Raw genomic sequence first — 72,089 nt, forward strand, 5'->3', positions numbered from 1 at the left:
ATTTTCTTGCTCTAAATTGTGCCAAAAATTCTAATTCATCTCTTGATATTCCATTTTTATTCTATTAAAAGAGTATGAATATGAGTAATAGTTATTTCATGTAACAGTTTTCAGGGTACAAAAATGTTGTGGAATAGAAATGAATAGAAAAAAAATCAAGATTTCCTGGGTTTTATTTAAATATTCCCACTACACTTATTGGGAGAGAATAAATTTCAGATGCTAGGCGTTAATCAGATGAGAGTAAGTTAATGGAGGGTCTCACATTATTTGTGAACTGAACATTTGTGTTACTGATATTTAGCAGCCCCTATTAAGCTTTGCAGGACAGCTGAGAGAGGGTTCAACAGCCTCCAACTCTTCTGAGGAACTCCTTTGCCTTTGTCTTGTTCTTCTGTTCCATAGTAATAGTAGGTCTAACCTTTTGTTGGGTTTTATTGATTGCAAAATGGTTCTTAGTAGATATAAAGTAGATGTTTATTTCAGTTTTTTTCCACATAATGATGCTGTAGATTCACACCCTGGTCTTACTGCCATAAATGCCTGCCTTTGAAGCTGAGAACATGATGCTGGAAAAGCTTGCAGACATTATGCAGACATGTTGCTTTTGTTCTTAACAAGCAATTTCTAAAATCAGCATACTTTCACTATGTTTATCTTTCAAACATGAAAAGAGTTTGGAGTTTAAGAATTTTTTTGGTTTTGATTGGTTTTCTTACTTTTTCATTGACACGCTTTCATTTTAGAGAAAAGAACTCATGCAATCAAAGAAATTGAAGTTCTGGGGAATCTTGTGGTGGTCCTTTTGGTTTTTTTCCCAGTACCAGCCTAAGTGAAAGTACACATTTTTCTAAAGATGCCCTATGAATAAACAGGATATGTTAATGAGCAGCCATTAGACAGGATTTCCTCTGTCATGAGGAAACCTCCATATCTCACTAAGGAAATAACCACTTGTGAGTCTTTCCTTGAAATTTGGTTTATCATATTTTGTGGCAATTTTCATGTCCCCTCTATTCATGTTTCACCTGTACATACTGCATTTACATTTTGTGGTACAGTTTCTATTTTGTTGCACTATGACTTCATATATTCTGAAGGCCTTTTGGACGCAGAAAATATGTCATGGTAAAGCTCTTAATAGCCTAATTAAGACAATCATCTAATGTGAAGAAGCCTATCAAACAGGAAAAAACCCGAACCAGCACCATACAACTGCTTTTATTTTCCTTTTCTATGTACCCTAGAGACATAATGCAAACCCCAGCTTGGCTGATGGTATCTCAAAGGTGTCGTGGCAACTTCTTAAATGCTGATGGAATGATACACTGTGTAGTTGTAAACTGGTTTTAGACAAGTACTTTTCTATAACATAAAATTCTATTTTATTTTTGGTACACCATTCTTCATTAAATTCTAGCTACAGTGATCCAGATATTCGATAAGAAATAATTTCTGTATTTTTATTCAGTCTAAAGCAGCACAATTTTCATGCAAACCTGCTGGAATAATGTAACATTTTGGCATGAGCTTCAGATGGTGTTTCCACACAGAAAATAACAACCATAAAGGATCTGTGAGTTACCCACGTCAAGAAACTTTATCTGTCCTTTTACCCACTGCTGTTTCAAAGGCAGAAAATAAGTCTAAGTACAAATATTGCACTTGAAACTGTATTTCTCCTTATCTTGGGAACAGCGATGTACTTTTCCACCATATCTGAATTTATTTTACTCAGTACTATACTAAGTTTTCCATACAGAGAGCAACACAGTGCTAAACTAAACATCAGACTTGATAAAAGCTGGAATTACTTTCGAAGCCACACCCCATGAGCTGCATTTGCAATTTGAAGACCATGTTGTCAGTACCTTGACGCCTGGGTGAAATGTTCCTGAAACGGGTGAAGCCTGTGTTAGAGAATCCAAGACTGCTTGAGCCACCATCAGCACAGTACTACAGACCTGACTTTAGAGTCTTGCAGACTCTGAGCTGCTGCCCGAGTGGCCACAACAAGGAGCATTCACTGCGGTTTCTAAAGACAGCAGGGAGTAAGTAAAGGCAAATCCCAAGCAGCCAAAGACAAATGATAACGAGCTTTCTGAAAGGTCACAGCAAGTCACATTCCTGAAGAGGAGGCACCTATATTTACACAGGGAAAATTCTAAAGAGGTATGAAATTGTGCTCTCTGTCACACACAAAACACCTAAAACTAGAAAACACAAGATTGAGACAAACAACCATGCAACCATACCTGAAGTACTTCGGAGTCATCAGGATACAAAAGATTAGAGAGAACTTAATAAATTATGATTTTTTAAATTGTTTTGAAGTATTTTTAACCATGATGATAGAATTTGGCTGTGGATTGTCTGTGCCCCAGATGTGGGTGACAGTTTTGGTCCAGCAGGCATGAGAGAGCATCCCTTTCCAGCGCTGGCAGGTGGCTTTGGGAAGGTTTTGACTACTCTCCATATGTCTTGGAGATGGAATAAAGAAGTCTAGTTGGCTCTGTGGAGAATAAGCTCATGCAAACCTGCAAGGCATTTTCAGATCTGGGAATACTCACAAACGTCACAGCAACACTCAGCTGATCCCCCTGGAATCAAGCTGGCCCCTACCACAATTATTTGCTCTGGACATGTAGGATCTGAACAGGTTCCATGTCAGCCTACTAATTTTCTCATATTCCACAGTGCTTTCTACTTGCCCTGCAAGGACACTTTTAATTTGGGCCCAGTACTAATAGGCTACACAGGCCATCCCAGGCCCAGAAGACTGCCCAGCATGGCAGGTTTTGGCAGATGCTCAGAGCTCCTTCCTGGATCTGTGGGAGCCAGAGAAAGTCCAGAAACATGTAGACAACCAGTAAACCCAACTGGACTCATCTGTCCTGGACAGATAACACAGTGCCTGTAGTCTCTTCAGCTACTTTATCTAAGTTTTTGGACAAAGCACTGTTTGCCCATTATTTCAGAGGTGGGAAGCCATTACTTCTCCAGTATGCTTTTGTGTGGAATTAATGATACTGTGGTTTTAAAAGACTGGCAAACGGCTAAACTGCCCTGTAATGCCTTCAAGGAAAGAAGGATTCAAGTGCAGAAACAGAATATTAGTTTGCCAAGGTGGTGCAGTGAACTGGTGTCAGAATTATTAGACTGGAAGATGAAAATTTCAGAGGTTCCACAAAATTGAAAGGCTGTCTGAAGCCTGATGGGTGAAGAAATGAGGCACTGCAGTTTTCACAAAGCCTGCATGTATTTGTTGTCTCTAAAATGAGTGCTGGGCTGTCTAAGTAAGAGCAGAAATACAGAATTGGACATCAGACATGTCCTGAGCCAGCAGCCACCATCTGCCTGCAACAGTGCTGTGTCATCATGCTGTGATAGCTCGTGACTGCAAAATTAGAGGGTCTGCAAAGAGTTTAAAGTATAAGTAGAACCCATGTCAAAGAACAGTGGTCCCAGAATAACTCTCAGTATGTAAAAACCATTAAGGTACCTGAGATCTGTGAGATCCTCACCACAACTGAGTCTTCCTTTCTATTTCAGCCCCCACAGTTTGCTGACTAAAATCAAAATGCTGATTGTCTGATTGTGTAGCACTTCCTAGTTCTCCAACCTGGCTGCAATGTTGTTGGTTTTTTGGGGTTTGTGGGGGTTTTTTTGTAGTTTTTGTTTGTTTGTTTGTTTGTTTGTTTTTTGTTTGTTTGGGGGTTTTTTTTGTTTTTTTGGGTTTTTTTTTGTTTGTTTTTGTTTTTGTTTTTGTTTTTTTGGTCTCAACTGGGACAAGAGCTGCAATCTCTCTTGGTCTCTTGTATGGATAGGGAATATGGGTACCTCTTAGGGCACTGATAGGTCACATCCCCCATGGAGACAATCAGGGTAGGGAGGCCCCAGATGTGCCATTCAGGGTTAATTTTCAGGCATGTATATAACCATTCTTTCAACACACACTGGATTAAACCGACTCATATTACCATGTATACACTTTTTTTACTCGTACTCTACAATAAATGTAGGGATGGTTGTAATATCAACTTGAAATAAGGAATTATCATCTTTAAAAGACTGAGGAAGACTGAGGAAGACCTAGAACAAAAAGACGTTATTAATGCTTTTGAAAATATACCACCTGGGCTTGAGTCAATAGGTAGTGAGGCAATTAATAAAGAGCAAGACTAACAATGTATGTGTATTCTCTTTGTGCAGAAAATGTAACCGAATAGACATAAAATCCATCCTGTTATTGTCTTTCTCTTCTTGTGGTTGTGATGGAAAGGAGATGAATGTATTTAAGAGTGGTTTCCTATACACTGTAGTCTTGTACAGTATCCCATTAACACTACAGAATAGGATTGGTACTGCAATGAATTATTGAGACAAGGAGCTCTATACATACTTCTCTATCACTCAGTAGGGTATGTGACTTGACTTTCCTCCAAATTCACCAACTTTCCACAGAAATGAAATGCAAATTATGGCTCCTCTGGTAAATTCTCTCTCTAGGAAAGCTGGAATCCTAAAGGTGTTAAAAATACCAATTTCAAGGAAATTAAAATATGTTTTCATTAAGACTTTCTGTGCATTTATTTTTAAATACTTAGTTTATAATATTGCATTGTACTAAACCTTTCACTTTATATGAGATTGTAGGGTGCATGCTGACAGCTGGTTTTAGAGTGAATTGTTGCTGGAAAGGCAGGCTGCCTTTTCCCCACAGTGCCAGCTTCATGTTTCCCTGCTCTCTTCATAATGGAGTATCTTTCTGTGCAGTCGGCTGAGTTCAGTTAGCAAATTATTTCTTTTTCTGGCATTCTAGGTAGACCCTGGTATGAGTGACAATTGATTTTACATCTGAGTAGATGGGTGCAAACCAAATCAAATTTGTAAAATCAATTTGTGTTCCAGGCACAGGTACATTTAGTTACCCTGTTCCAAGCCAGAGCTGTATTCCAGCCCAGATCTGTATATGTTTGTACATACCTTGAGTGGTCCACTCCCAAGCAAGTTTTAAAGTTGTTTTACCATACCAAACATTAACTCCAGAGTTTTTTTGCCAAAATAAACACTAAATCAAACAGAAGCAGACCTTCCTGATAGCCAATCTGCACAGTACTGTTCAAACAGCTGGAACACCTACTGCTGTGAGTCCCAGTACTGAAAGCCTGGGTGGGAAACCATAAATGAATTGCAATGTGTTTCACAAGGTTGCAAGTGATGAAAATTGCCACAGTTGCTCAATGCTTTGATGTTTAGAGCATCTCAGTGCTCTGAAAGGGTTTATTGAATTTGGTCTCATACATTGAGCAGTACTTTGTCTATATTCAAAGTTTATTATTTCAAAAATGTTGTTAAATGCTATATACATTCAAGGGTGCACTTCTTTTTGTCTGTCAAGCAACACAAATTCTTGGGGAAAAAAATGAACACAGAGAGAAATCAGGCCCCTAAGCAAAAAAATTTCCAAGCTACAAGTGCTACCTGTGCCCCAGCCACAGATTATATAGACTTGCTCAATGAGCTCTCAATTTTCTGCATATAAACACTCACCTAATCTTCCATCATCCTCTTTCTGGTGTAACTCCCACTTCCCATAAACTACATTTTGCATGCTTAAAGGTGATGACAAAGAAAAGAAAATAATATTTTAGAGTCACTATGAGCAGGATTAATGAGTGGGTTAAACTCAGTCCCTTTGAATGGGAATTTATTGATTCTCACTGTAATGTAAAGAAGAGAATGATGGAGAATTCACTTACTTACTTTGTCTAACTCTCTTTGGTGTGGTGAACTAAAAAGAACTGGAGGTAATGGTTGTGAGATTGTGAAAGGAATATATTAGACCTCAGAAACCTGCATCATTTACCATTCCACCAATTCTTAGTTTCCTCTTACATTCTTACTTTTATTGTTGGCAGCTTTAGGTGCACATATGCTATAAATTCAGAATTTGAATAAATTCACAAAAGAAAATTGTGTGCTCACTTTACAAGGTCAAAAGCAATTTTTTTTTCACTGACAACTCAGCCTGATTGTATTGGACATTTAAAATTCAATTTGTGTTATTTCTGCCAAATCTAGTACATAAGCATTAGCAATAATGATTTGGAAGCCACATTTAGCTGGTTTAGCTGTAATTCCTAATGTGACCATAACTATAGCATCTAAGTGGAGTACTGATAGCCTTGTTAAAGATTCATGCAGTGCTTGGGACACAGCTCTATTCTATAGCTACTTCAGTGCTGCTGGACTGACAAATATAGCATTGTTTTTCTCACTGTAGTGTGACTCACAAAAACCTCTCACCATAACAAGATAATACTTTTATAAAATAAGTTTTTCTGAGCACAGCAGCATGTGACAATAATTTGTGAAATAAAAATAACAATAAATGAAATATTAGCATTTAAAAAAAACTAGCTGTAAATATCATTCTTATTTAGCTTATTTTGGACATAGCAAATGTGATATCTAATATCAAACTGCTTTTAAAACAGTGATGCAAACTTCAATTTATGCTATCATGTCAGTGCAAACTGTAATAATTGAAGAATTTTGCAATTACTATTCACTACATGAACTTATTTGTTTCTAATTTTAAACAATTCAACATCTTAAATCTTGGAAAAGCTATTGATGTACATAGGTGTGAGAAAAGCACATCTGTGGATCCTTCTGTGCAGACACTGCAGGTGGAAATTCTGTGCTGTGTCATGACCCACGGTGCCCTGTTGGCTATGACGTGACTTCAGCACATATGAGACATTGCAGATACTATTTCTAAAAGCAGCTCCTGTGTCCATCAGAGATATCTGGCCCATTTTCTGCTTCAGTTGAGCACCCCAAATCACAAGGCACATTCACAAATGTGCCAAATGTTATGCGTCTTTCCTGACATTTCACTTGTGAGCTGCCCTATCACTTCGTCCCACTGGGCAGCATAAAGTCACATCCTGACAGCTTGCTGGAAGACCTTGTGCTGCAGCAGACGTAAGCTGCTACAGAAGTTTAAGAAACTAAGGAAATATTTCTAAACAAGTAGATTTTGGCTTCCTGTTCTTCTGTTTTTTTCTCTGCTGCTTCTTGTACAACAGTAAGGAAAGAGGTGAGCAGTGCAAATTACATTTAGTCCAAACTACATGCCCTATATGTCCAGAACTCTTTTTAACCCTGAGAGGCAGATTCTGCTACATTCAGAGTTCTGCCACATTCAGGTCTTCTCAGATGCTTCAAGCTCACCTTGCTAGTAATGCGTGTAAAAATCAGAGGAAATACACAGTGAGATATGCTAGGATATACACTTGAGGACATAAGGCTGGGCTTTGGTGAGAGAAGTCAAAATAATAAAGACATCAAACAGCACACCAAACTTCCTCATCTGCCCAGCTGCACCTGTGGAAGGCACAGCCTGGGGCCATAGTGCTGTCCTCCCACGCTGTGCCACTGCCACCAGATGTGTGCCCCATCACATCTGCATCACATCACATCTGCCGTGCTCCTGCAGCTGTGTGCAGGCTCCAGTCTGAACCACCACCACCACCATCGCAGCCACCCCTGGCTGATCTTCATGCCTCCTTCTGGGCCTTCAGCACTGGCCTGTTCTGCTGCTGCCTTTCCCCTGGAGCTGGGGCCAGGGGCTGCGCGTGGTGTGTGCCAGCAGGCAGCAGCGGCACTGCCAAAAACTCACTGAGCGCACTCCCACATGGCCAAAGAAGTGCTGGAAGATCATGAATGAGGGGAAAGGGCATCATGGGCCATGGAGAGGTGGATCAGACACATGCTCTGCATCTAGGGTAGCAATAGCACATGGGTCTCAATTGTTATAACTTAAGTTTGCATTTTTATTCTTTTTATTCTTTGAAGTGACTCTGAAACTAGCTTCCTATTTGGGGTTGGTTCAGAATGGTTTATCTCACATAGTGCTGTCCCATTGGAAAAAAATGTACCCTCATAGCAGTTAAGCTGGTAATAAACTACTACCTTAAAGTATTTTTCCCAATTAAAAATAAAATCTATATTTTTATACAAATAAAAATGTCTTACAACTTTACATCCTAATTATAGTTTAAAAGTGCCAAATTCTTTGAAAAATCATTACAAGCCAGCTAAAGGGAGAGTGGAAAACAGTTTTATCATAATTATACAATTGTGAAGTTTTACAATAAAGAAGTTTCTTAGAATTTCTGTTTGTCTGAAGTGCCTTGTAGATTTCTTTACAGTGTTTTAATTGCACAATCAAAAGAAAACACCTGTTTGAAATTAGCATACATCCAAATAAAGAACAAAGACATGCATTTTTGACAATGAGAATAATTAACCACTGGAAGAGACTATCAAAGGATACAAAGCATTCTCATTCACTCTCCTTAAATCAAGAGTAAGTCTGTTTTTAAAAGACACTGTTTCTTATTCTGGGATCGTTTATTTGAAGTTCCATGATCCATGCTATGCAAGAGATTGTAATAATGATGGTAATTTTTTGCTAGAGATGTCAGAGAATATTTTGGCTCCTTGGGTCAGTCACATATCACATCCCTGAGCTCTGGCTCCTGTCAGATGCCATCAGCCTGCAATCCCTCTTTCCTGCAGATGAAACAGCCAGAAAGTTTTAGAGCTATTTATCCCTATTTGGTCTGTAGCTTTCACATTGCCCCTAGTACAACCTTCCACCTTGAAACCTCTTTACTTGTTAGAATGAAAGTTATATAGTAGTTGCTCTGAAAGTATTTTGCAAAAGGAAAAGAAAATTGCATCTATTTAATTAAACTCTAAGAGCCCAATTCAGAGGTGTTTTTAAGCATCTTTCATTGATTTCACTATCCCTACCTTTAAAAACATTGGTGTTACTTCTTAGACTTGAATATTTGAACCTTGGTATTCCAAGACATGTTCAAGCTCTGAATTAAATGTGGTCCTAAGCATAAACAGCTTACCTATATGCTGCAAAGCAGTGAACCAAATTCCACTCCAGTTTACTGCGTTTACACCCTAAATACTACTCATCCCTGCTGGTCTGGCTGGGGGTGCAGACTCCACCTGCTTGTCACTTGAATAACTAGGGAATGTGCCTGCACTCAATAAATGAGAGTCAGAGGCCTCGGGATTCATCACCCAAATCCAGCCTACCTGTGATGTATCCTCTAGGCTCTGCAGATGGATAGATCCTGAACAAGAATGTGAATGCTGGTCTAAGTAGTACTTATATGCCAGGTAGGGATTTATGCTAGAAAATCCACAAGGGTACAGTGGGATTATGCTGAGACAGTTCCTTTCTGCTATTTCTCTGTTCTGTCTTTTCCTTTCCTCTCAATTCTTTGATCTGCACCTTGTAAACAGAGTGGATCTCCTGAGTGAAGCAGTGATTCAAGCCATCTTGACCACAGTGACCACAAAGCAATTGGTTTAAAACTCTGTTGACAGGAGCAAAAGAAGCAAAACTCCAGCTTCTGGACATGATGAGGGCAGACTTCAGGTTGCTCTGGGGATTAGTAAGTGTGGTCCCCTGGAAAAATGTTTTTGCAGGTGTTGAAGTCCATCGGTGCTGATCACTTTTCAAACATCACTTCCTAAAGGCACAGAAACAGGCAATTCCCAAATGATGGAAGTCATGCAGGTGAGGCAGAAAGTCAGCTCGGTTGAACTTGATTTCTTCTCTTGGAAGTAAGGCAAATTAAGAAGGTGTATGCCCAGTGGAAGCAAGGTCAGGTAACATGGGACAAATACAGAGATACTGCTTGCCGCTGTAGGGAGAAAATTCATATAACCAAAGCTCAACTGGAGTTGAAGCTGCCAGAACTGTGGGGGACAATAAAAGCAATTTTTTCATATATATTAATGGCAATTGGCCAGGTGTAAAATTAATGTTGACCCATTACAGAATGAGGATGGTCACCTCACAAACAGGGACATGTACAAGGCAGAGGTGTTGAACATGTTCTTTGCATCAGTCCTCAACATGGATGATGGACCAAGGGGGTCTCAGTGCCCTGATTTGGAGAACCATGGCTGCGAGAATGATCAACTCCTAGTCAACCCTGAAACTGTACAGGATCTGCTTCTCCAGCTGGATCCCTGCTAATCTATGGGGCATGATGGGATTCATCCAAGAATCCTCAAAAAGCTGCTGATGTCATTGTAAAACCTCTCTTGATGATTTTTGAGCAGTCTAGGGAATCCAGAGAGGTCCCAGCTGACTGGAACCCTGCAAACATTGTCTCGATTTTCAAGGACAAGAAGGAGAACCCCGGACTACAGGGGTAGTCTGTTGACTGTCAGTCTCAATTTGGTGCCTGGTAAAATCATAGAGAAGGTTATTTTGGGTGGTATTGAAAAAAAAAACCTGAAAGACAAGGCAGTCATTGGTTACAGCCAGCAAGAGTAAAGTCCTGCTTATCAAACCTGATTTCCTTTCATGACAAGGTAACCCACCCAGCTGGCCAAATGAAGCTCAATATCGGAAAGTGCCGGATTCTGCACCTGGGATGGGGCAGCTCTTACAGACAGACTGACTAATGAGAGACTGGAAAGCTGTGCCAGAGAAAGGGGCCAGGGTCTCCTGGTCAGTTGAATGTGAGTCAGCAGTGCCCTGGCAGCCAGGAGGGCCAGCCCTGTCCTGGGGGCATCAGGCACAGCATCAGCAGCCAGGCAAGGGAGGGGATTGTCCTGCTCTGCTCTGCACTGGAGCAGCCTCACCTCGAGTGCTGGGGGCAGTGTTGGATGCCACAATATAAGAAAGATATAAAGCTATGAGAGAGTGTCCAAAGGAGGGCAATGAAGATGGTGAAGGGCTTTGAGGGGAAGCTGTGTGAGTGACTGAGGTCACTTGGTCTGTTCAGCCTGGAGGAGACTGAGGGGAGAGCTCACTGCAATTACGAATTCCTCATGAAAGGAAGAGAAGGGGCAGACACTGATCTCTTCCCTGTGGTGACCAGAGACAGGACATGAGGGAGTGGCCTGAAGTTGTGTCAGGGGAGGTTTAGGTTGGATATTAGAAAAAGGGTGGTTGGGCAACAGGTTCCCCAGGGAAGTGGTCACAGCACCAAGCCAGTCAGAGCTCTAGATACATTTGGACAGTACTCTCAGGCATGTGCTGTGACTCGGGCAGAGCTGAGAGTTGAACTCAGTGATCTTCATGGGTCCCTGCAAACTTAGCTGATTCTGTGAAATCACAGCTCAGTGGAGGTTTCTGCTGCACCTAGGCAGCAGGCAGGCACCTCAGAAAATATCCTTGTTGTATCTGTCATTTTATTCAGTGTTTTTAATTTCCACTTATTTACAAGAGATGATTATGTAGCCGCAGCCATAAGAATTTTGATATGGGAAAATATTCAGCCCAAAATATACAGTCTTCATAATACAGAGCACAAGAAATAATAGCAAGGAGAGGCTGTTAATAAGGTATAACAAAATGGTTTATGGTAGCATATAACAAAAACTGTAGCCAAACTTACCCAAAACCTCCTACAGTGCAATTTTTTAGACCTTCCATTCACTCTCAGGTAACATAAACTTGCTCCACAGGTTGTGTCCTAGGTATGTGGTTTTTAAATAAGATTTTTTTCTTAATAACTTCTGTCCAATCCCCAAAGTTTTAGTAGAAGGATTTACCACTATGAATTTGAGTGAATGAATTGTAAGCATCACATGAAATTTTCATCAATTTCCTGAAACTGCATTTGTGACATTCCAAAATGACACAATGAAACTTAAATTATGCACATTTTTTTAAATTTATGTGAAATCATTAAGGTTTCATGAACAAATCAATGTGAAGAATTTGTCTAAAGTTTATGTATTTCAGACTGAGATTTGTGGAATAATTTGGTTGGCTTGACTTTGTCCATCCACCTTCAGCTCTTCAGCACCTTCACCATTACCCAGTTTATGTATGTGTTTATGTCTTTGTTTCCTCCAAGCAGATGAGGGCTCATTGTGCCATCCTTTGTGCCAACCACAGGCTGCTTTCCCATCTCAGTAGTTCAGAGTAGTTCATCTGAGGGGAGGGCTCAGCGATCAGACCTGGCAGTGTGCTCGGCCACCTCTGCTCATCAGGAGAGCAGCCTCGTGCAGACCCAGACTGTGAGCAGAGCAAGCCTCTGCTTGCCTGCAATGCATTGATTAGACACACCTGCATCCCTGCACAGCTGCAGGACACTTCACTCCACTTCAGGAGGGGCAGTTACAGAGTGATTAACAAACAGCTTTGTCTGTGATGCCAGACATGAGGAAAAGTATTGTGAACACAGCAAGGTAGGTTTTTGAAGGGGAGTTTCAATTTTAAATGTTGCAATTAGAGAGGCTTTCCCTGAAAACTTCAGCAACTGTAGGACTGTATCTTTAGAAGACAAACCATTCCATAGGTGTTCCAGGCTCAGGAGTCTGAATTCTCTGCTTTTGTACTCACTTTTATCTAGACTAACCATAGCAGAGCTCTACTTGCCTGGCTGCCAGCACCAGTTTATTTTGCAGCTGTCCACTTTCAACCACAATTTGCTTATCACTAATGTCATGGTAATTTATACTATGGTATGGTTTTATTTGTATATAAGTAAATTATCTGCTATATATTTGCATAAATATGTCATTTGTACTAAGTTAAAGTAAAAAAAACCCAAATGCAGTCTTCATAATGTCAAATTGAATGGGAGTGCTTGTGGAATACAAACAGAAGGGCATTGGTATTAAAGAATGGGTAATGTGCAAAAAAAGGAAGATTTCCTGGACCCTTAGTTTGGAGAAGTTTACTTGAACCTTAGTATTCAACTTATCCGTCAGGAAAGGCAAGGCCCTTTTGCCCAACGAGGTTGTCAGCATTCTGACTGAGCAGTCCTGCTGGATCAGAGGGTGCTTTGACTGACCTAGTCAGGGAAACACCCCAACAGCGTAAGGGAGACCACACACCAGGTCTTTCCACTTTATGACACCTCTGGATCTTCCTCTTCATTTGAGTATAACCCACTACCAGCAGCTGTGAGTGCTTGTGAAGGACTCACACTAACCCAGTAACATTCTTCATTAATATAAGATCGTGACAGGTTAAAGTTCAAGGATTGTTGGTGATAATAGCTGACTGCAAAAATGCATTCAAAGCAATACACAGACAAGCTCCAATAAAATTATTTAGCACAGATAGGGATGCCAATAGGCATCCCTGAAAGGATGAAAACAGGCCCATTGACTGACTTCAGCAGTTGCAATGGAGCCTTCCCTTATTTTCCTCTTATTCTCAACTTACTTTTATACTATTTCTTTGTATTTAGGTGGAGCTTGAATGACTTTATTAATAAATTCTTTGTTTACTGGTGGGTGTAAAATTCTCTTGCTTCACTTTTAAAGATACAGTCAAAAAATAATATAGAGTGCATGCCCAGTGAGGGGTGGTCATACCTTGGAGGTGGGTAACTTTGGGGAGGGGGATGCAGGTGTGTGTTAAGATTACAAATAGGGTATAATCTGAGGAGAGTTATTTTGCCACAGTTGTGAGATGTCTTGCTCAACAGCTAGACATCTCCTATCTCCCCTGGCTGACAGGTGTTATGCAGCTTCTCAGCTGCAAAGTACCTCCTTGCAAGGATTCCAACAGAGCCTGGCCACAGTCTCTCCATTCTGCTCCACCCTCTATTCCATCCCCCTTAGCAGGTGCTATGGTTGCAGATTGTGGTGTGGGGAATCATCATGGAATAGGTTTTGAGTATGGCAACTTAATTCCATCCAGGGACCAGCAACTGTATTTTATAATTTCTATAACATTATAATTTACATTAGGATGTGAATAAAACTTCTTGGTTTCCTTTAACTGTACCCCCAGCCATATTTCACCAACTGGGCATCTGAAAAGGAAGTTGTCTTAATTATAGCTGTAATGCCAGACCAGAGGCAAATAAGGTCAAGAAAGAAACAAGTTAGGTATTAAAAGGTAGATGAAAGTTTTTGTTACTAGTTTAACTTAGATTACCATTAAATTTTCTTTCAAAATACTGTATCTTCTCATGCACTGAGGCCAAATAATGTTTATCTAAATATAATTAAGGTCTCAAATGCTTAAAACAAGAACCAAGTGGATCTGCGTAATGTAAAGCCAAGGTCATAATCCAGTGAATCATGTAAGGCAGGGTCCACAGAGTGCCCCAGATTATCATCTTCTGGTCACCCTAATCAGGAGACCTGGCATATACTGATGTCATTTCCTCTCAATGACCCCAGAGAAGGAAATGAAGATGCAGAGGAGTGATGGGGCAGCCCAGTGATCCCCAACCTGGAGTTTGGAGCAGGAAGCTCTCTAGGGCTAATACTTCCCAGAGTACTGGCACATCAGCCACACTGTGCACACTGGACTGCAGCTTCTGCCTAATTCTGAATTTATTTAAATTCACTGAGTACCTTTCTGTTCAAAAGTGGGATGATCCACATCCAGTGGGATTCAGAGCTGTCACTCTGGAACAGCTCATTTTCCATTGCGTTGGATAGTGAGCACAGAAATGTTATCCAGGGCTCTGGGTTGCACTTCCAGCTGATGGGCGCCTGAGCTGTCCATTGCTGCAAGCCCTGTGGACTGTGAAGAAAACTTGCCCGCAACAATATGACTGGCCTAAATATCTCATGGAAAGTGAAAATTGTGATGCCTAGTGCATAGCAGAAAATGTAGCTTTGTATCCACGCAATTGAACACAGTTCAGCATTGGTTTATTAAAAATATAATTAATGAGATTACAGTTGTCATTAATCTAATTTATAAGCCATTTTTATTGAATGTATAAATTCTTGACTTTTGCAGAATTAAAAGGAAAGCACATGGCAAGTCATGCTATTGCCTTATGAAATATCAGACAACACACTTTATAAAAAACACCATGTTTGCTTCTCACTTGATATGTCCACATTAAAGGATGATGTACAGCTACAGGTGTAAGTCTGTTCAGATTAGTAAGTCTAAAAGGTCATGACTGCAGTTGATAGTGTTGAGTTTCTTACACTGTATGTCTTCCAATGTTTGATAATTTCAAGATAATAACAGTTTATTTAAACATTTCTTTATACCAAATTATATATCATGTAATGAACACAGTGAATTGGTGTGCATTCAGTTTACCATGCACACCAGCATAAGATTGAAGGCAAGGACACAGGTATCTTAAGTAGTTGCTGGGCACATGAGTGGGTGTATGTGAAACGCACAGAGCCAAGTCCCAGCACAGCAGGCTGTGAGCACGTCCTGGCCACACCATCCAAACACTGCATTTACAGCAGCCTGCCCACCTCACCTGCAAGGTTAACAGGGGCATTGCCTCTGCGCCCAGGAACAAAGCCTTTATTAACTGGCTTTCTCATACTGATGATTTTTTTTGCTACTAACATATAAGGAGGGAAATGAAAAGACTTGTCTATGTTTGTGCCCTTTTGTGGAGTGCAGCATGGCTTAAAGAACAGTGATGTGGTGATCACAAATTCAACCTGAACTTAGAAAAAGATAATTTTCCCATTTATAAATCTCTTGTCTATGGAACAGTGCAGGAACATGCTTGCTTTCTTGCTTGCTTTCTTACTTTCTCCCTCTCTTTTCAAGCTATTTTTATCTTCCATATTCTATAAATTTTATTAGTAATTCTGCCATAATTCTACAAAAATGCTGCATCATATAGAGGGATTATACACTAAAATTATTTCACAAAATTGTATAAAACTGTTTGATAAAACAGTAGTTTATCAAGCAGTATTTGTCTTTCATACCTAGTCTTATAAAGCTCTTATAAAAGCCTGAATTCTCTCTCCCAAAACATGAATTTAAATGGGTACAAGCCAAGACCCTTTGTGACTGCTGAGACATTTTCCATAGGCATTGCTAAGTGTGCCTAACTGCCCCAAGCCATTCAACAGCCTAGACCATTCAAGGAGGTATGAAACCTGCACAAGAGGCCTCCTACTCTTGTCCTTTATCAGTCATGGATCTTGGTTCATTCATAGCACGGAGGGACAGACGGGCATGTAGCTTGTATGAATAAATAAGGAGTTTCTGAGGAGCTTAATCAGGACTTTCCCCCAAGCCAGTCATTGTTTTTTGTCTTTAAAGCATTCAGGCCACTCCTAATTGTCCATGGTTGCCCTAAAAGCAGAAAGGATTCCTCCCTAATAAAGGGGACTTACTTAATAAGGTAGCTTTTGTCTTTTCCTCAGCAGTTCTCATTTCCCCTTCAGAGACCCTGGAAATTTTGCAGTATGGAGCTGCCTTCTGTCCTCCACTGGAGAAGGTAGTGCCAGGAGCACAAAAAGCTGGCAGCCCCAGAAAGATCACTAGTAGAGAGGATCAGAAATTTCCACATAGATACAGCTTGTAGAGTGGCTTAAATGAGTCTGTATGCTCTATGATCTCGCTGTCATCACATATGCACAAGACATGCTTGTGCCCTGTGGTCCTCAGGAATCTAAATGTCCTCCTGCAGCCATGCATACTACTTGAAAATCAAAGAAGCTCCTACATGGCTCTGAACTATACCAGACAACACAGGGATTGTGGGAGCTTAACCATTTCCAGACAGTTTTATATTTCTGCACTAATAAGCACAGGCTGACACATACTCTTGTTTTCTCCTGACACACATAGCTTCATGTCATTGGGGACTGACCTGCATAAACAGCCATGAGGCAGGTTTGTGGCTCCAGCCTGAGGCTGTCCCCCCCAGAGCATTAGAACATCCTGAGAAGGAGGCTGTCTTTCTAGTCCTCAGAGCAATGCTCTAATCTTGAATCATTGAATATTAAGGTCAAGGATAAGATATTCTCCACTATAATTCCATTAAGTGGCAGTTGATAAGTTACAAAAAGAAGTTAGCATGTATTTAAATTTTTATACTTTATATAGCTAATAACGTATTTGTGTTATCTGTCCAACCTACTCAGAACTTATTAAACTTTCACGTCTCTAGGGAAAGCTGTTCAGAAACTTTCAAATTAGACATTCTGTTTACTATTTCTTTTCCATTCTTCTATGGAATCGCATTGCCACCTTTCCATTCCCTTTTCCTAGAGCCACCCATTCATACATGAACACACATATCTCATATGTACCACCAAATCACACATATCACACTTGTTGGATATCACAGCTCACCTAGTTCATGCCTACTCTGAATGAAGAAATTATCTGTTCCCTTCAATCACCCCATGTTTTTGACAAATACTGTCCTCACTCAAGCATGTGTAGTTTTGGTCAAAAAAATCTCCCCTGACACCTCCTTGAATTCTGAATCCTCAGCAGCATCAAGACCTCCTAGATCAGAAAAACATCCAGAGTCCTGCCATTATCCATATAGCTCTAAGCTTAGTCTCCTTTGCAGACAGTGCTCTCAGAGGAGCTGTGAGTCTTAGAAAGCTCTGCTGGGAGTCACAAAAGGGCATGATTGCCTGAAGTGGAACTGTGCTGGGATTGAAGCACCTTTGTAGGTCTAGGAGAGAAATTCACAGTTCATAGCTAGAACAATTCTCCAGTCCTGGTTCATGAGGCACTGATGTAGGCCTGGAAAAGTAAACTTATAGTCTAAGGAAGAAGTAGACCTCAGTGAAGACATGTAAAGGTCTTGGTATTGGTTTTGTACTTTATCTAAATGGTATTTCACATAAAATACATGAGTTATTCTTGGATCAAAGTTTATATCCAAATATCCCTCCAATCTATGGCTTAAGGAGTTAAACTTTCTCCAGTCCCAAAACTCTGGGTTTGTTTTCTGCAAAGGGTCCTGTTTCTGAAGGCAGCTGTTTAGGTACCTCAGTGCACAAGAGGGCTGCAGACTATGGAACCTGACCTGAAAAAACCATGTCCCTGCCATCCAGCAACTAAATCCCACTGGCAGGGCAAGGGTGTAAGACCTAACTCTGCTAACAAGGGTTTTTATTAGAAAATTTTGGCAGTTCCATATTTAACACATTGTCTTTTTGATTCCCATTCATATGTTCGATGACTAAAGAGTTTAGGTGTTTTATTCAGGGGTGTAGATACCACTGGGCATACAAAATTTAGTATAGTGATTCAGAACATTTTCATATTAACCTTCCTTTATGGATCTAGTTCATATGGTGTCCTCTTTATTTTTTCATTTCCAGTATTAACTAGGCCTTTAAAGGCTGTAGCTTGTTTCAGAGCCTATCCTCTGTTGAGCCAAAAGTCACTGATTGATAAGAGCCAGCAAGCAATTAGCAACAATAAGTACTTAAGTCATTAATGATGTAGCTTGTTCTGACTACCTCCTAGCAAGATATTTGAATGCAGAAATTCTTCTCTCTCCTCTCTCTTCTGCCCTGAATTTATATTTAAGCCAATTCAACAGATTAGACAGGCCGCAATATAGACATTAATTTATTTGTTACGTGTGCAGTTTGGATAATAGCCATGGGATATACCTCCCATGATATGGAAGGTAGATACACCTCATATACCTTGCAATAATGCAAGAAGTCTTTTGCAATTATATTATTTTTGATCACTATATTTTACTAGAGTTGAACCCTTTGTGAGCACAGGATTACCCTACCATATAGGATCACACCTTTCTGTTGCATAGCTTGAAGAATTAACTGGAATCAACTAGAAATGAAAGTATTAACTAGAAATATGTTACTGCTGCCTTGTAGGCAAGCTAATTATGAATCATTGCAAGAGCACAACACACCACTTATTCCCTGAAGTAAGTAAAACCCAATATTTTGCCAATGTTATAAAGGTGTTTCTTCCATACTAGAAACAAAACTAAGAGGATTTTTAAAAGATAGCTTATCAAATGATAAATAAAAAAAGATTAAATTACTTGCTTTGTTGTTTTAAGCACATACATACTTTAAAGTTCGGGCACCTGTGCTCACAGATCAGTCTAGAGTCCTGTTTTGCAATCATAAGGCACGATATACTGATTAAATATTTTAAATATAGAACATAAAATCCCAATCCAAATCTGAGAAATGCTAACAGTATTCCACTTGTGTGTAGATGAAATATGCTTACTCTAACACTCAAATATTTACCCTAAATTCCAACTCTGAATGACTGTATGTGTTAAAATGGCAAACCCTAATGTTTAACCTGTTGGATACAGGAATATAGCTATTTAAAGCATACTTTCTGTAGAGATTGAAGTAATTTAGCCAAATGCTAGCTAATATTTCAGAATTGTTAAAAATATACTGTGACACATATTAAAAGCCCCCTAATTTTTAATGAATGTCTGTATTAATAGATCCTCTCTATTTATCCCTTGCATTTTTTTTTTCAGGTCATATTGTCTCTCCTGAGCTCTCTGTAATATTTTTCTGCCACTGTCCAGAGACTGATTCAACTCATTGACTTTCCTCTACCCATGGTCCAGGGCTCATCAATCATCCCTAACCCCTTTCCTTGCTCTCCAATCAGCTGAGCTGGGCCTTTGACAGTGAACCAAATATTTTGGGTTGAAATGCATGAGAAACAAGATTTTCATCTTGCAGATTTACTATCACACAAATGTATGGTTCAAGGATATCTATGCTTCTATGTGAAGGAGCAAGAAGATCCTTAAAACTCACACTGCTTAGAATCTCCAAGATTCAATAAAAAAACACAGCCAGGATTTTCTACCTCCATGCTGACTGAATTGTTCAGCTCTGATTAAAATGAGGAATGTGTCCAAGACATTTAAAGTTCTTTAGCTATGTCAGTGCTTAGGGATTTCGGCTGTGTCAGATTAAGACCTCCCTAAAAAATGGTCAAGTTCTGGAAAAAGAAAACTCCTCTGTGATGGAAGTATCAAATGAGCCTCTAGCCTCAAATGGAAAAAAAATATCTATTGTTCTGTTCAGTTTAAGTCAGTTGAGAAGGTAGGAACCCATCTATGTACAGCAGTGCTGCCAAACCCTGGTGACCACACTCCTCCTCACAACAATACTCCTCTAATGGTTAAACAAAATTCTGCTGGATGAAAAGCCCAGGTTTGGTAAAGCTGAAGATATTCAATCATGGGTTTGAATCCTGTGACTTAATGTGTAGAGCTTTCACATAACTGGTCAGGAACCTGGACTTTGGTCCTTGCTCTGAAGTTTATGAATTTTGCTTTAAAGAGCTATGTGGCTTATGGGGCTTTTAACAGCTAACTGAATCTAAAGATTCTAATTTCTGCCATGGTAATTTTAACTGTAAGATTGAAATGTGTCCAATGTCTTTGATTTCTCCTGCTTGAGGAATCTGGTACTTGACTGCATTGTGACACTTTCAGCAGGACAGGTGCTGGATGCTTTCTTCACTTTTTATCTCTCTAACTGAAGACCTTGATTCTGTCAGAATATATTAGATGTTATTTCAGTTTCCACCATACTGGGAAGTAAAGCAATACCTGATGTCTCTATCCCAGTGAATCTGAAAATCTGATCCACTTAGACCAGGGACTTGTCACACTGCAGGAAGTGAACTGCCAGAAGTAAAGAAATGTGCTTTTTGAAGACATATGTATACATATCATGAAAAGGATAGCTTCTTTCAGCATTTATTGTCTCCAGATATAGAAAGGTCTGCAATCATTACTTTGGACTTACTTACATTGATTTAACTTCAATCCTGCTTTAAGTCTAAGCCTAAGCTTTTTATTGGATTCATCTCCTAATGCCCATTGAATTAATTTCTTTATCTCAATGAATATTTTCCTCATATATACCTTTGAACATCTGGACACAGCCTTCCATGTAGCTCCTTAATGTCTCTAGTCAATAGCTATAACTCGTTCATAGATTGCTGTCAAAAGTTACCAAAGTGTCCAGCCATCAGAACACATATCAGCAATAGATCACACACATACTTGCTCACCCCACTGAATGCACTACGAAATGAAAAAGTTTCAATGTTTTACCGCCCAGCAGAACAGGAATGCCATGGTGCCTCCTGTAGCAGAGTGTCCTATCATCCTGAAACATGTGAATAAGTTTTACATGGACTTTAAAACATTTATTTAAGAGCTAGGATAACAACTAATTAATTTTGCTATTACATCACTTCAGCCATATATTGCAACCAAGACTTTCACACTTATGGTATTTCAGAGTGGCAGTAAGGAAAGTGAAACAAACATGGCTTTAAAACAACTGTCTTAATTTTTACGGCTTCAGCAACATTATGCAGTCTTGGTGCTTCTTTTAATATCCTACCTGTTATACCATCTGTGACCATCCTCTGGGAAATGGCTGAAGAGCATCATAACCTATCCATTCTTTTATTTCTGGACAAAATTTGGGCTTGATCTTGTGTGGGAAACCCACAGTGTTGGAGCAGCAAAGCTGCCCATGTGTCTGCCTCACAGGCCTGCTGCACAGGATCAATTTGGGCTCTCCTTAGGGCAGATACTAATCTTTTCTGCCTCATCCAAACCAGATAAAGCAGCCGCACTGAACAGCAGGTTTTCTCTTGGTGTTTGATTACCTCTAGGTCGCAAGCCACAGGAAAAAAAAAAAAAAAAAGCAGTAAATCTAATTCAGACATGCTCTACACAGTTACATCATTCCTTTGTAAAATTTATTTAATGCTTTGTAGATATGCTCAAACAATTCTGATGAAAAATGTCACTCAAAGGCTTTGCCCAGAATAAAAGTTCAGTGAAATTCTCAGTCATGTTACTCAGTCCTCATTTGCAAAACCCAAAAACTTTTGTGCACGTGAGTGATCAGTAAGAGGCCTGTGGCTGTGTCCTTCAATCTTTACAGGGTGGAAACAGCACATCTATTCTGCTACACAGTTACATCCTGGAAGTTACATGACCTTACTGAAGTCAAAGCCTTACATTTTTCAAACAGGGGTACCGCTGAAGCTCTAAGTCGAAAAAATGAAATAAAAATTTGGAAAAATGTATTAAACTATCAACAGGTGCATTGCTTAGAGCATTGGCTAATTACACTAGCGGATTATCAACTACAATGTCAGCACCAAAATACTGACTTAGGTTTTATACTCTTTCTTGTGTTGTTATGTACCACACAGAATCTTGGGAAAAAAATTCCCAGAAAAATATGAAGCTTTAATGCAAAAGAAATTAAAGCAAGTAAATGGTGGGTTTAAGTACTACAGAGACATGAAGCATTGCTTTTTCATATCCTGCTAAGAAGCAACAGCTGTACTTCATTTTAACTTGACGTGCTTCAGAACTCAAACTCATATAGGTATTTAATGATCCAAACATAATGGTCCTGCATAGTTTAATTACTTATATGAAGGCTAAACTTCATGTGTAATCTCTTAATTAAAAGATAATGCTGTGAAAATCTTGCTTTGGTTCTAACAAAGAATAAACTCTTTAACAGTGAAAATGCTTTGGTGGAATTGAAGATTATTGACCATGGATCCTGAGCACAGCTGACAGTCAATGTTATTCCTTCTTAATAGACTCCTTGTTTCTTCTTCCTTCGTGGTATAGCCAATACAAGGAGAACAGGTAGAGTGCAAGGCAGACCATCAAATCATAGTGGTAGAGTGTTGCAGCAAATAGAAGAAACAAGAAGAAATAAAATATTTTGAAAGCAATATGTTTTAAACCTGGAGACTCACTAGGTAACTTAAGTGCTTCACTCTTCTGGTTAGAAATATCTGCAGAATCAGAAGCATGTTGACTTTCTTTCTGTGAGTCATCAAGCCACTTTAGTGTTTTCTCCTCTGTTATTAAATGGTCAGCTGGAGAGTCTCTTCCTCCATTTTCTTTGGTAGCCTTACTAATCAAAACTTCTGGCCTCCATGACCTCTCTTGTTGGAGCTCTACTTGATGGAAAAATTGGCCTGTATTCCTTCCTCTTCCTTCTCCAGAAACTGCTGAGTCTGAAGCGAAAGGTACTTCTCCTTTTTCAACTTCAGGAGAGAAGCTTTTGTTAAGACATGTTATTTCATTTGTTAGATTTAGATTGTACCCTGACTCAGCAGCACCCTTGTCAATGACTTTGGATTCAAAGTGTCTATACAGGTGCTCCATACCTTCTTCCACAGTGGGCCCTTCTGAAGATGGCACTGAAGAGCTTTTATAATGGTAACTAGGCACAGTATTTGTACCAGAAGGTGGCATTTTTGTTTCAGCTTTAGAACATAAACAGGAAAGTGTATCACCATGGCTTTCTCCCCTGTAGAGCTCTTCTGCTTTCTCATGGTATAGATGCTTCTGAGTGCTCAGGGGACTTTTAGGTACTTCTGAATATAAACCCTCTTGCGAATCTTTCTTTCCCATTGCAGAAGCCTTTACTGCTTCTCCTACAGGTAGAATATTGTCTGCTTGTGCTTTGGCACATTTTTCCTTGCTATTGCAGACAGACTTCGTTTCTCCTTGCAGTGTTTCATGTATGCATGCATTATAAATACCTAAAACTGATTCCTTTTCAAATTCAGTGTCATATAATACACCCACTGTGTTGAGTTGACAAAGAGCATAATGTGAACCATCATTTCTCCCTTCATGTGTATCAAACGCTGTTTCCTTTTCCTCTGTGGGCCTGTCACTTAGTGCAGTCTCTCGAGGTAGCTTAGCAATTACTGCTTTTTCACTGCCAGGCATTTTTTCTGGAGCACTTTCTGATGTTGTTTTAATTATATAAGCTGTACCTGCCTCTGCTTTCTCTGTAATACCCTGCTCAGAGACAGAAGACTTTTCACAACTCTCTGCCTCCTGGCAGGTAAACAACTCCTTTGTGGAAGTCACGGTCTGAGGTTCCATGCTCCCCCTCACTCTCCTCCAAACCTCACTCCCCGTTTCTTGCCACCTCTGCTCTGCAAAGTTTGCTTCGCTTTCCCTTCCGATTGCTCTCCCTTTATTTGTGTTGTCTGTGTCTCTGTCTTTTAACCTCCTGAATCCTCTGTGTTCCTGAGTGTCCTCATCCACCCTGGTGGCCCTGGGTGCCTGTTTGTTCTCAGCTAGCAGGGGTGCTGGGTTCAGGGCTTTGGCATTGTGTTTCCTGTGAGCCTTGAAAGGTTTGGAAGCTTCCTCCTCACCGATTGATGTCAAGTCTGCTACTTCAATGACTTTCTTCTGCTTCCCTAAATCAGTGTTCCTTTCTGACATTTCACCAACTCCTTTTTTTTTTGTGGAATCTGTTGAGACACCAGCATGTGCAAAAGTTCCGGCATACAAATCTCCTCTTAAGTGTACCTGAACTTTGCTTTCAGTCATCTTGATTTTTTCTACATTTTTGTCAGCATCTGATGACAGTGAATCCAAAGTTTGGTGAGACATTCGTGGTGCCTGGTGCTCCAGAGCTGGATTAGCATTGCCATCCAGTGTCCTTGCTATGTATTCATTTAATTGCATGGATTCGTCATGCTCTGGTAAAATGGTTTCTGGTCTCGTTTCACAGGCCCCTTTTGAAGTACCAGCAGCATCCTCACTGATGAATAACCTCTCCATCATCTTACTTCCCGAGGAACTATCTATTTCCCCTTTTGAAATATCTGTGTGCCTCTCTCCTTGTCGGCTTGAGCCAGTAGCCATAATATTGATAGCCTCATTCTGCTTTGTCAGAGGAAAATGTTTTGCTGATAAAAGGCTTTCACTGGTACCAGTATGTTCCAAAGACCGCTCATAGCTGTTTACTGAGCCAGCAGTGACTTCCTTCCCTGGTAGCTGATTATTATAATCTCTTACAGAATACTTAGCTTTATCTTTTAATTCTTCTCCTATCGCATGAGAAGTGTTTTCAGATGAGGAACCGATAGGCAGGGGGTGCAAGTCACTGCTTCTTTCTATACAGGTTAGCTTTTTCACCAATCCTTCAGTTTCACTTGGAAAATTAATTGGTTCTGTTGTATATAAATTCCTTTCATCTCTGGAAGAGGTACCTCTAGCTCCTGTGAAGTGCTGATTTAACTGAAACAATAGAATAGAAAAGAATGATGAAAAAGTGCTCTGCAAAAATATGCCAAATGAAGGAGGCAGGATTTCGTTATGGAAAGTTTTGTTTTCAGTAACAAAGCTTTTATGGAAACATGTTCCAAACCATTTGCAAAATTTGCATTACATGTATTTTTTAACATAGGTAATGAGCTTTATGGTGGTGCTCAAAGGAACAGGAAATAAAATAGTGCTCAGAACCCTCTCTCTTTATTCATGAGTTCAGTAAGCTGCTAGTGGATTTTATACAAATTAAATCTGAAGAGAATATTTCCTTAAAGGCAGGCTAATTTGTTCACTATACATTTGATTCTAGATTTGGAGAGAGGAAGCTGTGGGGTGAGGGGGGAGGATTGGTGCTTAAACAAGGGCATTGATACAGTACATCAGTGTCCAGTAATGTACAGTATTGTCCAGTAAAACAAAGGCACATTTCACACTGACAAATACTGTAAGGATTATCTGTGCTCCATTTCTCTCAGGGACCATTTTACAGGCTTCAAACCAGACTGTTTTTAGACAATCTGGTAAGACATGAGTTGGAAATGAGATTAGCAAAGTAAAAGGCCAGAAACTAATCATTCTCCCTCCCAGCTCCCAAATATCATATTGTATTATTCAGTATGCCTGCTTGTCACTGCACTCTCTTCTCACTTTAGCAGTCACACTGATAGCACTAGCTGATCAATTAGAGGCTAGCTTCTTGGGCACCCCTTTATACATTTGCACTTGCTGTAGATACCCCCATTACAGTTTCTCTTATTAATATGTTTTCTGCAAAGCCTCTGCAAACTATTAATAGTAAAACGTCACTCAAAGAAAAGTGAGGGAGCTAATGTCTCTGCAAATTCTGTTTTAATGACCCTCTGCCAACCAGTGCTCAAGTGTATTTGAGTTCTTCGGTGATGCCAACTGTCAGGATTTAACAGTGAGATGCCTGTGTTTTTTTCCCCTCCTCATAACTGACATTTGCATGATCTCAATAATTATATGCAAATCTTACGATTTCCCCTTCTTCTCACATAAGGCTCATGTTACTTGTCAACTGCACAGCTGTCTTGTGAGCCAATGCCTGTGTGTTTCAAAGATTTGGTTTTATTTCCATGTATTATAAGCCTTCATTGTTTAATTCATTAAAGAGCGCACAGTGCAAATTAACATCTAAATTATAGCTCCCCCTTCATTTATTGTACGGACAAGTCTGGCAATTGATAAACAAATGGTTATATTTGATCCTCTTTTTTGTAAAAGGGTGGACTGAGAACAACAAGAGATTTTAGAGGTCTTCCTTTGCACATTTCACCATAAAGAAAAAAAGAACCAAAACACTGACTTTCAGGCAGCGAAAGGTCCCACAATAGGCAACAATTTTCAACTTTTTAAAGTAAAAGGAAAGAAAAATTTATATTCAAATGAGAGGATTTTTTTCTCTCTATCAACAAGAAAAAAAAAGAATGGCTCCCATCTTCCTCTCTTATCTGATTCAGCATTCACATTTTCACAGGTGATAGCTATTATAATCTATGATTATGAATCTGTGCACCCAAATGATATGAGCTGAGAACAGACTCTGGGAATAATAGATTGCTGTATGTGTCTCATTTATTGCCATTTTTTCTTTCATACTGAAAAATGCAAGGCAAACCACACACACACATGCATGCACACAAATCCAAATAGATTGAATGTTCACCGAGTGTGAAATTCATTGTAAAAAATATAATGTAAAATACTGATACAGAAGAATCTGCTAATATAATTATATATATACTTACTATGCTCATATAGTTATCATTTCAAAAATCTCATAAGTAAACAGTACTACAAATATAAAAAATTACAAATAGAAAATATATATTTAAAAATATTCCCATCCTAGGGACTAGGAGGGGAGCTTTTTTAAAATGTTACCCTTCTAATTCCTTAGAACTGTCTTTTAGAGCCTCTGGTAAAGAAGTAAAAGGGAGATGTCATTAATTTAAGACCAGAAAAAGTTGATGCACTATACCAAAATCAAAGCACCTTCTATTGTTGAATCAGTTAGAGATTCAGTGTAAGTACAGACCAAGGCTTTACATTTGTAAATTAGTACATCAGTCAGCTCTGTTAAAAGGAGGCATTTCACCAGCTTTGAAGCGTAAATGGATTCCAATAATTTAATACTGTAGATATAATTGTGTAACACTTACCAGCAACTCTAATTCTTTTTCATCATCTTTGTGATCACCCTGGTTGTATTCTGCATTTTTGTCTTTTATATTTTCTTTAGCTAGTTTCGTGTCTTTGTCTTCTGCTTGTGAATAAACAATTTCTGGGATGTTTGTGTCTGAAGAGTTAAGAAAACAGTTGAATAATTTCCATGATGTTGGTTGTTACACTATTTTTAATTAACATGTGCAGTAAGGAAGAACTAATTAAACTGGGTGTTGTACCTGAAGTCCTTGAGTTATTCCATGTGCCACCATCAGACGTTGCCAATATTTCTTCTTTTCTGTGAAACAAAAAGAAACTTCTTGTCTTATTCTGCAAAAATTATTGTTCCAATTCCCCTTAGACTCAAATATAAAGACTGCTGGTTAATTACACAACATTTTAATGCTATTTGAAATTCTGAAAATAACAGCTACATAAAATGTAACACTTTTTGAGTGACCTGATATTAAGGCTTGGTCATAAGAAAGAATTGGCTGAGAAAATGAGAATGTGTTGACCTTCAGATAACATTGCAAATCTGATGGGTTTTCCCAGGCCTTTTCTGAGAAAGCAGCACAAAGGTGATTAGATGGGTCAGTGACAGGAGAGCATAATTTTGGGGTCAGGCAAGGGTCTGGAAGGATATATGTGTTCAAGAGGCCAGGGCTCTCTTTTGCTTGTGTTTTTGAAATATTTATATATTTACAGAGATGGCTGAAAAAGACATCTTTGTTACCTGAAATAAATCAAAAAATTCTCCCTGCATGTATATAAATCCTGTTGCTAAACTGTGCCTGGCCAGCAGGAACGAATTCTGTTTCCCTCAGCCAGTGCAATTTTTTCTGTTTTGCTGGCTGTTCAACACAATAAACACCTACAGAGAGATGCTGAGTGCCTGCAGACCTCATCAATATCAATTGATATCAATCGAACTGCTAGCAGTTCGAATTGTGTGCTTATAGGGACCAATTTTTAATGGAAAAGGAAAAAAATGTTAAGAGAATGTCACTTATGTAAAATGTAAATTATTGTATCACTCCTAATGACTCCTCTATGAGGGTTTTTTTTTTTTTCTGTAGGCCTTAATTTATGTGATTTTCAACCAGCCGTCCACCTCTGTTACTGGAAATTACTTTCTAATTTTCAAATATTAATCTTTTCCCCTTCTATTTTCTCCTAGTGTCTTTCATTTGAATTGATATAGCATTAACTCTGCCACCTAAATGCTTAATTCAGAAGGAGGATGCTAAATTTATACACTATTAAGAGAATGTAGACATCTACTGTCACCAACTTTTTAAAAACCAGTCTATATAGGGTTTGCCAGCCTAAGCAGACAGAAGCTCTTGCCAGTCTTGCATCTGATCTCTGACACTGGCCACTATCAGATACTTCAGGGGAAGATGTAGAATTGTTGTAGGAAAATACTTGGAGTAATTGGCACTGCCCTCTTAAATTTCCTCTTGGCCATTTTTTTGTTAGAAGCTGTCCTTGAAGCACAAGATTTAATGCTCTCTCAGGGATTCTTTTTCACCATTAATTGCAATAATGCTAAATATTCTTGCAATCTGTATGAATGTCATGTCCCTCTTGAATTCTGGTATGTGCATAACCTCCATGTGGTTTTCACTCTTCTGCTCACACCGAGTTGTACTTTCCCCTGCCTGCAGTTGCCATAATCTGCATTTTGTTCTGAAAAATGTAGCAGATCCACCTTTTTAAGTTGATCTGTGGAGGTTTTAAGGTAAACCATTTGTGCTTATTATTTATACATAGGGGTTTGGGGAGGGTGGTTGGTTTTTGTTTGTTGATTGGGCTTTTTTTACTGTTCAAAGGCTTGGCTTAGTGTTACATCTAGTTCCTAATTTTATTCTGCCCTTTTGCATCTTTTTCACTCTCCTGCTTCCATAAATCTGGACACTGTGTAGGTTGGGGTTTAACCATGATACAGATGCATCAAAACATTTAGGTGCTATCAGGGTGTCTGCAAAAGCCCCAGATTAGGAGCCAAGACATGTATAACACACGAACTGAATTGTCACCCCAAAAGAATGATCCCAAAACAACATGGGCCCAGCAGGAAACCTTCCACTGTTTTCCAGTAGGGAAAAAAGAGTGCATTCTAAAGTGTCTGCATTTCTTTGAACGTAGCTGACTACCTACAGCGTTCAGCCTGTGGTTCAGGATGCTACAACTCTTGGAAAGCAGGGATGGCACCATTTGCTACTAGAAGAGACTCTTGTCTACTTAAAGGAACAAGAGTTTGACAGGTTTTTTTCCTTCAAGAAGCATTCTCAGGAGAAGGGGAATTGTTAATGCCTATATCTAGCTTAATATTATACTGCTAGCTAGAGTTCACAGCAACTACTGTGACATCCAAGTAGCAGCACCACTTTCAGCTTCTATCACACCCTCATGTGATAAAAAACCCCACTGCATATCATTCATGCAAAAAATACCCAGATTACCAGAATACAGAACATCTGGGGAAAAATTGGAGGGCAGATTGGCCTACTCCTAATGGAGTTGGATGTACAAAGCAGGATCCTTACTCTTTAGCTTAATCTTCATACCTTGGAAAAAGGAGAAACTGTTCTGCCCCGTTTTCTGTTTTACCCATGTAGTCAATATTTTTTATTTTGATTAAAAAAATTTCAGGGTAAAAATATAGGCACAGTGTTTGAATAAGGATGTTAAAGATGAGTACCTATTTTATAAACCTTTAAATGTACAAGTATAAAGATGCTTCAAAATGGATAATTATGCATATGTGCCAGGATAGTGTTACATTATCTAGCCTTATTGTTCTAAGCATTTGTGTTCCGGCAGTCCTGTATATCATCCCTATTATCAGAGGTGAGAGATTATCACTTCCAAAAGGATTCATTCCCTCTAACATGAGAATCATGAGTAAGGTGGAGTGACATAACCTACGAATGTGCTTCTTTAGCTCTGAAAGGGACTGACCATAAAGGAAACCTACATCTTGGGCCATTATCTAAAGTTGCATGACTCTCACCTTGTAACTCTAAATTCAAACTGGAATGTAGTTACGTAGTTTTAGTGGCTGGGACTGTAACACTCAATGTATGTGTGATCTGAGCCACTCACTTTTACTTTTGCTGTGGTTAGAGCAGAAATTTTCCTTAACTTTTGTTCCAGTAGCATCTGGAACCCCGAGTCAACAAGTTTCTTTTCAAAACAGCAACACAGGTAAAGTATGGCAATGATAACACAGCCACACAGATACACTACAGGGCTTGTAGCATAATTTCTTTCATATTGCACTTAATTTTATAAAGATTTCTGGTTTATAGCCCATTATTTGTGCACACCTGCCCTGCAAACAGCTGAGTACAGGGAATGTCAATGTAACAGTTATTTTACTTAATTTAATTTTAGATCAGAAATATCTGTCCTCATATAATTATTCTCAGGGGAAATTTAAAATTGGCTTAAATTGAGGATATTGATACTGCAGTGTTTGAGGATCACAAGGAGCATAAAACAAAAGTAATTTAAATCACTACTTCAATTTAAGAAATGATACTGTGAGGCTCTGGGTGCATATGACTACAGGACAATCTCAAACCTATTTGTATATCCTAAGGATTTAAATGCTTCCCAAAAGCCAATAAAAATTAGCCCCTTCATCAAACAGGGGCAATTAGAAGGCGTTTGTCCCGTTCATAAGTTTTTTCTCCATATTTCTCTGAAAAGGTCCTAGCACAGTATCAGAATTCCATGAGCAGATTTTTAAATTAGGATATTAATTAAATTTTTCTTTCAGGAATTAATCATTGCACTTTGTTGTGAAGTATGGTCTAAATTTGCCTACATGATGAGAGACACAACATTTGTATTCTGTTAAAAAGTGTTTACTTTTATTTTTAAGTGATCCAGGTATTCTTACAACAATGCAAGCTAGAAAAAAAATCCATTATGTCAGATTATGCAATTCCATTCCAGCACAAGTAGCCGTAAGCCTGCAGAAGCTCTGTTGTTTTTTCTCATTCAGCTGAATGGGACACATCTTTATAAAGTTCAATAGGAACTTCTGAATTTCTACCAGCTTAAAAACCCCAAAACCTATGCTCATATGATTAATTCTTTATGAAATTATCATTTACTTGTATTGAGTTATAAAAATAAGTCAGGACTGAAAACAGATTAACATAGTAATTTTGCATTAGAAAGAAAAAATGTGAAGTTCAGGAGCTAGTTAGTAGGACTGAGAGGATTGAAAATGTGACTGACATTATGTGAGGGTGTTCAGAAGTCCCAAAGATACGTGGAATTGGCATCCCCAAGAGGAAATGTTAAACCTGAACCCTAAAGATGTTAAGAGTAGACAGAAAATGTCAAAGTGACAAGAAAAAAATTAGCCAATAAACCATATTTCTTTGACTTCATGAAGGGTTGGAATAAACTCAGACATGTCAAGGATTTTGAACTAGCCCTTTAAAGTTAAATACGAATTTTTTAGAAGTGAGGTTTCACCAAAATTTCAGATAATCTATATATGAACTCACAAACAAAAGACTTCTCATCAATTCTTCTACCATAGTGCTAGTGGTGGGGCAGATTCTTATAGGAAGAGAAATCTTGCAGGGCATAACTGATAGGAGCAGCAATTTAGAAAATTAAATTATTTCATGCAGTCTGGGAGCAGAACTTGTTGTTTAAATATGCTCCAATTAAGAGAAACATATAATCTCCAACCCAAATATGAGAGACTCAACAGAGGAAAGCACATATTCGTTTAAAACCTTTGCTATTCAGATCTATTCAAGTGGTTCTATACTGTAACAATATCAGAAGAGCTGAAAAATAGAAGTTATATTTAGGAAAAAGAAGAGAAATAGTGTCAAGGCAACTACAGGCCCAAGTGTCTTCAAAAAGTTTTCACAATAGACTTAAAACAAAAATGAGAACAGAAATATAGATAAATGGAAAATGGCATAAAAATGCTAGACTCACCTGATAATATCTGTCTTTGATAAGATTACTATATTTCCCTTGTCTAAAAATCAGTTATCTGGACTTCATTAAAGCATTTGTTGTGCAGCCACATGGGAAATTTATTAATTAAACAGGAGAAGAGGGAGATGAGCATAAGAGCTGGGCGGCGGGAGAGGGGCTCGGTGCCAAGCAGGGTCCCAGGAGCTGGGCTGTGGAGCTAACAGGCGTCTCTGGGGAATCAGAGAGGACAAGTCATGTAATCAGACTTACTCAGTCATGCTATTACAGACCAAAGCACAAGAAGTCACAGTTAAATTAAATCCGTGGCAGAGAGGAAGTTGGGAGACATCACCAACACAGAGGAGGATTGAAAGAAATCGGTGGCCTGGAGGATCAGAATAATAGATAAGGGATGAAATTCAAAATTATGAAGTGTCAGGTTATACATTTAGGGACTAGAAAGAGTTTATGCCACAAAACTAGGCTTTAGAAGAAACAGGTGAACAAGAAAAATTGGAGGGTTTTCTGCCAGAAACCATTTCCAAGCCACCGGTGTGAGATGAAGTAGACACTGTGATGTAAAGGCAAACCAAGTTCAGCAGCAATGTCTCAGGAAAGGTAGTCTCATTTATGAAAGATTTCCAGGAAATGTCCATGTTATGGCACCAGGCACTAATAAGAACTCCTCCTAGAAAATTTTATGTCCAAGAAAGATTGATTCAAATTAAGACATGTTCAGAAAAAGACTAGAGGAAGACTGGCAAGATGAAAAATCTATTTTAATGAAGGAGACAGATTGAGTAGTTCTATTTTCAGCATAACAAAATAAAGCCTGAGAGGAGGAATAAATGCCCTCTATTGATACAGCAAAGGGGTAAATACTCAAAAGACAAAAAAACAGCAAGACTGTTAATGCATTAATATAAAGAGTCCACAGAAACATTTGTTGTGAAAACTTAAAAGAAGAACTGTAAGCCTTAGAAAAGTATATCCTGTAGTTTATCAGTGTATCAGACACAACAAACTGAGAAGGTACTGTTTCAAGTAGGGAAACAGGAATATATTTTTGTGAATGAGATTATGCAACACATTTCCCAAGGGAATAAGACTTCATGATCCGTAGTCACAATCCAGCCCTATCTCAAATGCTCCTGTGCAGCTATATGCCCTGAGAGTTATGCTTCCAGGATTTTTAACTATGGAGCAGGAGGTGTTTTGGTCTGGCCTGAAATAGGTTTGGGACTATGGCCAGGTGTAACAAACTACTTCATAATGGGTGGGGTTTATCATAACTTGTCATGATTTTAATTCACACACCAATATCTGGCTAAAGTTGTGTCTGTATGTTTGTATAACTCATGGTACCAGTCACTTTCTTTTGTGCTATATCCACTTATGCTAAATCTTACTATCTAAATCATAGGATATTTATTTTTAAAAATGTGGGAAAAAAGGCTAAAACTGTTGGATTATGGAGCATGGAGAGATAAAAATGTGCCTGAAAAACTCTGAAATTAATGCAACCTGATCAATTTTATACTATCTCATATTTAAAAGAAAATGTGGGATAATATTATTTAGTCTGAGATTCAGAGACGTATGAGGTTGTTAAAGTATTCAAAGAATGTATTTCTCAAATATTTAGTTAAAATATGTAAAAGGCAAAAATGTTTTTAACACTATTTTATTTAAAAATAGTCTTAGGTTTTGTGGATTCTTTCATGCTTCTGATTTTACTGTAGATTCAAAATCAAATGAAATCAAAATTCTACCCTGAAAGTAGAATTGAATTGAAAGTATTGAAATTGAGGTGAAGCTAAAACATCCTCATGAAAACGGCTGGCAAGACTGAAGCTTTTAACCAAACCATAGCTATAATTTAATTTCAGGATAGATTTCTAAGCCTAAAAGTAGCCTCATATAGCAGCAACCTTCAATACAACTAGTGCTTTTGGATCTAGTGCCAAAAATAGCCAGCCTTGCTGAAAAATGATGCCACTGGGATGTAAACAACATGTGAGATCCCTGAAATGAAGTAGTTACATGTGTCAGCAGTGCTTTGCTGAGAAGCAGAAGAGCAAAAAGTAAATTAGGGCAGTTAAGTACTCATGTTTGAGCTGTCACTGGAGCCAAAGAGGCAATCCTGCACAGAACTGTAACCCCACAGAGCTGGGAAAGGGAATATGGGGTAGGAAGGGCAGGCATTTTTGTATCACTAGCAGATATAATTTCAGAAAGAAGTAGAGAAGGAAATATCTGCATGTAAACAAGCAACAACAAAAATTATTTCAAAATGTTTATGTACATATCAAAAGTAGAAAGCCTCAAAATGTCTTGAAGACCTGGGTGAGAAACTAGAGTAAGGGTTTTCCACATGTAATTATAAAATTCAGTAGTACTGCATGCAATATCATTCAAAATCCACAAACATGCAACAATAATTAATTTCTCAGGAAAAAGGAATTTTGGAAAGGATTAAGAAAGATTTTGTATGTGTAAAGTTCTAAGCAGAGCTTTAAAGTTCTATTCAATTGTTTGTGAGGCTCAGAAGAATAAGAATTCAAGGTATTTTTTCACTAAATTAACCTCCAAAACAGTTGGCTTTCTTTAAAATATTGCTCTATTTGTATTGGTCCTAAAATACCAGTTGGAGAGGGGAGAAAATATTTCCGAAACCAATTCACACTGAGAGAAAAATGCAAGAAGGGAAAAAACCCTTGGTACTATTAAAAAAAAAAAAAAAAAAAAAAAAAAAAAAAAAAAAAAAATAAAAATTGCAAGCTTCATTCTGGTTTGGGAGCCACCAAAGATCCTGATGTGGACCTTCAAAGTGTAGACTTTGACTTCTTTTGTGATGGTGCCTCCATAGTTAATTTTATTCTATCTCACTGACTGAATATATGAACTAAATATTTAATGAGTAAAGACAGACTCATTCCCTGCCTCCATATTGCTCAGTTTAAAACTCACTGTGGGGGCAAGTCTCCTTACCGATCTAAACTGATATGTGTGTTCTCAGGATCTGAAGTTATAGTGTGAGAATACGACCACTCCAGAATTTATTATCACATCTTAGGCCCTGGTGCTGCCGGGGAATTCACAGCTGAGCTCAGGAAGAGGAGCTACAGGCCTGGCTCGAGGCCTTCGTGCCGGCTGGGGCCTTGCCTGGCTGTGCCGCAGCACCGCCCAGGCTCCCTGATGTGGCGTGGAGATCACAAGGAGGCTGAGAATTACCTGTCTGGGCAAATATATTATTTCTCCTCTGGAGAATTTCTAACATGGAAGACTGCCTGCTGGAGGTGTGTCCAATGGCCTCAGCACTGATCAGTGCTTGAGCTCCTATATCAGGACTCGTGAAAACTGAGAGGCCACAAAACGTCTGCAGCAGAGACGCATGCAGTGAGACATGTTTATGTGGCACCACCTGTGTGCTATGGAGAGAAGCCATAAAGTGCGTGTTCATCTTGCCAGGAGCACAGACCAGAACGGTGCACAGAGGCTCCAGTGCCCAGTCGTGCCCGGCAGTGCTGGCCTCACTGGAGCCAGCCAGCTGGTGGGCAGTAGGATCTGGCCTTCTGCAGAGTTCTACCTCTAAGTTGTATCTGCCCAGGCCTTGAGCTCCCTGGATCTACAGAAAAGAAAGAATCTTGATAAAGCCAAGGAGCAAAATCATTGCTATTGCCAGACCTGGTGCTTCTTATCTGTTTACCTGCATATTTCATCAAAATGAAGGCAGAATATGTTTTTATGAACTGTATGCTCTCATTTGGAATTGACACTAATGAATGCAAGGCCCTTTCCCCCTCTTGTTTGTACCATCAAATTAATTAGCTCTATTGTGACACCAGTATTTTTCTCAAGTAGTTCAAGGCTTGAGCATTTTCCTTTCTTTTTCTAAAGGGCATCTTCAGTGCCCTTTATCTACCATAAGAATCATGCATCACTTGTATTTTTCACAACTAATGCTGTTTATTATAAAAACTGATTGTGATGTGAAGATTGTTATACTGTGTGGCAAATTGCCCAAACAATTACTGTAAATGCATGAGCCATAAACTGTACTGCCAAGGACACTGGTAGGTTAGCTCCTATAAAAGAAACAATTAGAGTCTGAGGTGAAAATAATAGAGATGAGATGACAGTTATTGAAAAGGCAGAACATCCAGTTTAATGTTGTAAATATAGGTTTGTAGATTACACTGATGGTTTTAAAGTGTTCATGACTTATTGAATGGAATAGAATATTCCATACTTTAGAATGGGGCCATAATTATTATTTCCTTTTAATTGTGATGTCTGATGCATTTGTGAGCAGTTGTTGAGAACATCTACACATTATACTGATTCTATTTCTAAATTATCATCCTGCTTCAAGGGTTGGAGGTTTTTTTTTTTTTTATTTTACTTTCTTCGCATTTTGTTGTTCAGGGTCTGTTCTGAACAAAGTATTTTCTCTTGAGGAACGTGAAGTGCTTAGAGGGTTACAGCAATAATTATTTCAGTTTCAGCCTACACACTTCACTGCTTTAAATCATCATTAGAAGTTTCATCCCTCAGCAACTCCTGCTGAGACAGTCTTAAACTCCAAGAAACAATTAGATAAGAATAGCTAATCTTTATAGCAACTTGTATATAAAGGTATATAAGAATTTGCCAGAAATTAGGGGGATATATTTTTTTTCTTAGAAATCATCTAAATACAGAAAAAGGTTATTACTGTGATTGCTAAAGAATTTCAATAATTCAAACCAGACATGGAGCATATGAAGATTAGGATGCATAAAAAAAAAAAAAAGCGCACCCTACAAGAGGATGTGTTGCAATAACCTGTGGTATATATAAAGAAAATGCAAGAAATTTTGCATTACTGCCTGAGAATATTAAGCAGTCCTCTGTTTTGTTTTGGTTTTTTTTTTTTTGGTTTTTTTTAAGACAAGACATGGGGATAAAAGAAAATGAAATAAAATTCTAATATTTGACCCTAGGGAGAGCACTAAACAACTGGACACAGAATTACAGCTGTCCAAGAAGGCGGAGGTACTGGGCACATAAAATCAGAACAAGGAAGGGTCTTCCCAGGGTTTAAAGGAGAGGATAAAGTGAGCAGCAGAGCAAAGGTGGCAACCAGCAAAGGGCAGTCGGTGTGAGCAGCCTGTGTGAGCTCTGAACTACCAAACCCATTAGTCGGGGGAAGCTGGAAAAAGCTCTAAAGTGGCTCTGAAAGCAAGTTGCAAGGAAACTAAGTACTCATCTAAAACACTTTTCAGGGAAATGCTCCAGGTCATTTTCAGGCTTTTACATTCTGTTAAAAAAGGATGATCTTAATATGAGGTAGGGGTGTCAGAGCCGTGTTGGAATTTGATGGAGGTGCACTGAAGTTCAGGGAGGTGTTGGGGAGCAGAGCTGGGGAGGTGGCAGAGCTGTGGGCCTGGGCAGTGGCTGCATCCTCAGGCTGAAATGACTGCCTGTTTCCAAAATTCAAGGCAGAGTCTTCGGAACTAGACCTTAAGTATAGCAGAAACCAACACCCTCACTAATTAGAGACAGACCAAGCCTGCCCAGAGCAGCGTGGCTGCACAGAGCCAGCGCCATTCCTCGCTTCTGGGCTCCTGATGGATACTCCTGAATTCTGAATTCTTAGGTGGCGTCACCTGAAATATGGCCAATTCCCACCTAAAAGTATTTTGGCTTTGAATGATCCCTCCTTGTGCAGATGTCATGTTATACATGCCTGAACCACAGCACTGTTATTATATGTCATGTGTGGCAGTATCATGGCCTTCTGTTTATGAGATTATTTTATTTCAGGAGGTATTGAAAAAATAGAAGCACAACAAGAAAATAATTTAATGTAAACAATGCAGGTAATAATAAATTAAAATTATATTAGATCCAAAACTGATTGAGACCACAAAGGAAAAGATTCAGAAGCAAAAACTGCAGACAAAATCAGCATCTATAAATGAAGAGTTGTGTGAACACTAAGGAGAAATAGCTTAATAATATTTTAAAACATTGCCATTACAACTGATCCTATTAAAATAAAGCTGTATGTAAAATAGGAGCCCTGATTGTGAATCTAGGCAAGACTGATTTTCTTATATGACCTTCAACTACCAGCCGTGTTAGAGAAGGCTCAACCTAGTTCTTAGTAAATAGGTGTCACCCAGCAAATGGGACTGACACTAATTAGCTTCCTTGTTGATAGTCAGGAAGCAGAGGACAGAGGCAGGAGATGGCGTGGTGCACTCATTGTTAGAGCAGTAGGTGAGGGCATTTGCTGGCTGGCATGGCAAAGGAGGCTGGCACTGCGGCTGCTGTTTGGAAACTACCCTGGGAATGGAAGGCTTCACTTCCAGGACAGTCAGGCAAGCAAACTTCACAAGTGTTTTGAATGAAAACAGAGCCACAAAGAACCTCCACTGAAATGTCTGAATTTTGAGGAAGACAATATTAACCTGTGGTATTTCTCCACCTTAAGGAAATACCCCTTAGTTTTTGTCTTCTCACCTAAGAAAAGGGGCTGTTACCAGAAGAGGACAAAAGGTGAGCCTGAAAAAGGACAATAAAGGACTGTCAGTAACTTCTACACAAGGAGAAATTAGAAAAGAAGTTTGGAAAGGGAAGTTGAACAAGATGCTCAGAATAAGCAATATATGGTATTATGATTAATAGTATCAAGGGGGACAATTGATCAAGAGAGCAGCTGTAAGGGAATTTAAGCATTTTTTCTGCAAAGATAATTCCCAGTAGGATTCAGACAATGTTTGTAATAAGTCTATTTTTATTAAGATTATTGGATTGGTGTTATCCAGGGGATTATATTTTCCAATTACTAATATTTTCATTTTTCAGTCTTAGTTTATGATTGAAGCAGGGACATGGGTGGCACAGAACAAAATGCATTGGCCTGACTTGGGATGAGAATAATCATTGCCTCAAAGCAAACAAAGTCCCAAGAAATTAGTCTTTATTTTCTAGCTCATTAAAAAAGACCTTGAGTTTTAATAGCAAAACATTAATACATTTAAAAAAAAATTAGATGTATATCTGTCCATTTGAAGATTGTAGTGCCATCCAGTCTGAACCAGGAGCTCAACACCAGTTTGGTGCCAGGCTCTGGCCTCTGGCTCTTTGATACAGCACTATCTATCCCCAGATCTCATGACTATAGGTCTAAAGACTGCAGAAGAGCCCATTGCATATCAGTTATACCTCAAATTAATCTATAGCAAATATAAACAGGAATACTGCCACTTTATTCAGATCCTGTCATAGCTCTGTCATGATTGTTTTACCTTATTGTGATATCCATGTAGCCATGGTGAAGCAGTACCTGTTCAGAAGTGTTATGCACCTGTTCTATATGCGGATTGGTCAGAAAATTCATCGAATCCTTTGACAGAATGGGCTAAGTATTGCATAAACAGAGAACCTCTTTCCAAATTATTCTCCAGGGCAGTGTTAGAAAGTCTACTGAGAGATCTACTGTGAATTAGTAAAGCAGGACTTTTCTATTTGGATATCTATCTCCAGGGCCAAGCTGTTGAAAAAGCGGAAAATGTGAGTGAGCAGTCAAGTTTTCTGGGGGCTAGACTTGGCCTAATGTGAGAGGATATGCTACATAGGTCACTATTTTGTCTGGAAGAAGTATGATCAAACATCAAAATGGTTTTGTAGAAAGGAGCTGGGGCTAGTGTTCTTCTCATGCTTCTTTTTCCCACTGCTATAAAATATTGGAGGAAAGAAACTTTCAAGTTGTGTCTATTTTGGATAAATCTGAGAAGAGAAAAACATTAACCTATGTTGCTTCTGGTCTTTTTCTGAATCTCACATGGGAAAAATAGAGAAGGAGCAGTCTCTTCCTGGCCTGTCAGAAGAGAGTATTTTCCAAGGAGCTGCCTGCAGTGTGCTGAGGCACGTATACAAGAAGGTGGGAAGTGCCTTAGATAGACTGTAGAGAGATAGATGGCAGTCAGGTGAGACTAAGACACAGATACCACTCCTGGGCAGGAGAACAGAAAGGGTGACAACAAAAACAAAACCTTAGACAGTTGTTCTTAAGAGAGGGATCTAAACCTCGGGAAGCAATTGTAAATTCAGTAAGTATCTCAATAGGACAAAAATCCCAGATGTCATCATGACAAGAGATTTTATAGCCTTTTATTCATTTTTCACATGTTTACTACCACACAGCAAAAAGGCTGTTGATACCTGTGTGATATTTCTATCAAGAAGACATGGAAAAAACCTAGGAGACACTGGTTCAGATTTACTAGGGTAGCTGCAGAGACTGACAAACTCCCCAACCCTCTACCATAATATGAAGTGTTTCAGCCTAGCAAATCTTATATTTATCACCCAGCATCTCTAAATATTATTGCAGGGAAAACAATTTTGCATCAAAAAAAAAATGTAAATGCCAATCCACTTGGTGCACCTAAGTGCAAGGTAAGAAAAAACTGCCAGCTTTGCCTAGTTCCCACTCAATTGTGTAGCCCAGTGCCCTTTAGGACTACAGTTAGTAACCAGCAGTAATAAATCTTCAGGTTTTGTGTTAGAGTATCAGCTGGTTTCACTAACCAGGAGGAGAGTGGAAAGACACTCAGAAAACCAAGCCCCCTATTATGCTTTGGCATGTCAACTAATACTTCTTGTGTGTGTCACTGAAGGTCTAGGGATCAAATAGCCACTTCTAACATTCTCCCACAGTGTTTAAAAGGTCTTACCCTCTCCTTTGCCCTAAGGTGGCGACTTCATTTAACTTTCAAAGTATTTGTTTGGACCATTTTTCTCACCTTTTGTAGATAAGAAGATAATCCACATTTTATATTAAAAATACCATGGGCAATTGGTTCTCTGGACCTACACTGCAGTTGAATCTATTGCTTCAATGTCAGAGTTTTGGTGCTGGGACTGGATCACAGCTTAAAGTTCATAATCAGAATAAACAGCTCAGATGACACTGGTAGTCATTGCAATGATTAAATATGACTCCAGTGCTCTCAGCTAATGTTGCACTAACTTTAAACATCTTTTCAAGACTAACATTTAGCAAAGTCAAGTTGAGTGTAATGGAACAATTTTTTTTTCCAACTGAACATTTATGAACTGTAGTACCTGAATGGTTGACAGGAGAGAGTATTGAAATGGCCATTTACAGCCCGGTTCAATTTGCAAAATAGATACCTTCCTAAACAAAAGAATCATTGAACATACAGGAGTTCATTTAGCAATGTACTTCTATTTTTCCAAAGGTCCTTAACCAGCAATCTGAAAGACCATCTGGTCCTGTAAATATTAACATTCAAGGATAGTTTTACACATGAAGAATTCTACAAAGTTCAGTGAGACTCCTGATCATTAAATTCTTTATTACGCCTATTGCAGGATCAAGCCAGTTGCTGAATTTAAAAGTCCTAGGAGTCAGCCATAGTAGTGTTACAGTATTGGTATATTTAAATAAGCTGATAAAATTGTAGTAACTGAAAAAAAATCTTACAAGTGTAAAGCCAAGCAATGCATGGATAATACAAGTACTTATCATGGCTGAGAAATGACACCCAGATTACAGAGCACTGGTTTTATATGATTTCATACAAACAACTGAAAAAGCTTTGGAGCAACCAATATTTCCCACACAATAGAACACAAATTTCTGTTCTGTAGCATTGGTGAGAGCAGTTTCTAAAGTAGAACATGGAAATTAATGAGAAACCACTGATACTAATAAATTCCAGTGTAAATACTATGCTAGGATTGTCAGTACAACAACATGTTATTTTCATGTGTCATTCCCTTAAGTTTTAGAAGCTTCTTTAAATATTTCTAGTGCAATAAATGGATGGCAGATGGGTGGCACAGTTTGCTACCACCAAAAGCAAAAATGTGACAGGTTTTCAGCTTTCAGGTATGCTCCAATTAGGAGACCACAAGTACAGGAAGAATGTGTCTATTTGTCTGTGCATGCCATTCTTATCCACATCCTCCACCTCTTTCTTTAACACTTCTGTGATAGCATTCAAAGACTTAAGCCATTAACCTAAATATCTATCTTCAGGGTATTTAATAAGTTTCATATTTCAAACAGTATACATGCCCAGATTTTGAAATAATATGATTAAACAGACAAAAAAAAAACCTCTGCTCATAGTTTCTGGCCAAAATATTCTCTATAGAATATTTTTCAAGTGGTTTATCTTAGCTTATTTTAAATTACTTTGGAGAGTAAGGCTGCAGCAATTTCCTCAAAAGATAACCCTTGAGTCGCTGTTAAGAAGCATTCCTAATGCTGAGTCAAACTCAGTTCCACAGATATTGCTTTTATCCCACTTGTCTGAATAATACATTTTAGAGCACCTTAAATAATTATCCTGTGTCCCTGACAATCATGTTCTTCAAGTACGTGGAAAAGTCTTATTTTGGTGCCAGTCCTACCTAATTCTACAACTGAGAAAGACTGGCAATGACCAGGAGGCAAGAGAAGGTCTGGGAATACTAAGTCACATTAAACACAGAGAGGGGAGTGTTCCTAATAGCTGGCTCCCTGTGAATGGATAGCTTCCCTAGCAGCTGCTCTCTGGTAAAAAGAGTGACTGCAGTCACTTCCTATTAATAGCAATAAACTTTAGTCAAATCCCATATCTGTATGCTGATCAAGATGTAACTCATGATTTAAAATACCAGAAACAACCTTGAGATTAAACAGAGGTACACAAAGAAGATGTGTGTTTTAACACCTTTCCTGCTCTTCTTTTCCCTTCCTGATTATGGTGACACACAATCAAAAGAACAAGGATTAAAAGTGAATGTAATTTAAATGCCATATTTGAAATGGACCAGATGGGAATGATACAGTTGTTCTTCATGGCAAAGTGAGTGAGAGATTATTTCCAAACATCTTTGTCAGAAGCCTTTGATTTTTTTTTTTTTTTTAATCACATCATGAGCTTGTGGGAAAGGTCAGGAGGAGCAAAACTGCATTTCTCAGCACAACCTAGGCACTGGTCTGCCATCTGCCTGGGAAGACGCAGCGTGGTGAGCACAGCGCAGTCCTGCCAAGCTGTGTCTTCAGCAACTTTTACTTCCTTTGCCTCCCATCAGAAAGGAGATGATCAGCAGCTGAAGAAGGAAAGTACTCATGCACAGAGGAAATTTTCTCACTGACAATTTCTTAGAGACCATTCAGTATATATGCTGCCAAAGTTGGCATTGGCAGCCCACAGACATGGGTTTTAATCTCTTCTTTCTCATTGTGCTCATAGAGCAGCTCTTGTAAGAGCCATCACCCTATTCTGTGTTGTTTTAAAGCGGCATCATGGAGGAACAGGAATTGATGCACTATTACTCAAAAAAGATACAGTTCAGCGATTACAAAGTAAAGGCATAGGACCGATATCAACGGGATCACATTGATACACTTGTGCATCAGTTCAGAGTGATATGTTTGTGGGCTCAGAGAGCTAAGGGAGGATAACTAACAGTTGTGACAAAAATACTAGCCTTCTCCTTCCTTGTCAGAGGACAGGAGTCCAAACACGATACCCTTCCGTAAAATAATTCTTATGCTTATCAGCCACTTTCCTGGTGCTGTCACTTTTGCTCTTGACAGATGGCAAACCAAGGCCAAGCACAGAAATGGGATGTAGCATCCCCAGTGACAGGGCACATGGCTTCCATAACTCTATCTCTGCACCTTTCAGCATGATCTGCAGGAGTCTGCCTCATGCAGCAGCCAACCAGCTTCTGTCTGATCAGACCAATGCAGGAGCCTGGCGTTCACAATAAAATCATGTGGTCTAAATCTGAGGACTGGGAAAAATTCACGTTCAGAATCACTATCCATATCCCAAAAGCATGAGAGTCAAAAAAAGAGAAAAGAGTGGAGCTGATGCAATTAATTTACATTTTTTCTGACTTGTAAATATAAATAAATAAAATTTTTATGTGTACATATTTATATAAATAGGATGGAAATTAGTCCTGTTTATTGGTGGAAGCTTTTCCTCTTCCAGTGAATCTTCCAAATTTAGGAGTCAGTTTTTCTCCTGAAGTATATCTATGACTATGTACAAGTCAAGCAAACACTTTCAAATAGACCCAAGCATAAATTAATTAATTTAAACATTATTTTTCCAAACTGTATTTTGTCCCTGTGCAGCTTTTGAAGACTTTTGAAAGCCACAAAAATTGTTAAAGTTTATGAGGAAATAATTTTAGATTGTTAAAATACAGCTAGAACCAAATACTTTCTGAAACATTAAGAGAAAACTATTTGTTCGTACCTAGACATGGAAGCAAAAGTAAATGAAACATGAAATGAAGAGGCGAACTTTTAAGTGATGAGGTTCCAAATATCCAAATATAGGCAGTTTTCAGCATTAATTATTTGATGCAGTTTTGCTTTTTACTATAATTTTTTTTCAGGTGCAACTTTTGAGGGTTAAGTTGATTTTTATAATTTATTTCTTAATAATGGTGTCAGAAATCAGCCTATTAGCCACATTCACTCAGTCTTGGATCATGTTCTTAAAGGTAACTTGAAATGGTCATATTATTGTGTTTCTCTAGTAACTTCCTCTGAAAGTGAATATTATTCCTTTCACCTAACTAACACGACTAGTCCTTGCCAATGACATTTAATGAGCCACACAAGTATGCCCTAGAGTGGATCAGACTCTCTGCTTAAAAATCATGATACTTCCCTGTCTTATTTTTTAACTGCAGAGGTAAATTGCACATTTTAGGAGAAAGTATAAATATCTCAGAGCCAAGAGTTAAAAAAAAAAATAAATTACATGTTTCTAAATTTGAAACTGAGTCCTAAATGAGTCTATTCAGATTGCTATAAAGAAATATTTAATTTAAGTTGTCCAACTCATGGATATGGATAGCAATATTCCCTACCTGTCCCTTTATTGTGAGAATCATAGATAAAATTGCTTTTACTTCTATCTATTTGCAATGCTGCAACTCCAAGGACAAGCTGGTTATGTTCGAGGGCTCCCCCACTTTGCTGAATGTTCTATAACCAGCCAGCATAGCACATATAAATGCTGCAGAGTTTATCATCCAAACTAGAAGCAAGAGGAGGGAGAGAGAGAGAGAGATGAGCTGGTGGAGGAGAGCTGGTGAATGGGCAGCCCTGCTCAACGTGAGATAAAGGAGTAACAGCACATCAGCAGCCTCACTTTGCCAATTTTGGGGGGTTTGTTTTTCTTGTGCTTTTTTCAGGATATCAAAGCAAAGGAGTTTTAATGAGGGTCTGAAGGAGAATAATGAGGTACTTTTGCAGATGTCTGCAGGGTGTTCCTCCTCACTCAAAGGGGCAACATGTACAAAGACACTTTGAAAAACAAGTGAGCAATGGAAGTTGGCATCTTAGTTCTTTTGAAACAAAAGACCCTGATGCTGACCTCATTTACACTGGCAAAAGCTGTGACTCCTGTGAATTCAAAGAAGTCCCTGTAGCATAAAAGTAGTCCTGGATTACATACTGCCAGAACTGTCTTTCAGAAGCCTTGGTGACCACTGAAACAATATTCCAAAGATATTGGCAGCTCATTTTTGCATTTACTGTAAGGTCTCTGTACATTTTTCTGCCACTAAAGAGAGTCTTGAAAGTGCACAGTTGTTAATTGTTTGACAGAAATGTGTAGTAGATCCTAATGTAGACAAGAATCTGATGACTTTGGTTTAAATATTTTAAACATATATGTGTATATATGAGTCTGTATGAACAAATATACACATAAATGTATACATACATACATATACATGTATGTATAAACACATGCACACATATGTATTCCTCTTCAGTCTAACACAGAGGGAGACAAAGTAATCAGACAAATAATGTCTGATTAGAGACAAAATAATTTTATATTGAGAAGACACGTTATCTCCTTTCCTGCTTTTTAAAACAGCTCTGTCTGAATTATACATAAATCATTTAGTATATCCATATAAAAGAAAATCCCCCAGAAGGAGTTTCTACAGCTTTTGCTAGCACTATGCATGTCATGAGAAACTTTCGGGAATTAAACCTGTAGGAGTCATTTGACCTTAGATGTCAATGGTGCCTAAATTTTCAGGTTATTCCTGAAACCATCTGGAAGCCCAGGACTCACTAAATTGAGACTTAGCTCTCCATGCCCATCATCTGCTCCTTGTGGGCTACCTCAGCTCAGGCTGGAGTCATACTGCCTGCACATGCCTGTGGTGTTTGATAGCACAGCCTTTCTGCAGGGTATCTTGGGCTATCCTACCTATCCAGAACAGGTCATGTGACACTCCTTAAAACACAGAAATTATGTACAAAACCAGACACAAATGTCAGGAATTCATCACAGGACATGTAAAAGCATTGTTCCCTCTGCTCTGACATAATGGGATGTTCCTTCATGGAAGTATCATCATGAGGGCTCTAGAGCTGGCCCCAAGGACACTTGTCAGGAGAGCTTTGTGGACCGGCTATGAGGCAGACCTTGAGCTAGCCCTTAGGGTGGCTCCTGCCCCGTGATGTTGATACAAGCACTAAGCCATACTGTGCACCTCTCCTCACAGGGCTAATGTGTGATTAGGGCTGGCAGAAGTTCCCAGCACAGCAAGTCTGGTTTGGGGAACGAAGGTTTGGCACAGAGGAAACCCTGGCTGTCTCCCTCTTCCTTCAGCTCCCACCACTACTGCAGTTCTGTTCCCCCTTCCCTACCATTTCAGTCCAGTGGATGAGCACCAGCAAAATCAAACAGCACTGTCTTATTTGAAAAGAGTATAGGAACTAAAACCCCAACATAAATTCCAAAACCCAACTTTAAATTAGTTCTGGCATCCAAGTATTGTAAAGGACATTACAGATAAAATACAGAATTAATTCTGCAGAAGTTCAACTGATTTATAATAAATTTGGGGAGGAAAATAAATGAGAATTAGATTTTTGCATGCAACATTGTTTTGCTAAGAGAAAGAACATAGTTAAAAACATTAGGAAAACTGAAGTGACTATACTTAAGTGTCTCTCTTTATATGTGATTAAAGTATGAGTTAACAACTGCCACTTTATAATTAACACTTACTTGTCTATATTTAATCAGAACAGTATAGTATATAGAAGATAAATTCTATACATTTTTTCTTTAATATATTACTGATTCTGCCTTATAAAACATACTTCATTTCACCATTTGTGAAACAGAAGCATGAACAGGGAAAAGGAACTGCAGCCCTAATGCACAACTTGTAGAATAGCCCAACAACTTGCAGAAAAGTTTGTGCCAGCTATTTTAATTGCTGGATTCTTCCCTAAGTTATCCACTTCTGCTTCATGAACCACCAGTGCCATTTCTGATTTAATAATTGCATGTAGAGAAAGAACTATGAAATAAATGGTGTGAAAACCCTGATTTTGTTTTGCTTTTAAATTTTTGTTGCCTTACAAAGGAAGTGGATGCAAATTCTTTTAACTGTACAGCTACCTTAGTCTGGAACAAAGAGCCCATTTATGTCAGTTCAGTTTATATCCTACAGAGATCAGAATTGGTAGACATTGCATAGAGGGTTTATAGAGCCTCACACTACTTTTCAAACTAATGCCATGCATAAAATGATCTCAACTAATCTGTCCGCAGAAAATCACTGGCTGGTATATACACTTTACTGAAAACAAGTCTTGGTCTAATTTCATTTACAAAAAAAAAAAAAAAAGTAAAATAGAAGAAAATAACATGGGCCATCTTGACTCAAGTAAGCATACATAGAAAGTCATAATTATCCAGCTATATTCTAAATTACCAAAAATTAAGGTGTAACCTCACCTGCTTTGTGTTGTCTTTAAGCAGCCTTTAAGACTCCTATCTGTAACCTCTTTCTGGGATTTATTATCCACCTTGGACACAGTTTCTTTCTTGTGACAAATCAGTGTGTAATTTTTGTCATCATTGTTTGCCCAGAAGATACCAACTGATGTCTCGTAGCGGATACAGAATTCCACTTTAATTCCATCTTTCTGGAAAGGAGGCACCAAAGAAATCTTAAAGCAAAACTGATCTGTTTCACTACCACAAGAATTAGGCATGAACTCTGCGAGGATGTCATAGTAACTGAGCCAGTTATTCAATGTCATTCGAACATACACCTGCTTTTCAAAGGATACATTGAGGACTCGTATAATGCCGTTCATACAGGTAATCCCAGGCATAAGCAGGACTGACTCCAACACTACTTTCTGCTCTCGCACTTTTTGTAAAAGTTCTTCTTGAGAAGCAGGTAATGTAAACTGCTGGGAGAAAAAATATTCATCCTGAGGGAAAACTTCATCTTCTATGTAATTTTCTTGTCCTGTATTAGGAAATTCCCAGATATCAAACTCTTTAACAGACACAAGATCAAACCCAAATGCATCAGCAAATGAAACTTTTCTTGAGATGTTGGTGGGAGTATCTGCCTCCTCTTCCTCTGAAGCTGAAGAATTCCTTCTTCGGGGACATGGGGAGAAACGAAGTTTGATGTCAATATTATCATCTTCATCATCTGAAGTGCAATCATTTCCAGTGGGGACTCGTAGTAAGTTAGCCCTGTTAACCTGACGAGGTCCTTCAAAAGACTCCATTGGGCTCTCTGATATAAACTGAAAGAGAGCTGTACAACTAGTAGCAGCTGCTATTTGAGCTACTATGATTTAAAACAAGGATTAATGTTACAGTTGACATTGCAAAAGGGAGTCAGGTCTATTAATAGATGCTATGGTGTGCGAGCTATGTTGGCCTTTCTCCATCTGACAGTATTAGATGTTACAGTTTTGGTGATACATTTGAAATTTTGTATTCCCTATTTTTATGTGCCTCTATGTGCTAAGAAGAAGAACAGCATTTAAAAACTGTCTTCTATGCATAGTTAAATTGCACAGAGCTATTTTAAGATATCAACTTATGTCGCACAAGAAAATCATCGTATTGCACTAATGAGGAGCTATTCTTCTCTGATTAGGATGTATACTTCATAATGTAAAATGTTTCTACATTGATAAAATATTCCTATATATACTATCAAGGCCATTTTTGCAATATTTTCAGATAAAATGCGATGTCACATTCTGCCCCAACTTTATACCATGATGACCCAATGAGCCAGATGCTAGGACTATGACAGCTTCTTGTACCTAAGAAGTGGCCATCACCACTTCAATGAACCAGGAATGCAATAAAACATTGAGGTGAGTACACTGGAAATGAACTTGTAATGTCCCATTGTAAATATGGCTTGAGCTCACCATTAATTAGATTATGAAATTATCTTGTCCTAAACTGCATTTAGCATCATCCAGGCAAATGGAGAGAAAAGCAACTGAAAGAATTACCTTTAGCAGCCAGCTCTGAAACACAAACCTGTTTCACACAGATATAAACAGTAGGAAGAAAGAATTAAACTTCTTAACACATGTTCAACCTTTGTGCAGGACATCTTCCCAAGGACTGAAATGAAACAGTGGCTTCTTAACCAACTTATTCGGATAGCATTTGACTTTCACTTTCATGGCACTCCATGCATAGAAAGATTCAGTTTTTACAGAACAAAGATCTTGATCTCAAAATGTCACCTTTTTCCATCACATAATTTAATGTTTCCTATTTTTCTTGCCTATATCAAAGGATAAGCCGACACTGTAATCTAATAGTATGGTACAAATTAAGATATATAGCAAGACTATCTTGAAATTAACCATGCCAGAGACTGACAGGATTAGTAACATCATCACAGATTTCCGTACAGTTTAGAAACCTAATTCTTCATTTAGGACACTTTGAATACTTCCTCCTGCTGTTGTAGTTTCACTGGTAACTTTAAAGCTCATCTGGGTACATTTATTTCCAGACAATAAGGTAAACAGCATCTTACCACAAATCACCTTTTCTGATGAAGCATCCCCTCCACACCATGAGAACATCTCCAGGTTTTACCAATGCTCCATCAAAACCCTTCAATAGCCATCCCACCTGCCATTGCAAAAACATTCCTAATTCCCTAATCATACTTTGAGAAAAAGGAATATCAGAAGGGATTTTAAAAATAGCTTTTCACCATAAACTACACAACTCCTACACTCCAGGAATGTTACTGACTTTGAGTGCTGTACAATGCTGTATTTTTTAACAAAAAGAAAACTTGTGGAAACTAGTTTTGCCTCTAAACCGCATGAAAATAGGTTAAAAACTAGTTAAAGAGCGTTTTGATTTATTGATTAATGTTGTTGCAATTTTTTCTATTCTTAATGCTTGCTGAAACCAAACAGTGATTTGTCTTGGCCCAGTCCAGCACTAATTCAGTTAGGAAGAACCTTTCCAGAGGCTTCAGCAGCTATTAGACTAGATATTATGCCAAAGCTAACAAAAAAATCACTGCATTCCATTATGCTGGGACAAGGACTGCTTAGGAAGGAAGGATAGGTTGCAGAATGTTCTGAAAACAAAGGCATATTAAAAGACATATTTTTATTTAAATGAATTACTCTCAGTGACATTAATTAATGGATATTATTCTGTACCTCTCTATCCATTTTGCCTTTCACTCAGTTCAAATCTTTTACTTCTGTCCTGGGTGTGAAAAAATATGGGAGATGGGAAGAAAAGGTGAGAAAAGGTCTAAGTGATTGGCATCCAAGTGATCACTGACAGACAAAGTCTCCAGTCTCGTGCCATTCCCTAGTTAGAGAAAGAGCATATACTTAGTAAGGGCAACTAAAAAAGGAAACAGAAAAATGGTGTATAAGAAATAATATGAAAGAGGGAAAAGATTTTGCCTTTATACAAGAAAGAAATACCAATGGTTATAAGGAGGGAGACCAACAAGCACAACTGGGAACAGAGGGAGACCATACTCTAGTTGAAAATATTGTCCTATCTACAAGCTTCATCTTCTCCAGTGCAGAAGATGTTCTCCATTTAATTTAGTTCTTGTCTGAACAGTTTGTACTGAATTAAACTTTTCACAGAAGTCCACATGTTTTTATCAAAATATGCAGAGACAGTTGCACCAAATCAAGCATACATATACATATAAAGATTGCATTAACACTGTAAAAATAATATAATGAAAAAAATATAATTTGTTCTCTGCATCTTTTAAAATGGTGTCCTAAAATACCATTTTAGGAGTAAATGGTATTTACTCCTAAATTTACTGCTAAATCAGGCAACAGAGTAGCTACTTTCTTTCAAAGTATAACAGCAGCAGGTCATTTTAGAAAGTTTAATGCGACAACTTCTTTAATGACTTTACTGTAGCCTCATTCCTCTGAACACATCAAAACCAAATGTTGAATCAAGACAAACAGTTTCCAGGTGTCCTTAAACATGGTTTAAATAACAGTGGAAACAACAGAATTAAAAATGTGTAGAAAATAAGACAGCTGTACATGGGTTAGCTGCTCTATTGAACAGCATAGTAAACATTAGAGGGAAAAACGTTACAGAATTAGCAGGCTTTGGAACTAATTAAACACACAAGAGAGCAACAAAGACTATAGTCAAATGTTTTTTGTCATATCTATTATCAGCACTGACCAGTTGTTTTTTCTTTGCCTTAACTGGAAGAAAAGAGGTTATACCTTTGCAACAAGTTCAAAACAATTATGTCTTAAGCATGGACTAAAGATGAGCAGTATAAAATCTGGTTCCACTTGGCTTCCTAACAGTGTATTCCCCAGTGCCCTAGAAAACTGCACTTCTTTAGCAAATGGTATGAGATGTATTATCTTCTGCACTGCTATTAAATAAATCTATTAGGATAAGGCATAAATACATTTTCTCCTTGCAGAGAACGCTGTTCTAGCTGACTGATGAATGGTCAAAAATGCTGAACCAGAGGTAGAAGAACTATTTTAAAGGTTATATACTTTAGAAAGAAACATTGATGGCATATTTTGAGAGGTATTTTCAAAAAACAATTAATTCTTTAATTCTACATTAAAGCATGTCAAGCTAAGAAAGAAAAGACAGTGTTACACTTAGGCAATATTTTATTTCTAAATCTCATATGACTGTAGTTAAATTTTAGTTATAAAGGCTGAGTGAGGACAAAGGCTGCCCTCAATTGTTTTCTGCTCTTTGTTACAGATTGTATGCACTGTCAGACTTAACAAAAGTTTCTCCTATGACTGCAATTGGCCTACTCTGTGACCTAAAGTAGAAACTAGACCAGTCCCTAAAACGTGTGCTTGTTTTCACAGTACCAAGCAGAAAAATTGCAGGCTTTGTAAATATATGTATAGAAAAAGAAACATTAGAACTATTATAAGGGGATACCCTGGATTCATACAATCAATACTAAGACATTGAAAAAACTCTCTTTAACCTAAATTAAGGGGAGAGGAAAAAACAGTGAAAATTATACAGTGAAAATTCAGAACAGATTACATTACTGATTACAAACAGAATTTCCAAACGCTCTTTTATCCTCATTCATCTTTTCAAGAATACATCATTTATTGACAAATTTACAGGATAAACTGTTTAACTAGTCTAGCTGATAAAGCCGGCCCCTTCTTTTTATGGTGCTTTGTGGGAAATCTCAGATTTCTAACCATACAGTGTTTTAGCAGCTTTGGAGAGAATGTGGCAACAAAAATGATGCTTTAGTAAGGTGTGTGCAGACATTTGAAGAGGGATGTGCTTCCTCAGGTTGGAAAAAGCGTGCATAGTAAGAATACACAGTATGCTGTCCCTGTCTCTCATTCTTCTTTTCGGATAAAACTGGACATTGAGCGAGTGAAGGTTGTTCCTCTAATGTAAGAGCTTTGCAAACAGTTCAAACAGTGGCAAGAGGGTTCCCACAAAGAATAAGGCTAAAACAGGGAACTTGTCTTATTTTTTTAGCTGGGATCTTGTTTTGGGCAAAGGGAGGAATTTTCATCTTTAATGATAAGACTCAGAGGAAAATAAAAGCTAACGTCAGAAATAATGTGCAGAAAGAAGAAACAAGCAAGACACTCAGGAGTTTGGGATTAATATTTTCCTTGGTGGCCTATCTGAAAACCAAAAACTGTGATCTTGGAGATGCAGCTATTCCAAATGTAAGGGTTTTTGCTCACCCTTTTGGTCTTTCATTCCCTATAGGATCTTCCTTCACTTACTGAAAGAACTGTTCATCTGTTCAGATATGGAGCTCTTTCAACATAATTTTTCTTTTATAGGATTTGAGTTCAAGTATCATGCATTTGACTTTTGGGCATTTACTGCATTTAAATTTCTAATTCTTCAGACTGGCTTCTTTTAATACCTTCAATCTCCTCAGTTTCTGAAAGTCTCTACTTAAAATTGAAAACTCTAATAAATATTGTTTTCCTTATTCTTAATTTAATTTGTATATTTTTAGGCACTCAAAATCTGCATTCTGTGCCTTGTCCTTCTTTACAGACCTTCAATTTACAAAGTCATTACTAAAATAGAAGAATATGTGCTTGATTCTGTGTTTCTTTCTTGGAGCTATGGGGAAAGGAAGTTGCAATCCTAGTCACAGTGAGCAGCATTCACTCTCTAGTCTACAACTGCAGTGTTTCATAAAAACACAAATTTCAGTAGAAATACCCTAATATAGACAATCTGGTATTCTGAATTAAAATCAAGTTTTTTATATTATTATTGTAGGAACCCCTTTAAGTACAACCTGCTTAAAGTTGAAACAGCAGAAATGGCATGATTTTAATAAATAGTCTAACATGCCAGATCACACATTTCAGAGATAATCTCAATAATTTCTGCTATGACTTGACAACCATTCAGCTGCAAATAAGAGAGGAGGAGAAAAAACTGGGTAAATTAGTCATCAGAAGGTTATGAAAAACTACCAGTATCAGAAAAATGATGGCAACTTTAGGATGTTCCAGGAAGGCAATTTCTCGTAGAGATAGAGCAGGTCAAATGAATGTCTTACAAAAGAAATGATTGCTGAGACTGAAGACCAAGAAAAAAATGTGTTAAATAGCTCATCATGTTATCACTAGGATTTTTGAACAGCCAAGGCTGTTAAAATAGCAGGTACACCCCATCCACAATGATTACTTGAAAAGTGTTCTATTAAATCTTGAAAGCAAGCAGGTGGCCATTCTACTCTGGCACAGAAATATCAGATAACCCATGTGACCTGTAGTGTTGCATTATGAGTCTTGTTTTCTAATCTAAAAACCAACTGAAACATTGCTTGGTCAATTTGAAACCCTGAGACATGACTTACAAGGGCCCAATCAAGATAATCAGTTAAGAACTGATGAACTTCAAGATCATGAGGGTAGGGATCACTTTAATAGATATCCTATAGGGATCACTTTAATAGATATCCTAATGTCCCTCTCTCTTTGACAGAACTAGCATCTGAAAGGAGAAACCAAGGGTTATGTTCAGGACCCAAAAGAGCCTGAACAGCAGCATCAACTTCAGTCTTCTGAAGTTGAATCTTTGATGGCATTGTTGATACCTCAAAACACAGACCTCATGTGATAATATATATTTTGGACATCGAAAGTGACCCAAAAGAAGACACATCCTCTTTCAAAACTTCCTCCATGTTGTTTCATTTCGCTTTAGAATATATTTCAACATATTTAATAACATTCCCAGACTAATCTCATGACATCATAGAATCATTGAATCATGGAAATGATTGGGGTTCCAAACCCACTGCCATGGGCAGGGACACCTTCCACTAGACCACAGTGCTCAGAACCCAGTCCAGCCTGGCCTTGAATACTTAAGGGGAGGGAGAATCCACAACTTCTCAGGGCAACCTTTTCCAAGATGAGATGATTGTCTTTTCCTTAACAGTGTCAGACCTCAGGAGGCTGAGGGCCATGTCAAAGTTCAAGTGCCAGTTTGTGCTTTGGGGGTGACAGAGCACAGAACCCTCTGACTCTGAGTGGTAATTGCTCCCTCCCGCGGTTTCTTGGGTTGGCAGAACTGGTCACTTGCATCCTCAGCATGAAAGCTAGTTGCTATCAGAGAGTTAATAAGAAAAAAAGGGGAGCAACTTGTGTTTGGGTTTTTTTTTCGCTTTAATTCCATTTCACCAAGAATAGCTACACTGCAGCTACGAAATTTGATAGGTAGTTTCCTTTCACACAGTACTTTCTATTAGCAGGTAAAACAAATGTTTATTGTACTAAATACAACATGTTTGACTAAGTGTAGAACACAGGAACCAACATGTTGGTTTCAGTTTGTTCTGCATATCACTGGAAAGTCTGATCCTTTCGCAACTCTATCTAGGCACCATAAATTTCTCATTAATCATTATGTTTCAATGGGGAACACTGAAGGGTGTTTTCTCAGATTATAATGAAGTGAGAGGCTAACGTCATGGTCTGTTTATCTTCACACTTAACATAGTATAATTATTTTGGGTTTTTTTTTCATTCAGCTAGGACTTGCACCTTGACTTTTGCAAACATAGGCAGTTCGGTTTTCGTTGTTAAGGATGTTGACTTAACAGAGTATAAAATAGAAATCTGGGTACGTGAGAGCAGCACATTTGAAGTCCAACTTTCTTTTCTCCTGCTGGTTATATTCAGTGGACCAATTATTCAACTGGCTACTTGCAGTAAAATATCAGAACGCTTAAAATAAATGCTGGATTTCAGGCTGCTATAATGAGTGAAGACTCTTCTGAGAACAGTGAAGGAAGTCCAGACATCTGTACAGTAGGAGAAGAAGAAAAAAAACTGCCTCAAGTGACTCCACCCCGAAATCCCAGCTCTCACATACATGCCAAAAAGATTCTTCCTGTGACTGTGGATGAAGGAAGATTTCTGGATAAACCACCTCTGTCATACATTGCTTTGATTGCAAAGGCGATACTTTCTTCCCCCACAAATAAACTGAATTTAGCTGCTATCTACAAATATATTGAAGATAATTTTCCTTTTTACAGGAACAAAGGTCGAGGTTGGAGGAACAGTGTAAGGCACAACCTTTCACTAAATGATTGTTTCATCAAGGTGGGAAGATGTGAGGATGGCAAAGGAAACTACTGGAGTATTCACCCATCAAACCTAAATGACTTTGTTCACGGGGACTTCAGGCAACATCGAAGGTCACGAAAGCGAGGGCACCAAAAGGAGGCAGAGCATTGCCTTGCTGTGAATTATTTCACACCGTGGGGACACTATCCCTCCTGTTCAGCACCAAATTTGCTTTACCAAACACATTATTTTCTGGAACCGCTGTGGAAACTTCTTTATGCTGACAGACTGCAGTTTGTGCATGAATACCAAAAGTGGAATGTAAACAGTCACTTAATCATGGGGAAGTTTTCACCTCAGTTACAGACTGATAAACCCCACAGCACTTCTGGGGACTGGTTTAATGGATCTCCTGCCACTTCAGTTATGCAGCAGAATATTTTCCTAAATATTCACCCAGGTTTACCTAACTCCCTTTTATTCTTTTCTCAAAAACAGCACCAAAGTGAGGCATTCAGACACATCTGTAAGTACTAGGAAGTATTTGAAGTGCTTGAATAACTTCACAGGCAGCTTGGGACTCAAGCTATAATAAGTCAAGATATAATATACATGTTGCACAATTTTTAACTTCTGTATATGTTTAAAGACAGCAGAAAAGCTTGCTTACTTATATAGGCTGCTTATTAAAAAGCTTGCTTACTGATTATCCATGATTATTACCTAAGTGTATTGACTTTGAAACCAATTCACAACAATGAATTTTTAATAATTCTGCTAGTCAATGGCCAGGCATAGATTACTTCAGTATAAAAGCAAATCAATTCCCACTGACTGCCCAATGAAATGATTTTTAAATTGTTCTGTATTAATCATATTACTGTAGACTACTGCTCTATTGGATTCAAATTAATACACATGTATGTGTATTTATAACTATATATTCAAATATGTACAACCATATATTTACTTTTACATTATATTGAATAGGAAGGATTAAGAAATTTTTCCTTTGTCATTTGAGAATGTCTTTGAAATTATACTTGTCACCTCCCATACTGCTGGCAATACTGAATTATTCTTCTACTCATTTAATATGATACATTGGTTAGTACTCAACCTGCACTATTAATTCTGATGCATTGTATTGATCAAAAAAATCTCTGTACATTTATATATCTTTAACTGTTAAGTTGTATACTTGTTTGAATAACTATACATATTAATAAATATTCAAAGTGAAATAGGATTGCAATATTTTCTAAAATATGTTTTTTAGTTCAAATATGCTTTTTAAATGCACAACCACATAGTAATGAACCTACTTAAATGATTACTTAAAGGCAACAGCTAATCACAAGTTTACCCATTAGCTGGGTATAATCCATTTAGGAAATTTTCATTTTTCAGACATTTTCACCTATTGCTTAAGCCTATATCTATATTTTTAGTTTACATAGTCACACTTATGTACATAACTACAGAGTGTATGATGTTATAAAGCGCTCACTAAAATACATTTTTAAAATGTATTTATCCAGCAACCTCATGGTAGCAGAAACTTAGGAAGTGTAACAAGCATTATTGTGAAAAAAACCAGCTATGCTAAATTATAAAACTAGGAGAACTTCTTTTCACACACTTGCTCACAGAAAATGCAGATGAAGGCACTGTAGTGCCTCAGTCATAGGTGGACAGTGCACGCAGACAAAACCTGAGAACTGGACAAAGGTGGGGAAGGAGGGATGGAGGTGGGATAGGGAGACTGGATAGAGGAAACAGATAACTGGAGTTGGGACAAAGAGCTCAGACATGTTGATCAAGGAGCTGTGAGAAGCTCAAAGAACACAAATTGTGACTGCCAGGCAATTATAACCAGATGAGAATGAAAGGTAGGGAGAAGAGTCAGGACAGGTTTGATGAGTAGTAGGTGGGAAAAGTCTTCGACTGCTATAGTTTATGTATTGGATAAAATCCAATATTCATAGTTGTTTAGCTGTCAGCAAATTACTTTAAAATTACACAAGAGAACAAGACACTCCTGCTTGTTCTCACTGGGCTTACTTGGCAAAAGCTTGTGAAATACACCTGAGGATATTCCCAGAATGACACAATGTCATTTACCTTCATCTTCCCTGCTAAGTAAGAGTTGGAGAAGGGTATTACAGTGTACATGACACACTGCTTGAGCTGTTGTGACCTATCACTTACCAGGTTTTCCTTTACGCCTGAAGCAACCATTTTAGTTTGCTTGGGAAAAGAACTATATTTTACCAGATTAGTGGTGATGGTGGAAATGTGGCATGCACCAGTCCTTACTTACACTTCCAGACCTTCATTCCAGTTTCCTGTGGGAATGCAATAATAGTAAATCATATGAAGGAGACATTCTTCTGCTCAGATGCTCAGATTTTATTTGAAGACCACTTTGAAATAATTTTCATACCACGAGTGATACACATACCATAGATTGAGAACTCCCATCTTAGATATTTCCACTATGATTATGTAGCTGTCCATATACTTTATTATGTTTTTTGTTTTATTCAATTTTGTTTTAACTTTTTGTTGTTTGTACACCAACTGCATGCCATAGTAGAGGAGGATTCTTTTCAAGTAATAAGCAACTATATTATTTGTCCTAATCATTCAGTGGGTATCCATTGCTTTCCAAATGTGCACAGTTCAAACACTGCTCTGAAGACGAAATTACCCAATCGCTATTATATTATTAGCCTTTGAAGCCATAATATAATTTATTTCCACAATAACCTGAGAGATGAGGAACATCTTGAAGCACAGACCTAACAGTCTGAGGTCAACTGTACACATCCACTTTGGACATCAGGTTTGTGACATCACTGTGCAGCACTTTTTGTTATCAAAGCCCAGCAGCTGAGCTCCCATTGCCCTGGCTTTTCACTCTGAGTGTTCAGAATCCTCCCACGACACAAAGCAACGTGGAAACAAGTGACCATCTTGATAAGTTTGATTTTGATAACTTGTCCTGCAGCAGAGGGAGGCAAATCCATATCTCCAAGGCAAGCTGCAACTGCTATAAAATAGCAAACACTATTTCTTCCTGTAAACCCCAATATAGTTTGAAGTTATTTGACAAACAATACCCATCATTGCATTATTTTAATTACTATAGAAAAACAATTGACAAACAATACCCATCATTGCATTATTTTAATTACTATAGAAAAAAGGTCCACCTTGGACCTCTGAAATATGAAAAATGGCAAAACACCAGATTTTTTCATACAACAACAGGCAATATTTTAATGCTTTCAACTGAGGTAAGGGCCAAGTTATGAATACATTATTTAGACAAGATACCATTTTTCCTCTGCCCTAGTGTCTGAAAGCCTGACATTGCAATCTTAATAATTTTTTTTTTTTTCATTTCAGCTGAAGGAGTAGGGTTAATATGTCATTTTGTGATGAAAATGTCAAAGTACTAATTTGAAAACAACTTGAAGTAAAAACTTCAAAGAAATAAGAAAAAAAAATCAGGTTGTATATTTTATCTGAATTCTAAACCCCCAAATACACTTAGCACAGAAAAATAAATAATATTCTGATCTTGAAATATAATCCTCCAATTAGAGAGGACATTGGATTTCTGATACAGGAAATTACCATTTAATGAGAAGACAGAAATGTTCTTGAAAATTAAACAGATTAATTACATGCTTGTACAGGAATTTATGAGGCAGTACTTATGGTGTAAGTGACTCCCTAAGAAGCAAAACCAACAGCTACAGATGCTGAATTACAGAAAATCCAACAAGAACACAATATCTAAAAACTGCATGTTGACAACCTCAGCATTTTCCAACTGAAAGGTATTACTGGGGTTGTTAAAAATGTCAGGAAGACAGAATTTTAGCATTTTCACTATAATCCTCTGTTATACCCATAAATAAGACAGAGGTCATCTCTTTACAGCCAATCTACTTTAGGAGTCCACAGATGCAATGGCAGTGTATGACATAAATAGCTGGGATGGACATCAAATATGCTCTCACAAATAAAAACTGTCAATTGCTTTAATCTTCTTTTTGCACTAAATAAAATTTTGAACATTTGCTAACATTTTAAATAAACTATGGCCTAATGAGGAGCACTAAGAGAACTGGCCCTGAACATGAGAACTTTTAATTGAGGTAACAATTTAAGGCAGATAATAACACTAACTTTGCAGTTAACCTTCACCAGATTATACAAATATTTATTCTAAAATTAAAGTTTTAAGATAGCTCTGCCTGATAAGCACAGAATGTTAGTATACATTTAAATTTCTGATACATTTGCTGCCCAGCAAGACTTCTGAATCTGAGATTTGTCCTCTTTCATATTGAAAATAGCCACTGTCCAAGGGCACAAATGAAAGCTTTGTAGAAAGGGAGGCCTACAAGCCCTCTAAACACTCACTTATGCACATTGACTTATGCTCATCCAACAGTTATCCATGTCTTGTACCCCCTGAACAGGCTGTAGAAGCTGACCTTTGGAGCCAGTAGAACAGAAATGCCTCATCCAGTGTACATGGATACATAAAGAATTTGTCAGGTTTGGCCTGTAGTGACACCGTGAGGGAAAAAAAAGAAAAAAAGGGAAACACTCAAAGCTTCTTTGAGAGATGGTGTAATTGGAAATGAGATTGTGAAAATGTCCCAGTCACACTGAAACGATTTGGGATCAATAAAGGACACAGATATAGTTGATTTATTTAAGTGTGCCCTCCTGTAGCTAATTCTTTTAATTTCTTGGAAGTGTAATTTTAATTAGGATCTTCCTAGGTTGGTATAATCTGATGTGCGTATGTTAAAAATATGGAAAAAAAAGTAAAATTGTTCCTTATTTATATTACATACAAAATAGCAATAATCACTTACAAATTTAATTATTTTTGTGTAAAGGGTAGTGTCATGACAAATGGACCATACAGACATGAGTCAAACTACACAATTTTTGTACCATAGACCAAGTTTTGAACCTTTTTGCCAATACTGACTCCCAACCAGGCACATCCCATCATGTTAGAAATGTCCTGGGAGAGGCTAATGAAATGGTTGCAAGTCACTATAGAAGCCATAGACCACCTTGCTCCGGTGATATGTTGGCATAGATGATGTGACTAAAAAAAGTTGGAGGTCAGACTCTCCTGAGACCTTTAAAACTCTTTTAGTCTGTATTTACACAGACTAAAATGTCCTAAATGTTTAATAGGACATTAGATATGATGTCCCTGAATGACTCCTCTGTGTCTCTCTGTTCCCAGTACAACTGAGGATCTGATCATCAGCACTAATTGTGTCAGCCTTTCATTCTCCTCATGCTCCTTCAGCATTTACTCTGTCTTTCTGTTTCTGTGTTCCTTTGTTGTCTTTAATTCTAATCTGAATTCCCCACTTCAAGTTTTCCTGTGGCCCTACTGTGCTACCTTCTTATGTATGGCTCAGCTAACAGTCAGAGAACTCTGGATCCCAGTATTCCCAGTTCACCACAGACAAAATGACACTTATGTCAACATACTGCAATAAGACTTTAACTCCTGAAAGAACAATATAGGAAGAAGCTATAGCTGCTGATACTGATTCTATCAAAAGCCATGAAAAAAGGACTAATTTCATTGGAAGCAACAGAACATAAAGTAAGTAAAAATTGAGGCTTGCAGACTATTTCTATCATAAAACCATACTGCACTAATTTTCCTGTGTGCCTGATAGATTCCTTAGCTCAACCTATAGTAAATTTGACTCAATAATAGTTTCTTAAAAAGGTCATCCAGAAGAGTTTACAGTGTTAGCTCAGCAATGTTGCACATGCACTGAACTAAGTATATTTCAGTACAGGAAACATTTTAAGCAGCTCAAAAGTAGACAGTTGAGATTGTTTATGTAATACAGAAATGTTTTCAGACATTTGAAGTATGTGTGTTTGGGTGTGCACACAAGCACTTGTGCATATTTATGAGTGCTCAAAATCTCATCTTTAAATGGTATAACTTTGCAACAACTTGAAAAATCTATATAGCAAGTACAGTGGGTGTAAAAATCACATCAATGATGCTCCAGTATTAATAGCTGGTGTATTGGCTGCCTTTGCTGCTCCTCATATTCATGACAGAAAAGCTAGATATGTACAAATGATTATCCCATCATGTTAGTAGTACTAACTCAAAGATGAGATTAAAAACTGTAATTCTGTTTAATCCATGTAGCCTGTGATACAATCAAAGAAAAAAGGTAACGAGAATGCAACTCATGAAGCAGAAGTGGAAATAATGTCATAAAGGATACTCCATCAGTTAAAACCTCTAGATGTACATCTGATTGCGGCAGATGAAGAAATCATTGTTTAAAACATCAAGCACCAGGTTCACAGACAATTCTGAAATGCAAAGCAACAAATTAAAGAGCACACAGTAAGAGTCAGAATCAATCAGGACAAAATTTATGTCATGCTTGAAAGCCTTACTAGAATTCATACAGCAATGCTTCAGTTAGTAGATCTTTTGTTAATTGAGATACAACAATACATACCAAAATTTAGTGAGAAATGGCAGATGTGCTACTAGCTGATAATTACTTTGCAAATCTGAATCAAATAATAGCTTTCTAACAATTAGAGTAATCATAGTAATTTTAAGGGTGGAGAGAACAAGGATGATATCAAGTTTGCAATATAAAAAACTGGAATTAATACTTGAATAATCTCCATCATTAATCAAGAAATAAATCCATCTTGCAAGTGGATTTCTTGAGAGCAGTTAATAACTGCCATCACACTTTCCTGAGCCTGCAATCCAAATATAGATAGAAGAATGACTGATATTAGTTGTCTGAAAGTGACAATTCCCTTCTGAATATCACCAGAGCACGTGACCTGTATAATATGAAGTTTTGAAGTTAAATGATCTTATAAGGAAATAATTCAGCAGCTGGCTTGATGGCTACTGTGCATCACAAGCATAGGGACATTAAGACTTTGGTAAACCTGTTGTACCTTAAGGTAAGATATAAAAATAGTGCTATTCTTTGGCTTGTATATATTTAAACTAAAAATCAAAATCTGTTTTCCAGCAATTTCAAAGCATTTGACTGTACTCCTATTATATCCAAAAGATTTAAACCTGAGTTTAAGGAAGATGCAACACCCAATATGTCATGGGATATTTCCCAGGCACGCTGATCTTCCTGCATAAGTTGTTCCCTCTGCAAAGGTTTGGAACTCACAATCAGTGAAAACTAAACTGGATGTTTTATGTTCCCAGAGTCCAGTAGCACGGGGCAGCTTCCTGCAGGGAGGGATGTCTGAAAATTCAGTCCCTGCTGCAGCACATCCTTCTCTATTCACTCCAAATGCATGGTACATCAGGGGCCAGATAGATCTTCCTCTGCCTCTCAAATGGGTTTCATAAAGACACTCATAAATACAGACTCTCACTCCTTCGTTCTCCAACTTTCTTTCCTCTTTGTTTCAGAATATAATCAAATTCAGGACAATCTTCTGGTCGTCTAGGCACCTGACTTCTGAATGTTTGAGCATTACTAGCACCGTAGCTTGTTAAGAAAATAATCTAAACAACAGAAAAATAAAAAAAAGGCAAGAAAAAAACCACTGTAATCATAACTCTGAGAATACAACCTGAAATTTCATTTGTCAAATTCATATTTTGGTTTATATTTTTCCTTTAGAGAGTGATTCTTAACTTATGGAAGACAGCTATACCTTTTGTGCCAATGTAAATGACTGTGAAACGCAGCAGAAAACAGGCACAATGTGAAACAGTGAATAAATACATTGTTTTACAGACTCAGGACATGCCCAAAAGCTTTTTTAAAATCCACCATCAGTGTGCAATCTGACAAACTCCACAGAGACCAATGACAGTTTGTACATTTGAGATATCAAACATTTCAAATAATTAGTATGGGGAAAGAATGTGAAAGCATAGTCCTATGTTTCAGTGACCAGAAGACATCTATTCATATACAATGAGAACAGATTAATTAAATGCTGCTGGAAAAAAACCAAGGTGCTCGCTAAACCTTTGGAATTAATAAAGTAATCTATTAGCAAACAAAAGCAGAGGCAAGTTTCCAGCAGCCAGCCTGCCAGTGAATTGTTTCCTAGAATGGCAGTTTGATGTATGCACGTGAAAAGCAGCCAGAATGGCTAATTTTTCTAACTGTACTTCAACAGAACACTGTCACTTGAAAGACCAAGGAAGAAACATGGCCTAACATGGCCAGTGGATGTTACTGTGAATTTATGCTGTGATTTAAACAGTACCTACAAGAGACAAATATTGAAAAAAGAAACAAAATTTTAATTCTACTGGAAAGCAGATTTTTTTTTAAGTAACTTTTTCCCAGGCAACTAATACAGCACCTACTCTGAAAACAAAACTACCCTTTTGTCTGCAGAATGGTAAACTTCTCTGTAGAATCTTAACAAAATACTTAAGACTCTTCCACATTAGTGATTGGCTTTTCCAGGCAAAGTACCTACGTACACCTATTGCAGAATAATGGCTTCCAGGATTAACTGAAGAGTGCAAGTCAGTATGGACAAAAAGTAGGGCCCTCTGTGCCTACATGAGTGAAGACAACAGCCTCAAATATACTTTTATGAATTCTTATGTTCTATGGCTTACAAGAAAGACAGACTAAATGCAGGGTTTTCTGTACCTGCTATGTCAAAGTGCCTATTTTCTTAACTAAGTGGCAGAAATTTATCCAACACGTCTAATATACCTGGCTTTTTGACAAATATTTCATTTGATAAGTGAAACAAACCATCTCCAAAAGTGCCAATACCATATTTTTGAATAAAAGAAGAATTCAAAATGTGTTAGCCCTGGTTCAGTGTGGATCATCTAACAGTTGTTTATTATCCCAGCCTCTTAGAGATATTTCAGATCAGGTCAGAATCTTTTAATAGCATCAGATGACACTGATTGATTGGAGGAGTCAAAAGGACACGTTACAAGGGAAAGAGAAGAACAGCATGACTATTGAAGGCTGATGACAAAAGAAACGCTCCCAAATTTGTAGAATGGGAGCCAGTGAGGGTCAAGGTTAACCTGACTTTCCAGGGATGCCGAAGTGAAGAGATGGAGAAGACAACAGCAGCATGTAGGGACATGTTCCTCACTGAAGTTTTCCTCTATTTTGTTTCATCATCTGATTTAGAATCTTTCTGGCCTTTTGTTGCCACAAAAGGCACACATTTTTCTGTGTCATGGCAGGACTCCAGTCCTGCATCCTTTCTCTGGCAGCTACCTGCCCAGAAAGAGGCCCTGAGAAGGGGAAGAGCCTTTCCCCTTTCTTCTGTGTCCTCTGAATTGCTATCTTTGAGAATTCTCATTACTTTGGACTTGGATTTGGAAGGCTTCACAAGGCTTCTACTGTTTGTTGTTTTTTAATACTTTGCAGTTTGCACGCCAGCGTAACGGGAATTGTGGGAACAAACAGGACTCCTGAAAAAACAAGGTTTTATACAGATGAAGTCACCACACTGAGTATGTGGAAGGGACAGGGCAACTTGTTCAATGGGGAGAAGACAGACAATGGGGTGGAGAGGGACAGGCTCTGGCATAAAGTCTGTTTGTTCCTGAATCAAAGAGATTGCTCACTCTGGCTTATCACAGACTCCACCTGCCTCCCAAAAACCTGGTTCAGTCAGGAGAAAATGGAAAAAAGAAGAGTGGCAGTGGCCTGGCACAAGCAGGAGCTGAGCTACCGCATTCTCACAAAGTTTCATCACTGCTTTGGATCCGTCACGTCCAAGGTGTGAGTGAGTGAACTGCGAGCAGTGCTCAGAACTCAGAAAATGTACAGCCTCACAAAATGGTTATCTGTCACTCTAAAGGAAAAGCTATATATTAGATAACGTCACAACCTGTCAGACTTGTGACCTTTAATTAAAGCATGTACAATCATGCTTTTCAGTCCTTTCAGCAGCGATACTCAGCTCAAAATGAGATATTTTCAGAGGCAGTAGGTTGGCTGGCAATGGGTCTGAAGGGGGGATGCTAGGTCAATTTTTCTGCGATTCTGGATGGGTCTAGTGAATTAGTAGCAACCTGCTATCCCAAGTTGTGCCTTATATCAGTGTTCATAGAGGCAAGTGATACAAGACTGACACAAGAGACTGAGATGGAAGATGAAACCCTTTTGTGCATTGACTGTGTCTGAAACAAGATACTGGGCTGTGCTGGCAGTCTGTGTCAACAGCAGTCCAACTCAGAGGTTACTCTGCAAGTACCTTACAGAACCATAGAACTATTTGATTTTGAAGGAATTTTAAAGATCATTTAGTTCCAACACTCCTGTCAGGGGAGGGTATACCTTACACTAGACCAGCTTGCTCAAAACCCTATCCAACCTGGTCTTGAATGCTTCTAGGGATGAGGAATCCATGACTTCTCTGGGCAGCCTGTCCCAGTGTCTCACCATCCTCACAGTAAAGAATTTCTTCCTAATATCAAACCTAAGCCTACCCACTTTCAGTTTAAAGCTGAAACACCTTGGCCTGTCACTACATGCCCTTGTAAATAGTTCTTCTCCATCTCTCTTGCAAGTCTGTGTAAACAGATGAAATTCATACTGCATGGGGAAACTGCATATGCAGTATAATAACCTCATCCCAGATTTTTCATAGCATCAGTGCTTCCATTCCTTCAAATATTGGTCACTCGCTTAGAACTCTCAGTGAGGGTTATTCATTGCAAATTGTAGCGGTGGGTTCATTTGGTGACATGGTTATGAAGCTTTGGAAATAACTGCAATTCCCATTTCACTGGAAGTTCACTGATAGGGTGCCAGGGTGTGATTCTAAGCTACATGAGAGGCACTTTATCCCATTAGCACCTTGAAACCATGCAGTCACTGGATTTAGCTTTTTTCATATATCTGCCATAAGAATTTTTTTGCCAAAAAAAAAAAAAAAAAAAAAAAAAGGTTGTTAGCCTTACATTAATTCTGTTGTAAGAGAATTGAAGAATAAGGACATTACCAAAAATAAGAGCATCACCAGCACCTTTAGCAAAAGCTATGTGTCTTCCTGCAAAATGTAGTATGTCCTAAAATTCTTTCCTGATGTTCCTGTTTGTCAGTGAGTTAAGTACATGGTGGTTTAGGGACACAATTTCTTCATTCTTATCTCCTATTTTTGTCATTTGCATGCTTAAAACCATGCGCAATGCACTGTTAATTTACCCCACAGTGTTCCCATGGAACATAATTTGTATGCACATAAACTATCAGTGTAATATCTAGAGATGAAATCCAATGGAAACAGTTTGCTGTGAAATCCAGTCTTTGTTCCCTCATTTTTCTACTTCACTGACTGTTGCTTTTTCCAAGTACTCCTAGAGATCCCTTGCGCAACCCTCATTATGATGCATTATTACTTAATTTGAGAAATAAACTAAAAGCACTTTTTTATACAATCTAATTTCCCATAATTTTTGGGATGATGTTAAGACAGTTATTCAGAAGAGAAAATGTTAATCAATTTTATTTCAAAACCACATTGAAATTCCATATAAATTGGTGCCAGAGTGCAAATGCTTCTCATCTGGGAATGGCGAAGGGAGGGAAGAGAAATACATGCCAGCTCTCAGTTTAACAGAAAGGATGTGAGATCCGTTTTATTTGAATCAAATACTATTTAGCAACTTAAGCATCCGGAGCAGATCTGATAACTTGGGTAAAATGTATTGATTTCTCTATTGATTTTTCTAATATACCTTCTCTGTGCGGGAGTTATAACTGAAAGTAGCAAGTGACTCAGCTAATGTCAGCTCTAAGTGGTGTGCAGATGTTCAGATACGCAAGATGGGTCATCACTAAATTCCAGAACTTGACAGGTCCCAATCTTCCACTTGGAGGCAATACATGGTATTGGTTCTTTCTCTTTTGGCTTGCAATGTTTGAGATTTTTTCCAATATGAAACTTATGCATTTTTCCATTTCTACGAAAAAGTGGCTTTGTTCATAAACTAGATGTATATATGGATTAGATAGTATATGGCCTTTATATTACTATACATTGACTTTAAACTTAGGATGAAGCATATAAAGCCTTTTTTTGCAGTCCCAAAGCTGATTCATTAGTTGAAATAATACACAGGACCACATAAAATACCTGTGGGTTTCTGAACAATTTATTTCCAAGAACAGCTCTAAAACTCTGCAATATTTGTCACTCTCTCTGAGCAATTTTGTATAAGCGAAGGATAGCAGGAATTTCTTGCACTCTTGAAAACACTAGAATTTCTGCCATTGCCTTCAATGGGATCCAAATTTCCTGGGCGCAGAGGAAATTTATCACTGAACTCACAGAAGTTTTATTTTCATAGAATCATAGAACATGCTGAGTTGGAAGAGATACATCAGGATCAAGTCCAACTCCTGCCCTCGTGCAGAGCACCCCAAGAATCACACCAAGTGTCTGAGAGCATTGCTCAAATGCTCAAGCAGTACTTTGTACTGTTAGTTCTAGCACTGCAGTGTGGTTTCTTAAATTCAGAGCATAAATTTAGAGCATAGCCACAAAGTACACCTTAGAAGTAGAAAAATTACAATTGAAAAAAAAAAGCCTAAAAAAATCCCAGTAAAGGCAACCTTGAATTACACTTAATATTATACATATTTGCACACAGGGAGTAACACTTGAAATATACTTCCAGCAGTAGGAACTCACACTTTAAATTTCAACTCTAAAGATCCAAGAATAGAGTCTGCAATGAAGACTATTTTGGGCCTTCTGGTCCTTTAACCAGCTGTCCACAGGATTTTCTGCACGCCCTAACTGTGAAAAGGAGGTTGATACTGCTCCTCATATGGTAATTGCCACAAAGGAAGGGGGAAAGCTGGGCCAAAAAGGTAAATGGCTGCACTATGAAGAAGATTTTGCTATTCTTTTTGCAGATGCATCATAAAATAACAGGTGACCCTTCCAGCAAACATTGTGCTTACTTCTAGTTTCTTTGACAGACTTTATTCAGACACTTTTTACCCAATAAACAGAATGGAGAGAAACTGCCCAAATTACACCACCCTATGTCCAAGGCTTCCAGATGAAACACCCAATAAGGTGGCACAGACCTGATTCACATCAAGACTCTTCCAATTCCAGAAGTAAAAATTTACCTTGAGATTTATTGTCTAGCTTTGTAACATTTTAGAAGCAATTCCTGATCTCCGGCACAATGTTAAAAGAAACTTTGCACCCAATGGCTCTCAAAGATACGCCCTGAGAATACAGAGTTTGAAAAAAAAAAACCCAAACAAACCAAGAGTAGACAAAAGCTGAGTTCGGCCTGCAGCTCTCCGGGCACCACGGGCTGCCCCGAAGCTGCGGCCCTGCCGGGGGCTGCGCGGGGCCCAGAGCGCGGCACAGCCAGCACCGCGCCCGCAGCTGCCTGCGAGCCCCGGCCGCCCTTAGCGGTCAGTGTTAGTCTACCAGAACAGACAACGGCAACAACTCAAACCCAAACCGAAACGAAACAAAACCAAATAAGAGTCCTTCTGTTCACTGCTGTTGAAGCCCGGAACGTTCCCTTGCACGCCCCTCACAGGCCCAACCTGGATAGCTTCCCCCGCGGGGCTAACCGGGCGCGGAGCAGGGAACGCGGGGAAGGGCAGGGCCGGGAGCGGCTCTCGCCCTCTCGCCCGCCCTGCTCCGCCGCCGGCCACGCGGGGGCGCCAGAGCGCCGCGCTGCCCGCGCTGCCCGGCGCCGCGCTGAGGGCCCGGGGGAGCGGGGCCCGGCGCAGGGCTGAAACCCCGGTGGTCGCGGGTCGCTTCCCCGCTCCACCCTGACCCTGACCCATCAGCAGGTCACTGAACGTAGGGAAGAGCTGTCTGAAGGGTGCCGCGGGCGGGGCACGTTCACTGCGCCTTCCCGTGTGAATGGAGCGCTTGCCAGCGCCGGGGTGCGGGTGTGGGTGTTGACAGTTTCTGTAGCAGTTCTTATAGCTCTTCTCTGCCTTTGTAGTGCTTGTTCTTAGCACGTGGGAACAGGACAGCGATTCATCTGTGTCCACCAAAAGTCACCGGACACCCTCCTGCTCTGCGGGCTGCTCCATGGTGCCAGTGCCAGCAGAGCTCCTGTCACCCTAACTGAGAGAAAATAAACATATGTGCTTTTAAAAGCAGATTTTAAGCTGCCTTTTCAACTGTCCTGGGTCAAATCGCTATCACACCAATCATAATGGTGTCAAAGAACCCAATACTGTCTTGCTCTACATGGATGGGACTTCATGCCTGCACGGAGTCCCAATATCAGAAAAAGCATTCAGGCGCAGCCATATCTCAGTGAATAAATATGATATTTTGCCGCTATTACATCTATAACTTACAAGTCTCAGCCAGGCCCTGACTCCCCTGGGCCAAAAGCTGGACAAACAAAGCCTTCCGCGGTGCCCACCAAAGGCACTGGAGGTTGGCCAGGCCCCATGGGGAGTGCTCCAGGCCTGAAGGGCTTACAAGTCCAGAAAGACAAAACAAACAATGACAGACATAACAGGCGTGCAGGCAGCTGCCTTGGCCCTGACCCTGCCATTTTTTCTGGTTTGGTTTAACCCTGCCTGAGAGGGTGCACGATCTGGACACTTATTTTAAATGCAAATCTTGCTGGTTTACTAATCCAAAGAAGCTGAATATACTTTTTTTAATATATTCTAAGTTGAGCCTTTAAAAGCATTATCAGTATCAAATATGTTTCTGTATATTTAAACCAAGAAAATAATAATAAAGTGTCCTTTTTTATGTATCTAATTTGTTTCCTTTAAAAATTGTGTTTGCTCTTCTCTTTTCTCTCTCCAATTTTGTTTTCCTCAGCCTTTTCTAGTCTGTATTAATTCTTCCCAGTTTTATGCTCCATTTCCTATTTTAGGTTTCTATCTTGTGTATTTATTTTTACTCATTTAGTCCCACTAGGTATTACTGAAACTAGCCACATGCTTAATTTAACACAGAAATTTTTTGTGATATTATTTTGCTTTTTATGCAATTGTTAATCCCCTGGTATCCTTTTCCTTTGCTATTTGCATCTTATCTATTATCTTTTGACTTAGACTCTAAGGCAGTGATTCTAAGTCACTGCAGTTTAGCTCTTTGTTTTTTCTGTGAGATTTTAGGTCACTAACCTTCAGCCACACTGGCCATGCCTGGAGTACAAGAGTCTATTTCTCCTTGATGAAACTTCATTTCAAGGTCCAGGTAACATGCCTCAGTCCAGCCTTCCAACCTTGCCCTACTCCAAATCCTGCCAGATACCATGAGAGAGAAGCCCTCTGGACCCCTTTATTGCTTTGCCCACCAAGTCATCCTCAGCAAACTCACCTTTCTCCTGCCAGGTTCCTGCCTTTCACCTGCCTTCAGAGCTTCACAGCATCTTGAAAGACAGATCCCTGCTCAACCTACCACCTTTCTTGTTGAGAAGGCATCTCCTGTCTGGATGGCCCCTTGCTATACAAGCTTCCATGTCTCTCTCTCCTTTCTGGTTCACACTGATTGTTACAGACTTACAGGAAAGGCAGGAATTCTGTTGTTAAAAGAGGGCAAAGCAGTAAAGGTAGGTACAGAGGGAAAAGAAATGGAGTTGATAGGAGGTGGATAGATGGAATTGGATGGAGGATAAACTGGATGTAATATTCCCAAGGGTTTTGAACTCCCTGCAACTCCCCTTCATATGGTGGCATCCCCTGCCAGCTTGAGATCTGCATTGAGCTGAATTCCTTTGTTCATAAAGATAAAAGCTATAAAAGTACCATGCCTTTCCCCCTTTTTATTTAGCCAAATTTTAAATGTCAGTAAGTTTGCTGAGACTGATTTCAGAAAATTATTCAGGTTACCCTCCATACCTGCAGTTCTTTGTCCACAGAACAATGGTACTGTCAAAGAGAAGAAACCTTCAGGTCTTCACATTTTGCGCACCTGATGGTTTTTTGCTCCTTGATCAGACTGTGTCCTGGAGGACCTCCAGATGCTGGTCTTTCCTTGGTAATTGCACTTTGTGGATCATAAGTAGGCACCTCAGGCATATGCTCACATACACCTCAGCTGAGCGAAGTAACTCCTTCTTTATATGTCCAGTTTTA

At 38.6% G+C, this 72,089-nt stretch overlaps 1 protein-coding gene across 2 annotated transcripts; it reads right to left on the reverse strand.

Moving 5' to 3' along the window:
• Positions 1 to 14,727: 14,727 nt before the first annotated feature.
• On the reverse strand, positions 14,728 to 48,665 carry PPP1R3A (protein phosphatase 1 regulatory subunit 3A). 2 transcript variants are annotated; one of them, XM_041471596.1, is made up of 4 exons: positions 47,831 to 48,665; positions 27,302 to 27,354; positions 27,053 to 27,195; positions 14,728 to 24,839 (listed from the first exon to the last, which is right to left on the reverse strand). In XM_041471596.1, exons 1-4 carry the CDS (start codon positions 48,622 to 48,624, stop codon positions 22,368 to 22,370), a joined length of 3,462 nt encoding a protein of 1,153 aa, XP_041327530.1. In that variant the 5' UTR covers positions 48,625 to 48,665; the 3' UTR covers positions 14,728 to 22,367. The 2 variants fall into 2 exon arrangements, with proteins under 2 accessions (XP_041327530.1, XP_041327529.1); XM_041471595.1 differs by having other exon boundaries at positions 27,053 to 27,189; positions 27,296 to 27,354.
• Positions 48,666 to 72,089: the final 23,424 nt, after the last annotated feature.

Source organism: Pyrgilauda ruficollis, unplaced genomic scaffold, assembly GCF_017590135.1.
Source record: "Pyrgilauda ruficollis isolate IOZ18807 unplaced genomic scaffold, ASM1759013v1 scaffold27, whole genome shotgun sequence".
In the NCBI taxonomy this organism is placed as follows: Eukaryota; Metazoa; Chordata; class Aves; order Passeriformes; family Passeridae; genus Pyrgilauda; species Pyrgilauda ruficollis.

Excerpts from the sequence above, each read along its gene's own strand:
- PPP1R3A (XM_041471596.1), bottom strand. The coding sequence starts at position 48,624 with ATGGAGTCTTTTGAAGGACCTCGTCAGGTTAACAGGGCTAACTTACTA. Across the intron at positions 27,355-47,830 it reads TTAAAGACAACACAAAGCAG|AAAAGAAGAAATATTGGCAA; the intron begins GTGAGGTTACAC and ends TTTGTTTCACAG. Across the intron at positions 24,840-27,052 it reads AAAAAGAATTAGAGTTGCTG|TTAAATCAGCACTTCACAGG; the intron begins GTAAGTGTTACA and ends CTATTGTTTCAG.